At 59.5% G+C, this 68,532-nt stretch overlaps 3 protein-coding genes across 8 annotated transcripts in view; 1 reads left to right on the top strand and 2 right to left on the bottom strand.

Moving 5' to 3' along the window:
* The first annotated feature begins 6,799 nt into the window (after positions 1 to 6,799).
* KCTD17 (potassium channel tetramerization domain containing 17) lies at positions 6,800 to 18,508 on the top strand. 5 transcript variants are annotated; one of them, XR_013995524.1, is made up of 9 exons: positions 6,800 to 7,015; positions 8,153 to 8,261; positions 10,340 to 10,431; positions 11,590 to 11,685; positions 13,808 to 13,933; positions 15,143 to 15,233; positions 15,419 to 15,928; positions 16,038 to 16,291; positions 16,763 to 17,517. XR_013995524.1 is itself a non-coding variant. In XM_081083231.1 (9 exons), the coding sequence occupies exons 1-9, from the start codon at positions 6,806 to 6,808 to the stop codon at positions 16,790 to 16,792; spliced, it is 1,092 nt and encodes a 363-aa protein (XP_080939357.1). In that variant the 5' UTR covers positions 6,800 to 6,805; the 3' UTR covers positions 16,793 to 16,943. The 5 variants fall into 5 exon arrangements, 4 of the variants coding, with proteins under 4 accessions (XP_080939357.1, XP_080939358.1, XP_080939359.1 ...); XM_081083231.1 differs by having other exon boundaries at positions 15,845 to 15,928; positions 16,763 to 16,943; XM_081083232.1 differs by lacking the exons at positions 15,419 to 15,928; positions 16,038 to 16,291 and having other exon boundaries at positions 16,763 to 18,508.
* Positions 18,179 to 47,870, bottom strand: TMPRSS6 (transmembrane serine protease 6; the record flags this gene model as incomplete). Its single annotated transcript, XM_081083235.1, has 17 exons — positions 18,179 to 18,912; positions 19,423 to 19,559; positions 20,853 to 21,124; positions 22,845 to 23,013; positions 23,262 to 23,378; positions 24,596 to 24,709; positions 25,367 to 25,465; positions 25,853 to 25,998; positions 33,124 to 33,233; positions 33,547 to 33,659; positions 34,437 to 34,573; positions 37,282 to 37,486; positions 41,538 to 41,579; positions 41,794 to 41,978; positions 42,564 to 42,631; positions 43,705 to 43,838; positions 47,675 to 47,870. The coding sequence occupies 17 exons, from the start codon at positions 47,868 to 47,870 to the stop codon at positions 18,751 to 18,753; spliced, it is 2,406 nt and encodes an 801-aa protein (XP_080939361.1). The 3' UTR covers positions 18,179 to 18,750.
* Positions 47,871 to 63,618: 15,748 nt separating this feature from the next.
* IL2RB (interleukin 2 receptor subunit beta) overlaps positions 63,619 to 68,532 on the bottom strand; it is a gene marked incomplete at both ends in the record, with an annotated part of 13,332 nt that continues 8,418 nt past the window's right edge. For both annotated transcript variants that reach the window (XM_081083151.1, XM_081083150.1), the window contains 2 exons: positions 63,619 to 64,380; positions 67,872 to 67,956. In XM_081083151.1, coding sequence (XP_080939277.1) covers positions 63,619 to 64,380; positions 67,872 to 67,956 — 847 coding nt within the window. The remainder of the gene's footprint in view (positions 64,381 to 67,871; positions 67,957 to 68,532) is intronic.

A 68,532-nucleotide genomic window follows, 5' to 3' on the forward strand; every position in this document is an offset into this window, starting at 1 on the left:
AGGAACGGAGTGTAACTCAGGGTTTGGAAACATGCGTGACACGCACATGTATGATGGCCAAGTGTCTCCCCAGCTCCACGGGGAGACACCTTGAGATGCGGGATACAAGCAAGGGAGTTTGGTTAGGTCCTCCCCATCTCCCCCCCACTCTCCCCACCCCCACAAGGTGCCCAGGCTGAGCCAGGGCATTTTCTTCCTGGAAGGTCCTCAATAGGTATGGACAGGTTCAGAGGAGCAAAGCCCAGGAGGTAGGAGAAAGGAGGTGGAGCCGTGCCTTCCAGGCTTCTCAGAACTTGGGTTTATCTTGACGGAGCCGGGGCCCTGAGCTCCCCCTGCCCCTGGCAAGCCTGAACTACCGGAATAATGAGCCACTCACTGCGGAGGCCCCGCCTCCCATCTACCCAGTGCACCCCACTACCCAGTGCACCCCGTCTACCCAGTGCACCCCGTCTACCCAGTATACCCCATCTACCCAGTGCACCCCGTCTACCCAGTGCACCCCGTCTACCCAGTGCACCCCGCTACCCAGTGCACCCCGCTACCCAGTGCACCGCAGGCAGGAACTTGCAACACCAGATAACAGGAATGATGAAATTTTTGTCCACTGGGCAAATATTTGCTGAGCACCCGCTCTGTGTCGGACCGTTGGAAGTTTCCCAACCTCGTCTAACCAGGTGTGCTGGAATACGGCCATTCCCTGGAGCGTTCCCTTGAGGGGTCATGGCCTGAGGAAGCCCCCCCACCCCCCACACTGGCATCCACTCTGCACAAGGGCCCAGGTCTGCCTCCTAGACCCTTCCGGTGGGGGCCTCGGTCGTCTCCTCTGAGACATGGGCGCACACTCAGCCCTGCCGGGCACAGGGTGGGTGGGATGTCACAGAGGGTCAAGCTGAAAACGATGTGAGGTGCCGCTCCTACTGGGCTCCCCCAGCTATGGAAGCAGCGCGAACTTCATCCTTACCTCCAGGCGAAGGGGTCATTGGCAGGAGAGGAAGTTTTCAGGGTAACTGACACTTTATCATTTTAAGCACCGGAATCTGTAACATGTTAATGAAGCTGTGAGGGCGCGGAACACAGCATCCAGAGGCCGCCGGACTCCACGGCTTGGTCTCCCCACTTTATGCACAGTGATGCCTTCGGGGACTGTTTGCTCTGAACCAAATGGCTCCGACTCATGTGCCTTCCCAGGGCTCGCGTCCTTGCAACTGTCTCAGCTCAGCCCTGCTGACGCCCCCGGAGTCTCCACCTGCTCCTAGGTGGGCCCACCCTCTCTGGACGATGCCACCCATCCCAGTGGCTTAACCACTGTCTTGAGCTGGGGACTGGAGTCTGGGCCTGCAGCCTCTGGCTGGACTCAGATCCATGTGTCCACTGCCTGCTCCTCAGAACCACGTTCCCTGGCTGCGTGCACGGCCACCACTCAGGGTCACCTGTGCCCAGACCTGGCAGCTCCCCAAGGCTCCCTCTTCCCTCGCCCCCTCCCCACCCGCCCCCTCCACCCCCCCACCCCGCCTTGTCCACAGCCAGTCAGCACTGAGATCTCTGGATTTCCACCTCTGTTCCCACTGCCCCAGACACTCACAGACACAGCTTGTCCCACCCCTCAATTTCAGTCCACCCTGAAGGACAGGCCTCGAGCCAGGATCTGTGGCAATGGAGGATGAAGGCAGACCCTCGGGGAATCGGCCTGGTGAGGAGTGGCTGACAGACTGTGACAGGTGCAGTGAGGAGTATCTGAGACACACCGCACAGAACAGGAGAGGGGGAGCCGGTGGCTCTGGGTCTCAGAGGCCCCTCTGCCCAGGGCTGACAGCCCCTTGAGGAATTCCTGGACTGTGACTCCTCGCTACATGTGAAGACACAGCAGGGGGATAGGGTTCAAAGCACAGCCCCTGGAGACATCGGCCCTCCTGCTCCCTGGCTCTAGGTCTGTGCAGGTGCCTCGACTTCCTCATCTGTGACATGGGGACAATCCAGTACCTGCCTCCTAGAATCAGATTCATACAAAGCACTGAGTACAGAGCCCGGCACGGTAACAATGAATTGTTACTGTGACGAATGTCCTGTCCTCCCACTCCTGCCCCCTGTGCCGGCCCAAATGCCCTCGTGGGTACCATCTTATTCATGGTTCTCCTCCTGGCCTCAGCTGAGGGACATGTTAATAGTAACAGATTATAACCCATAGAATCCAATAGTCCATTCTGATATGAATGAATGAATGAATGAATGAATGAATGAATAAGAAGGAAATATCTCCCTTAGAATAGAACGCCACCTAATAAATGCAGAAGGGATGTTGGAAATAGAAAAATCACAATTTGGCAATCTGCATAGTCATAATTTTTATAGCAAGAATCATCAACGAATACCAAAATTATTGAGATAAATAAGTCTGATGGAAAACAGGAGGTTTTTGCAACTTTTCTCTAAGCCTGAAATTACTTCAAAACAAAAATGCTATTTTTAAACACGGGTTTTTCTGACTCAGTTTCAGCCAGGGCTGCAAACTGCACCCACGTTCTAAAACAAGGTGCTGGGCCATCGGAAGTAGCTCCTTCAGCCACGGTGGTGAAGATCTAGCTTAGAAACTTAGACCGCACACCTCCTGCCTACGGCAGAGACGTGAGCGAGGCCAGCAGGAGCAGCTGGGCGGCGGACTAGGCTTTCCTAGAAGCAGGTTGGGTGCTGTGGCACTTTACCTCCCCTGCCTTGGGGGGGGGGGGGGGGTGCCTTCCTCCTCTGCAGACTGAGTGAGAGTGTTAGGGGCAAAAATAGAATATTGGGGACTAGCTATGGTTATGGGAAATATTAACCATGCTCTGGAAACCGCGGTTGCCCTGTGTGGGTTAAAGAAAGGACATGCTGACCTGGCTGGGAGTTGTACACCCCCGGGACCTGGGAGTCAACCTTGGAATGTGGTCCATTCTCATCCAAAAACTGCCTATTATCATGGAAGGATGAACAACCTTGTTGCCCAAACAATGGAGTCCACCAGCCTCCTATTTCCCCATGCCTGTAATCCCTACTTCTCCATGTAATCCTTGTCCTACCCAATCTCAGTAGCTGGTTTATGGGGGGCCGCAGAGCAGATGTTTGTGGGTGACCTGCTGCTCTCCCATGCTGCCAGCAGTATTGGGATAAATGTTCATATCTGATTCAACCCTGTCTCTGCTTAATTGGCAGCACGGACCCAGCGATTGTCCGGTTATAAGAGGGGTTTCAAGCAGGCCGTTTGCGGAGCTAGACCTGTGTGTCCTGGATTCTGGGGCCCCGTGGGCTGGGAAAGAGATCATCCACAAAAATGCTTGGTGCAGACTCTCTGGCAGCAGGGTGGGGGTTCAAGAGGCCCAGGGGGACGGGTAGTAGAATCCTGGTTCTGTGTGATTCCTGTTTCAAGCTGTGGGATGACAGCGGCGGAGCCAGAGGGACGCTTGCATGGAATAGTCGGGTCCCTGGAGGAGGCTGGTTAGAGCTATTATCATTCCCAACTTAGAAATGAAGTTCAGAGAGGTGAAGGGACGCTCCCAAGCCGCCCAGATAGCAAGCCACAAAGTCTGGGCTGGCATCCGTTGTCCCGTAAGCACCTCTCTCTCGGCTTGAAAGTAAGCCGAATTCAGAGCCATATTAAAGAGCATCTGCTCTTCCCAGAAGGGGGCAGCAGGAGGCAGTGTAACCAGCGGAAGCTTGGCTCTCCTCCATGATAGCCATTACCCCAGAAAGCATCTAAGGAATGTTTGCCTTTATCCTCTAAATGGGGAAGAACAGCGAACAGCCCTGAAGAATGTCCCTGTGTGGTTACAAACAGGACTGTCTGGGATTCTGAGTTTTGTCCAAGCCTCCTGCACCCACCGCCCCAAACAGAGCCCCCCCCCCCCCCCCCCCAGACCAGGGGCTACCTGACGACTTTCTTCATCTGTGTCTCAGTGTCTGGCACGTAGCTGTTGCTCAACAAATATGATGGCACTGCACGATGGCTGCTGGGAGAAAGGGCTCAGGAGTCCTTTTCCAGCAGTGGGTGTACCCCACCCCCCAATCCCTGCCACCTAAACATGGCTTCCTCCAGACAAAACCCAGCCACAGGCAAGGATGAGGTGGCATCTGTCAGCTCTACTTACGGGCCTTGGGTCCTGCCGCCTGGTTCTTAGCCAAGACCCTCATCGGTGGGGTTGCTGCTTCGGGTGGGAATATTTTAGATACTTGCCGAGGGGACACTGGTGTCCAGGAATTGGGGGGGGGGGCGGGGAGCTCTGAGAAAGGAGGGGGTGAGACTGGCTCAGTAAAGCTCCCCCCTCTACTTTGAAACCAAAGGTGCTGGCTCAGCCTCCACGGACACCTCCTGGGCCACCGTCCACAGGGCAGCTCCTGTGTCGGATGGCAATGAGCCCTGGCACTGCGCTCCGCCCCAGGATGATCTAAGTTGCAAATCTGACCAGGTCACTCCCTGCCGACAACACTTTAAGTTGATTTTAAAAAGCATTTCCTGCTCTAGCTCTGTTGCAGCTGAGAGCGGTGGGGGGCTCACCGAGCACCGGGAGCGCTGCTGGTCTTTCGAGACCCCTTTGTACCCCTCTTCACTCATTCATTCGTTGGTCCATCCATTCAATGGACTAAAACCAGGGACTGTGCCAGGTGCTTTACAGGCACTGAACACTTTAATCTTCACAACCTTGCTCTGGGACTACTATGATGCCCAATTTCCAGAAGGGAAAGCGGAGGCTCAGAGAGGACCTGCTCTAGAGCACGCTGGTGAGTCCTTGGGAAACAGCCCAGCAGCGGTGACCTCGTCCCTGCCAAGAGGAGAAAGGCTCGAAGGCAGTGGTTCTCAACCTTGGCTGCACATTAGAATCACCTGGGAATCTTTTTAAAATCCTGCTTCCTGGGCCTCATCCTCCAGGAATTCTGTGTCTTTGTTACTCATGTTGTGGCCCCACCCCATAACAAAGAAACAGAATTTCTGCAGGATGAGGCCCAGAAATCAGGATTTTAAAAAGATTCCCAGGTGATTCTAATGTGCAGCCAAGGTTGAGAACTACTGGTCTAAGGAGAAAATAGAGCCTTGGGTGGTGACACAGAGCCTTTCCCCAGCACAGGGCCAGGCTGCCCCGTGTGCGGGGGCCTGTGTGTGACACTGGGATCCATGAGGGAGCCTCCGTGCCCTCTGCCTTAGCCTAAGACCAGCTTGCATCATGGAAAAGGACAGGAAGTTAAGGAGGACCGCTTCTGTGAATGCTCCCCCACCTCCCGCGTGGTTCAGGGTTCAGGATCTGGAGGAGGGGCCGCACGCAAATGAAAGAGACGAGATAAGAAATAATTTGGAAATACTGGGGGCCAGGTGGGCAAGCCCAACGCAAGGGAAAGGACTTCCACTGGTGCCCAGGTCTCGCCAACCTTTTATTCAATATTGGATACACATCTAGCCCTTAGGCAGGTAATTGCAGTAACAGACAGGCTATCTTAAAGGTCAGTAAATATTAGAAGGATTTACTCTGAGACTATTTGGTCAGGAAATAGCTTGAGCCCCCATTGTCAGGACTAGACAATCGGTGCATAGCTCTGGCCCTTGCCATGGGTTCAAAGTTCACCAGCGTTCCGGGCTCCTTGTTTGCACTTCTCTGCTAGGGAAGACAATGGGCGGCTTCCTGCACACTTCCTCTTCAGCCCTTGTGCCGCCCTGGTCCCAAGTGGCATGAGGAGCTGCCCCTCTGCTCCCATCCTGCTGCACCACAATGTCAGTCCCACCGCTGAGCTAGCTGGCTCAGAAGGGGATCCACACAACCAACCACTCCCCTACCCTCTCCTCATACCTCATCCTACCAAAGTCAGGATGAAACCCAGCTCTCCAGGCTTTGATCTGGTGCCCTATCCACTTTTCCTCCCTAGACATCTTGCCCAGGGAGCGCCGACAATCCCTGGCAGGGAAGCAGGAGAGGGGCCTTGCTGGTGGAAATGCACTTGGAAACCACACAGGTTCGTGCCAGCCAGCCAGTCACCAGCAGTGAGTCAGGGAGGTCGCCTCACTGGAACCCTCATCTGTATAATGGGTACAGTAATGACAGCCTCACAGGGCTGCTGAGAGCTTCAGTGAATAACATGAAGCACCTGGAATACAGTGGGAGTTCAATCAACTTTAAGCAGCGACCTATGAACCAGGAGGTCCCGGTTCAATTCTTGGTCAGGGTACATGCCCGGGGTTGTGGGATGGATCCCCAGTAGGGGGCGTGCAGGAGACAACGGATCAATGATTCTCTCTCATCATTGATGTTTCTATCTCTCTTCCTTCCTCTCTGAAATCAATAAAAATATGTTTTTAAAAAAACCCATGGGGATAGAACCAGCTCCCCTCCCTTCCCCAATACCACCCCCCCCGCCCGCGCCCCGCTCCCCAACACACACACTCAAAGGCAAAATGAAAGAATATTAGAAAAACAATACAGGGAATAGAATGGGGATTCTGGGAGGAACACATTTCTTCCCATATTTAGCAGCTGTTTGATACCCACTGCGGACAAAGGGGAATCAATAATGCGGAGAACAAATGGGAGGATTGCTGATTTGGGGTTATCACTCGTGACCCCTAACTTGACCTTTCCCCAAACACACAGTCATTTGGCCAATGGGCTTCTTAAAGAGACCCGGTTTGTGGGTCTCCCAGGAAGGGCAAAGTAGGGCAGGGCTGGGGGAGGGCAGATTGCTGGTATCGGGGACCCTCACCCCGGGCGCCCCAGCTCCGGGCGGCGCGGACTACAGCTCCCGGCATGCCCCGCGCGCAGTACCTACCCGCCTCCAGCCCTCGGGAGCCGGGAGGATGCAGAAGCCGCTGCCAGAAATGAGGATGGAGGCCGGGGAGGCTGCGCCGCCGGCGGGGGCGGGCGGCCGCGCCGCGGGCGGCTGGAGCAAGTGGGTGCGGCTCAACGTGGGGGGCACCGTGTTCCTGACCACCCGGCAGACGCTGTGCCGGGAGCAGAAGTCCTTCCTCAGCCGCCTGTGCCAGGGGGAAGAGCTGCAGTCGGACCGGGTGAGGCCCTCGGGGGGCGGAGTGGGCCGGGGAGGCGGGGGGAATGGGGGGGGCGGGGAAGGGGGGGGGTGTCAGTTTGCTGGGATCGGGGCTGTCCGGCCTGGCACGCCCGCCGGGCTGGGAAGCCGCAGTTATTTCCTAAGAGCCGGAGGCGGGAAGAACTGGCTAGAGGCGGGAGGAGGAAGTGAGGAGTGTTCCCATTGCCTTGGAAACGCACCACGCCAGGCACCGGCCATTTGGAGCTCCTGAGAGCTGCCCTGGTCCCACCCCAGGGGGCGGTGGGTCCGAGCCGGCTTTCCCCGCTCCTTGGAGCTTTGGGGACAGGCAGACACGCAGGGCCTTCCGTCCTCCCCAAGCGGGACTTTCTCCCTGGCGAAGGCGTGCCGGCGGCTGCCTCTCCCTGCCTTTTGGGGAATGGGAGGCCTGGTGTGCGGGGAGCTGGGCTTCGTCGGGGAGCGGAGCTTGCCCGGCAGGCGCCAGGTCTGGGGGTCCGTTCGCTCTGCTGTAAACTGCTTGCGTGACCCGAATCGGACCCCTCCTGCGCCAGGCTCAGCCTCCTGTCTGGGGCTGGGGACGCTGCTTGGAGACGACCTCTAAGGCCCCTTCCCCAACCCCCCCCCCCCCCATCGCCTGGCCATCTGATGCTGTGACCCCAGGCAAGCCCCTCACCTCTGGATGCCCTTTTGTCTCTGGAGTCGTGCTGCTGCCCGCCTGCCTCCTGCAGGCTGAGGGTGTGCAGTGAGATAGTGGCGCCCCAGGAATGTGCGAACCCCCCCAATGACTGGAGACAGTGTAGGGCTGGCTTCAGGGCAACAGCCTCCAAGAGGCACAATCCCTGAGCCCTCCTTTGGGTTGGCTGCCACTGAGACCTCACTGGGTGCTCACAGTGACCCCTCGCTATGGCGGAGAGGAGTGAGGCTCAGAGAGGCCAAATCACTGGCCTGAGGCCACACAGCCAGGAAAAGGCAGAGGCGGATCGGAACCTCTCGGCTCCATCACGCTATCTCATTCCAGGGAAGAGCAGACTCCGCTCTCACTCCTTCCCTCCCCGCAACCCTTTACTGGACCTGAGTGAGGGGTGGGCAGGGGGAGGCCTTACTCTTCTCCTGCCATAGCCTGTGCCCCTCACCTCTCTAGGATGAGACCGGGGCCTACCTCATTGACCGTGACCCCACCTACTTCGGGCCCATCCTGAACTTCCTCCGCCATGGCAAGCTGGTGCTGGACAAGGACATGGCTGAGGAGGGTGAGTTGGTCCAGGGGGCCGGCCGGGCCTGCTAGCCCTGCCCTCTGCAGCCGGCCAGGCCTTCTGTGGAGGTCAAAAGCCATGCCTCCCCGTCAGGAGCGACATCTGCTTTCCTCCGTGCTCTGCCTCTTCCCATTCGTGCCAGGCTGAGTCCCAGGGGCTCTGCCGTGCTGACCAGCCTGAGCTCCCACTGGGTGCCACTGGGGAGGTGACAGGAATGCACAGGCAGAGGGCAGAGGGAGCCGGCGAGGCTGGCAGCCTTCACTGTGGGCAGGGATGCCCTTTCTCCCGGTCATCTGGGTGTGAACAGGCTGGAGCTGGACACGGTGATCCAGTATCTCCGATGCCTGGTGAGGGCTCGCAGTCAGCAGGTGGGTGGAGCGGGAAGCTCTGCCCCAAATTCGGCAACATCTGCAACACAGCGTTGGCGATGGGTGGAGGCGGGCAAGCCGTGCCTGGGGGGTGGCCTCTTGGCACAGTCAGTGCCACGTCAGCTCTTTGTTGGGGCACAGGGTGTGGCCCTGGGTCAGCTGACCCAGCCAGGCCAGCTTGGACATGTCACTTCTCCTTTCTGAGCCTCCACGTGTATATGAAGTGTACCTGGTGGTCTGCACCGGTGAAAGCATGTTTTGCAAGAGCTAATGCCGTGCATCCCGGTGCGCGTAGCCTGTTGGTGTCTAGCACAGTCCACCCTCCTCCCTAGTGGGTCCCCCGTGGGCCAGGACTTCAAAATCAGAACCACCCCCACCCCCACCCCCACCCCCCAGACACTGGCTCAGCAGGGCCCACAGCTTCCAGGCAGCCCCTCCTGGAGCAGGTACCGTGGGCGTGTCTTGGGCCCAGGAGCCGCTCCGCGGGGGAGGGGAATAAACACTCCAGCTGCCACAGCCAACACCTGCTTACAGGTTCCGGTGTTCTCCCTGTTCGGCCACTCCCAGCGCCTTCAGACAGGGCGCGGGCCCCATGTGGGCGGCGGGGAATCTGGGAGGAGACTTCCCAGCCGTGTGACACCGGCAAAGTCACTTCTCCTTTTGTGCCTTCGTGCCGCATCTGTGACCTGGGGTGACAGCAGCACCCACCTGGCTGAGCTGCTGCGAGGATGAAAGGAGCTAAAACAAGTGCATCCCGCAGAGCAGCATCTGGCACCAGAGGACCAGTGACGCAATCTTAGCCGTCCGTCCTCCGCAGGGCTCCACGCGGGCACGGACGCAGCGCCACTCACTGACCGCCTTCTCTGTGTTCCGTGCTGTGTGGGCACCGGGGACAGCAGGGAGCCCAGAGGCCGGTCATGGACACAGTCGGAGGGGTCCCTGCCCTGAGGGGCTTAGGGGAGTCCAGAGGCCGGGGGCCATTCCACTCCACTGGAGAGGTGACCACTTGGTCTCTAAGACTCAGTTCCCTTAACGGTATGGGGACGATAGTGACGGCTTCCCTGTGTCCCCAGGGCCGTGCTGAGCACAGGAGGGGCTTTGCAGACGGGGAAGTGGGGACGGGGACGCACGCATGCGCAGTGACCATGCACTTACAGTGGGCCCTGACGTCCGGAGCTTGAGTGTGAATCTCGGCTCTGCCGCTTAGGGGCTCTGGGTCTTAGACAAGCTGCTTCTCTTTCTGGCTCTCAGATTCCCCATTGCTTCTGTGGGGCGATCGAAGTGCCTACTCCTAGTTCTGAGAACTAACCACAATAAAGCGTGGAAAATGCCGAGCCTAGCGCCTGGCACTGGGCATCATGGAACGGGGTCAGCCAGGGCCCCTCTCACTGTGGCATGCTAGGGCCCAGTCCCAGCCAGCCTGCTGCCTCTTGACAGCCCAGAGCGGCCCCCGAATCAGGGGACTGGTAGGCACCCCTCGGTCACCAGGCTCGGCCCTGCAGAGATGCCGGCTGCTGAGCGGCAGTATCTTGCCCCTTCCACAGAGCGTGGGATGCAAGGAAGGAGATGTTCCCTCTTGCTTGACCCCTGAACTCAGGAGATGCTCGTCACCCTCGTGTGACTGGAGCAGGAGGTAGGTGTGGAGGAGGAGGGGACACGGGAAGAATGGGAGCAGCGGAGTGACCCAGACGGCTTTGTCTGTGCCAGGGGTCCTGGAGGAAGCCGAGTTCTACAACATCGGCCCGCTGATTCGCATCATCAAGGACCGAATGGAGGAGAAGGACTACCCTGTCACACAGGTCAGGGAGCCTGGGAGCAGCACCCGTGGCCAGAGCAGCTGGTGATGGGGAGAGGGAGGCGGGAGAAAGGTTGGGGGAGGCGGGACAGTGTTTGCCTTGGGGAGTCCCAGCGGGCCTGTCAGGGAGGGTAGTTGTCCAGCTCCCAGACTCCCCAGCAAAGCCCAGACTGGGAGATAAACACTGGCCCTTCTCTGCCCGGAGCTGGTCGCTGTGTGACCTTGGGCCACGCACGCCCCTCTCTAGACCTGGATTCCTCTGGTGGGATACAGAGATGCTGAGAATTGCCCGCCCCTTCCCTTCCTCAGGCAAAACGGGGTCAGTGTGGAGGGACAGGGCGCCCTTCGGGGGGCAGGGCAGGGTTAGTCAATTGTCTGTTCCGTGAGATCAGGCGGTGCCCTGGCGGGCACAGCATAGCACAACTGTGGAGCTGGCATTTCTGAGCACGGACCCTGGGCCTCAGTGGCCCATCCGTAGGGGGAGCTGTGAGATGCTCGGCCCCCCGGGTGGAGAGGCAGAGGCGGGGAACAGGCAGCGAGGCACCCTTTCCTAGGCCCAGGTTGAAGGGGGAGGCTCCGTGTCTCCTGGAGGGGCTGCCTCAATTAGGGACCCCGAATGTCTCCCAGGCCCGGCCCCTCCCTCTTGTATCACAGTTCTGGCTCTGCCACTCTTTAGCTGGGTGACCTTGGGCAAGTAACTGACCCTCTCTGAGCCTTCATGAAAATTCCTAACTCCTAGAGTGTCTGGAAGGATCGAGAGCACGAATGCTGAGTGCCCGGCATATAGTCAGCACTCGGAACGTGGCTCCCAACTTCCCATCCTGCCACTCCCTCCTTCTCTCCTGCTAGGGCAGCGGTTCTCAACCTGTGGGGCGCGACCCCTTTGGCGGTCGAACGACCCTTTCACAGGGGTCGCCTAAGACCATCCTGCATATCAGATGCTTACATTACGGTTCATAACAGTTGCAACATTACAGTTATGAAGTAGCAACGAAAATAATTTTATGGTTGGGTAACAACATGAGGAACTGTATTTAAAGGGCCAGAAGGTTGAGAACCACTGTTCTAGGGTATGTGGTGTGGGAGGGCAGAAGAGACGGGGGAAGGCAGGTGCTCACCCCCCTCCTGGGTGCCCTCCACCTTGCCCTTCTTCTGCCTGCAGGTCCCGCCCAAGCACGTGTACCGCGTGCTGCAGTGCCAGGAGGAGGAGCTCACGCAGATGGTCTCCACCATGTCTGACGGCTGGCGCTTTGAGCAGGTGTGCTGGGGGGCGGCGGGGGGGGGGGGGGGGGGACCATGCCCAGGGCCTCCCAGTCTCCAGGCAGAGTAGGCCCCTCCCTTCCTGTAGCCCCAGCCTTGGGTCTCATGCTGCTGCCCCACCCAAGGGGGTCCTCTTAAGTTACAGTAAACAAGATCAGCCCAGCCGGCGTGGCTCAGTGGTTGAGAGTCAACCCTTGAACCATAGTTTGATTCCCGGTCAGGGCACTGGGGTTGCTGGCTCAATCCCCAGTGGGGGGCATGTGGGAGGCAGCCGATCCATGATTCTCTCTCATCGTTGATGTTTCTATCTCTCCCTCTCCCTCCTCTGTCCGAAATCAATAAAAACATATTTAAAGTAAACACAACCAGGAAAGGCCACCGTTGGCCGCAGATGGACCAGGACAAGAGAGGGTAGAAGCCCCACCTGCTGCAGGGCGGTTCTGGGCACCCTCGGTGCTCACAGCCACCAGGGACGAGTCTCCACAGCAGTGTGAGCGAGCCTCTGGCCCCCAAGTGACAGCTCGGGCGCAGGAGTTGCGGTCCCCGTAGTGAGCAGAGCCCACCTGGGGCCAAACCTCCAGGAACAATTCCATACGCACGGCTGCAGGGTCCCGGCCAGCGACATGCCCAGCCACGGTCACCTGCGCGTTAAGAGAAGCCCACAGCAGTGGCTCTGCCGGAGGAATTCATAGTGACCCCTCGTTCCTCCCAGGCCAGAGGCAGGCTTCTCATCCTAAGTGGCGTTGGCCTAGTCACAAAGCAGACGTCCCGCCTGTCTCAGCTTCCAGAGGGACAGACCAGCGCTAGCCCGAGGTCAGGTTGACCCGTAGAGGAGAGGGTCTGCTAGCCCTGTATCCACACCCACACGCGTGCTCCCTGGTGGAGGTTGGAGAAGGGAGAAGGCTGGGCTTCCTGGGGGGCCGGGCCGTGTGGAGGAAGGAGCCCCCTCCAGGAGCCGGAGGCCTGATTCACATCTAGGCCTCACCAGGGACATGCGGTGTGACGGAGCAAGTCGCCTGTCCACCCTGCACCTCATTTTCCTACCCTGTGCTGTAGCGCTGTCGTGAGATGAGGAGGACCACTGACCAAGTCCCTCGTGCGGGGGGGACTCTAGCCATTGGAAGGAGCTGGCGTCATGCAAGTCGTTAGACGTAGTTAAGTCTGTAAGACCCCAGAGAGGCCTTGGGGTCTCAGGTTCTGACTCCTGTTCACTCGTCCTGGCTGTGGGCCTTCCAGCAGGGCACCCCCTCCCCAAGCCTCGTCTGTGGATCGGCTGGCACTTCCTCTGTTCCTGGGGCTGAGGGAGGCCTGCCAGGTGCAGGGCCTTTGTCAGCCAGAGGGGCCAGTGGGTGTAGGGCTGCCCTTGAGCGTCCACGGGAGTCCGTGCCCATTGCATGTGTTCTCAGAGGCCGAGCCAGCAGGTCGGGGGCGACTGCTTCCAAGAGTGAACCGAAGATTCTGTGGGGCCCCCTCCTGCCTGCCTGGTCCCAGAGGGCAGCCTGCCCATGACAGGCCTGCTTTTAGGAAGCGGCCTGCTAGGGCTGGGCCGGGCCGGGGTGGGGCTGCGGGAGGAGCAGCAGTGCTGTCACGGCCTTCCTCCAGGGACAGGCCCAGCCCGGCCAGGGAGGCTGGTCTGAAAGCTCACCAGAGGCGCAGTGGGGGGAGGGCGGAGACTGGACTTGCAGCCCAGAGCTGCTCTCTCAAATCCTGGAAACCCAGGGATGCCTCTGAGCAGAACAGCCAGATCAGGACACAAGTTGGTTTTTGTTTTTTTAATCCTCACCTGAGGGTATTTTTTCCATTGATTGTTAGAGAGTGTGTAAGGGAGGGAGAGGGGACAGGGGAAAAGAGAGAGAAACATTGATGTGAGAGCGACACATCCGTTGGTTGCTTTCCACATGCGCCCCCACCAGGGGCTGGGGGTTGAACCTGCCCCCGAAGTACTTGCCCTTGACTTGGAATCGAACCCGACACCCTTTGGTCCTCTGGCTGACGCGCTAACCGCTGGGCACACTGGCCAGGGTACACGTTGGTATCTTGACAAGTGCCGATGCCCACCTCCTCCCTCCGCACTGCCCCCAGCTGGACTGATCATCTCTCTCCTTGTGGCCACCCTGTAGCTGGTGAACATCGGCTCCTCCTATAACTACAGCGGAGAGGACCAGGCGGAGTTCCTGTGCGTGGTGTCCAAGGAGCTCCACAGCTCCCCCCACGGGCTGAGCTCCGAGTCCAGCCGCAAAACCAAGGTGAGCCCAGCCTCCCCGCTTCCTCCCTCCCCCCTGCCCCCATGTAGCCATCCCTGCTTCTTCTTCCTCCCTCCCGCTGCACACGCATAACCCCTCATGGTCCACGCCATCCATCCCATGCCACCCACGGTCCTGTCTGCTCATCTGGCCACCCAGGCCCAGGCTGGGGGAGCAGTGAGATGGGACCATCCCAAGGCCGCGGCAGGAGTGACGTAGATGCCACTTGAACGGTGGCCACAAGGGGGAGGGAGTGCCCTGGGCCGGGCGTCTGGCCTGATGTGCCTCGCTCTGTGCGATCTTGGCCAACTCCCCTCCCCTCGGCACCTGCTTTGTGTTGTCTGAGAACTGAGGGGGGTCGGTCACATCCTCTCTGTGGTGCCGTCGAGCTTAGAGCTTCTGGGATCCTAATGGCCCGTTTATTCCCAAGGGCAGGTCAGTGTCCCCAGCTGGCCTGGGCCGGGGTGGGGAAGCCCAGTCTCTTAGCCGCGCCCCTTTCCCAGGCGCCTGTGTTTGCACCCTGGCCTCTGAGGCAGCCTCAGCTGCCGCCCTGGACCCCCAGCTGGTCACAAGCCTCAGGCGCCTTCCGTAGGGCCCGTGGGACAGGCAGCAAGCCGGGCGGGGAGCAAGGGAGGCTGTTCCTCCCGGGGTCTGTCCCTGTGCCTTGCAGACGTATGAACCCTGGCTTCCTGTCTGTCTGTCTGCCTTCCCTGGCCTGGGGCTTCCCTGGCCCACCACCCCGCTCCGGCCAGTGGCTGGTGCTGCCTTGCAGGGGCGCACAGTGAGCCTGCCGCTCCTGCCCCTGCCAGCGCTGATACTGGCCTCCCAGAACTGGGTGGTGTCCGCCCCGGGTCTTCCCCGGCCTCCTTTCAACTCGGGCCGCCCTCCTGAAATGAAGCCTTCCCAGGCGTCCCTCAAGGACACCCTGCCACACTCCCATCCAGGCGCACACCCTCTCCAGCCCCTTCCCCCTGCCCAGCCTGCGCCCTGTGCCAGCAGCCTGACCGGCCCTTCCTGTGCTGGTTTCTCCCGTCCCTTCCCAGGCTTCCCAGGGGACTGGCCAGATGCCCAGCTTCTTGGCTGTAGCCCTCCCCTCTCCTGGCCCGCCTAGCCCACTGCCCGCCCTGCGCCGGGGCCCGTGGGGACAGCCGCCCGCAGGCCCCTCGCTAGTTCTCCACTCTTTCTTCCCTGGGTCCGCCGGCTGGTCCACAGAGCGCGGAGGAGCAGCTGGAGGAGCAGCAGCAGGAGGAGGAGGAGGTGGAGGTGGAACAGGTGCAGGTGGAGGCAGATACGCAGGAGAAAGGTGCAGCCAACCCCCAAGGAGAATGATTGCTCACACAAGCCGGAGCCTCCCGCCCGCTCCCTGCTGGAGCCAGCGCAGAACTGGGGGGCCGAGGGCTGCTGGGGGGCGGGCCGCCAGGGTTAGCTCAGCCGCCTGCCTGGCACCTCACCTGCATAACCATCCCTTCTCTCACTTTCTCTTTGCAGCCCAGTCATCTCAGGATCTCGCTAACCTTTTCTCCCTCCCACCACCGCCTCCTCCTCCTCAGCTTCCCGCTGGAGGTCCTGCCTCATCTTCATCCACCTCTTCTTCCTCCTGGATCTCTGCACCCTGCCTCTTCCCTCTCTGCCCCTGCCCGGGTTTCCTCTCTGCCTGCTCACGCCTCCATCCCGGGGCCACCCTGGTCCCAGCCTCCCGCGCCCTCCACCCAGGCGCCCCAGCCTTGCATCTCAGAGCATCCTGCCTGCCGCCTCCTGCATCCCTCTTGGCAGCTCCTACCTCCTGGCCTGGGGAGGAGGGGTGCAGCTGCACCTCCTCTGGCCCTGCCAACACCACTGGGCACCTCTGAGGCTGGGCCACCCGGGCCCCAGCGCCTCGCCTCCTCGCCTCCTGCTCACATTTCCTCCTTGCAGGTTCCCATCTGCACCCCTCAGGCCTGAGGCTGCGCGTTCAGGGAGGGCCTCAGCCCCTCGCCCACCCCCAGAGCGCCACCCCCGGTTTGTAGCTTGGCGGAGCTGGAGGGAGGGCAGAAGCCAGGAGGGTGCTCAGATCTTGTTCCTTGGACTTGGGCCAAACTTCTGGCTGATTTCTCTCCCCTCACCAAAGTTTCTCAGCTGATCTTGGCCTTGGATGTGAGGCTGAGAGAGAAGAAGGAAGCTAGGGGTGGACCCTGTGCCATCTGCCCATCAGCGCCCGAGCAGGCTGGGCAGGAGGGGGGGATGCAAGCCAGATGCCCCAGCCTCCCCCCTGCACACGAGCTCCTGCCTCACCGCCTCGCGGCCTGGGTCCCCGTCTCTGCAGGGAGGGAAGGACAGGCCACACTTGGGTTCCCTCGGCCTCTGAGGAGTCAGCCAGAGCCGGTACGGGGATCGGCGTGCGGCACAAAAAGCCCTGGTCCCGTACTTAGAGCCCCCACTCAGTCTTGTCTGCCTGCTCAGCGACTCAGGGCGATGACTGCTTTCTGACCTGCCTCTCTTGGCCTTGACCCCCTGGCCAGAGTCTTGGCAGAAACTGGCCTCCTAGGCAGCCACCAGCCCAGAATGGGGTGTGGAGCTCCCAGACGGGGGAGCTGGGCCCCCTCCTACTCCCCTCCTCCTGGGCTCTGTCTGAATCCACCTTCTCTGGGCCTCAGCCCCTTCCCTCCTCCCAGAAGGGACCCTGTGACTCACCTACCTCTTTCTCTCTCCCTCTCTCCCCATCCCCCCCTCCATTTCAATCTCCTTTCTGTCCTCCTCCTGGACCCCCATCACCCTCCTCACCGGCCCCCCATCCCTTTCCCGATGTTCTGACCGCCCCGCCCCTGCCCCCTGCCTTTCCCTCTTATTTTCTAGCTGTTACAAGCCAGAGGCACCCGGATGTGAGGCCCCAGATCACCTCCAGGCACTTGGGGTTCCGATCCGAAGTCCTTTATTTTTGTACCACGGGGTGGGCCCCCAGTTCAAGGGGGAGGAAGTGCTCTTCCCGCTGCCACCTCTGCCTACACCTGTGGGGCTGTGACCTACCCCTGCCTCCCTGGCGGGCCCTGGCACCCCTGGGCAGAGCCGCCTGCCTGTGGCCAAAGTGTGGCGCTGTCCAGCTGTGTCTCCCAGGCCCCTATGTCCCTTCCCCCGAGACCCCCAGCTGCATGGCGGATACAATCCCTCCTGGCCCGGTCACGTCACCTCCTTGAGCCTTAGCCTCCCTGTCTGTCAAATGGGCTCACTCTCCCCCACCTACCTCACAGGGTTGTTGTGAGGTGCAGGGTCTCAGAAAGCCCTCCCTCAGGGAGTGAGTGCCCCCCCCAGGGCGGCCCCCTGCCCCTTCCCTGGGGGGGGGGGGGAGGACAGTGTAGCTCCAGATGAGGTTCGGTATTGGTGGGGGAGGGGGGGTGGGGCAGCCCTCAGCCTTTCCCCAGACCGCTCCGCCCTCTGTACTGCTGTGGACAGAGCTGAGGCCAGGAGCGGGCGGGCAGGGGCTCAGCAGGGGCAGTGAGGCCACTTCGGACCTGGGGAGACGGGAAAGGGGGCACTCCCTCTGTCAGGGCCTCTGTCTGACTCCCCGCGGGGCACCTCTCAGCTGTGTCTGCATCACCATGTAATAAAACCTGAAGAAACAGCGGCTGGGCTGCCTCCCTCTTTCTCTGGGCCCCTTTTGGGAGCTGGGGCTAAACTCAAGGTGGGATGATGACCCAAAGGTAATGGGCTTTTTCCTAAAACCCGGGACCCAGAGGGTAGGGGACTCATGGCAGGATCCTCTGCCCAGACATCGAGGGCATCAGTCTTGCCTGGCTGGTGCCCACCCCTCTCTGGGCCCCCTTTTCCTCGTCTGAAACAAGGGGTTGGACCAGGCGACTACCAGGCCAGGCCAGCAGGTTGCTGAGGGGCAGGGAGCTGGGCGCCAGGAGACCTGGTGCTCCCTGCCCCGCTCCCTGCCTCCCATTTCCCAGCTCAGCCCACTGTCCAGATGCCCCTCTGCTGGCTGGCTTCACGCTGCTGCTCGAGGCCACCCCTGCTCCATCCCAACCCCCTGGGACACCCCCACTCCCTGCTATGACAGCTCTTGGTCGCCTCCACCCCTCCCTGTTGCTCTATCCTCTGCCCCAAGTCCCAGGAAACAAACACCTAGCACCTGTCCCGCCTTCTCTTAGAGCCTCTGGCTTCTTTTTCCTGCCCTGCTAGGACCGTCCCCACCCCAGCTGGCCAGCTCCTTCCCCTGCTAGTCCTGCCCGGTCGGTGCCTAGGGCCCCATTCAATCTCAGAACAGGGCCTTGGGTCAGAGATTTTATTCCAGGCAGCTGAGCTCACAGTGGGCAATGGAGGCCCAGGGGCAGGGAGAGTGTGACCCAGGCTCCACCTCCGTTTGGCTCAGTGGCAGCTGGCCTGCTTGGCGGTCTCCGCTCTGAGGGCCCCTCCTTGGGGGCACCTCCCACCCCCACCTCTCAAGTTAGGTCAGGGGTGTCACAGCCTAGAATCTGCTCTCTGGAGTGGATGCTCCCAAGCAGCTGCTGCACTGGAGGTGAGGGTGGGGTGAGGGACTCAGACACTCCTTCTGGGACCTGGAAGCCAGATCCTCACTGTGGAGCAGTCCCCCCCCCGCCCCCCCCCTGAGTTAGCAGGGGGGCCAGGGCAGGGAGAGAGAATCGGGAGCCTGGTGACCATGCCAGGCTCACCGGGAAAGTATCGACCAGCTGCGGGCCCTCCTTCCTGTGTGTGCCCCCTGGGAGGATGCCAGGGAGCAGGCCGGGGGACAAGATGCCACTCTGGCTCCCACAGGGCCCCGCTGCCCCAGAATACTTGTTCCCCGCCTGATGGGTACCCTGAGCTCTGCAGGGGGCCGCTCCTCAGGTCAGCAGCACCTGCTGGATCCAGCCAATCACACCTGTGATGCGGGTGTAGACGCCAAAGTAGTTGGGCCGGCCGCAGCCCAGGCCCCAGCTGACCAGCCCCGCCAGGAACCAGCGGCCACTGGGCTCCCTGCACACCAGTGGGCCACCTGAGTCGCCCTGAAAGGGGAGAGGAGAGACGGGGCTACATCAGGGCAGGGCGCCCGCTTCCAGGGCAGGTGCCGGCTGCTGGGGGTTTCTGGGTGACAACAAGAAGGCCGCATTCCCTCTTGAAGCCTTGGCTTCCCTGGGCCCTTGGCCTGGCCTCCAGCGTGTCCTGACTGGCCTGGAACTGGGGGGGGGGTGTGTCCATACGCCACGTCTACCCCTGCCTCCTCCTGGGGGCTCCTAGTCCTCTCGCCTGAGTCACCTCGGGCAAATTGCCTTGCGGTGGGCGAGGAAGAGAACTGGGTTCGAGCCTCAGACCTGCCTGCCCACCACAGCCTCTTCTGATCTGTGGCCTACAACCCGGGGCAAGTCCCTCAACCTCCTTGAGCCTCGGTTTTGTCATCTGTAAAATGGGGACAGCCATCGCCACCTTGCTGGGGGCAAGCTGATGTGAGCAGAGGGCCAGACCCTGGGTGATGGGCGCGTCACCCTCCCCCCGTCTCCCCCAGCCCCGGGAGTCACCTGGCAGGCGTCCTTCTTGCCCTTGTGGTAGCCAGCACACAGCATGCGGGGCGTCACCTGGTAGCGGTAGGCCTCACTGCACAGGTCCTGCGTGATCAGCTGCACGTCCACCTTCTGCAGGCCGTTGCTGATGGGGCCTGCCCGGTGTGCGGGGTCAAGGCCAGAGGGCAGAGGTGAGAAGATCCAAGGTGCCCCAGAGTCCCCACCCTTCCTTCCACTGTTCCCTTGGCATCCCAGGAGCCCCTCTCCTGCCCTGCCCACCCCTGCACCTCCGCCTCATGGTCACTCTGTTCAGGCTCCTCCCCGGTGTGGCCCATGGGCACAGAGCCCCTGCCCAGAGCCTGTCTGGACAGGTGTCTTCTCCAGCTGCTCCTCCCCTTCCGCCTCCTGCTTGAGCCCATGCCGCCTCCCCTCTGGTCTGGGACAGCCCCGGGGATTCTCCAGAGCACACGTCTGACCCCCCAACGCGCCCTCGAAAACTCTCAGCACCGGCCCCTGTCCAACCCAGCGCTTCTCCGCGGGGCTCGAGAGCTGCGTGCGGAACCCAGGAGGCTCCAGCGTGCACTGGCCTGGTCTCGCTCAGACACCTGTTCTCCCGGGGAGGGCCGGCCACCAGTGCTTCTCTCCATGCCCTCGGCGGGTCTAACGCACAGGGCAAGGTCCTGCCCGCAGGTCCTCACCCAGCTCCCCTGCCTGCTCCCTGCGGGCGCTCGGCGTGCTGCCTTCCTGGGGGTGCCTTTCCCTCCGCCGGGCACTGCCAGCTCACGCTCCTCCCTCAGCCTAGGCCTCCCCTGGCCGCCTGCTCGGGGCTGCCTGCACCTGCCGCCCAGGTCAGCTCTTAGCACTGTCTCCCCAGCAGATGCTCTCTCTCCATCTTCATACCCCTCAGCCCAACTCCATGTGTGGCATGCCGTGGCTGCTCCTCACTGTGTCGTGGGATGCAGACGGATGAATGGATGAGCGAGGGAGCCAGCCCTTGCCTTACCACTGCCCTTCCTCATCCTCTGGGGAGGTCCCCGTTCACCGAGCCTGTTTCCTCATTTATGAATGATTCCGACAGTGCTGCCTCCACATTGTAAGTCACTGCACACCTTCTAAAAGCCACCACCATGGCGGGCACAGGGCCTGGCTGGAGCGCTGCCCAGAGGGTTGAGCTTGCCTGTGGGCTGTGGGCCCCTGGCCTGCCCCTTTACCCCACACAGAACCAAGATAACCTCCCATGACATCGGTTCTCCATAAATGCCCTTCCAGGAGGAAGGCAAGGCCCAGGAGGGCAGGAGCCCACCGGTAGTAAAAGATGGTTTTGTTCTGTGAAATCCAACCGGACTTCCTCCTGGGACTTGCAGGTCTCAGGGGTGGAGCCCTGGGCCCCTTGCCCCGCCCCCTCTAGGCTAGACACTGGGGGAGGCCCACCCCGAAGGCCTGCTCACCCCCCTCTCGTAGGGCGCCCCAGCCCGTGATCCAGCAGTGCAGGCCCGGCTCAAAGAAGTGGGAGCGCGCCGGCAGGCAGACGGGGCGGACGGCGGGGGAGCGCACCACGGGGTGGTCCAGCTGCAGCAGGGCCACGTCGTAGTCGTGGCTGTCCTCCTCGTGGTACGGGTGCAGGAGCAGGCGGCTCACCTTGAAGGACACCTCGCCCGGCCAGCGTGAGCTCTGCCACACCTTGCCCAGGAACACCGTCCACAGCGCCGGGGAGGCCATGCTGGGGGCGGGAGGGTGTCCGCTCAGCAGTGGCCTTTCCTGTGCCAGTTCCTTAGAGTAGCCGGCTTCCCCCCCCCCCCGCCCCCACCCCGGCCCCCGGACATGGTCCGCACACCCATCCCCTCCTGCTCTGTGAGGCCAGGTAGCTGGAGGCTGGCACAGTGTTCAGTGCCCACTCTGGAGCCCGCCTGCCTGGGTTCCAGCCCCAGCTCCACCCGTTCCTAGATGTGTGTGTGCCTCTCTAAGCCTCAGTCTCCTTATCTGTGAAATGGGAATCGCATTTTCTACTCAGGTTTTCGGGGGGAACGTCGTAAGACTGTAGGTAAAAATATTAACACAGTGTTGGGGGCTGGCCGACGTGGCTCAGTGGTTGAGCGTTGACCTATGAACCAGGAGGTCACAGTTTGATTCCCGGTCAGGGCACATGCCCAGGTTATGGGCTCCATCCCCAGTGGGGGGGGGGGGGGGGGCGTGCAAAAGGCAGCCGATCAATGATTCTCTCTCATCATTGATGTTTCTAGCTCTCTCTTCCTCTCCAAAATAATAAAACAAAACAAAACACAGTGCCGGGCACCTGACAAGCGCCTCTCCTTTCACCTGTGTGCTTTATGGGCGGGGCTGCTGGGAACCGCTGAGGCTGACCAGTCCTCCCTGGGGGACGGGTGGGGAGGGAGTGGGTGTGGAGGGATCGCAGACTGGGCCTTGCAGACCCCTGGAGGCCAGGCCAGCCTTTACCTTTCAGGCAGAGGGGAGCCAGGGGTGGAGTGAAAAAGGGAGGTGGCCGGGCTGCACTCAGGAAGGGTCCCCAGGGAACCTGGGCCAAGGAGGCAGAAGGGAGCAGGCTGGGCTGCGGGGGCCCAGTGTGGACGGGCAGTGGTGAGGGTTCACCCGGAACACCGGGAGACTTAAGTCCGGCTCTGATGTGAGGAAGAGGGACGCCCTGTGCTGCCAAGTCCTTGGTTGGGGACTGCGTAGCCCCAGGGCGGAAGAGGGGGTTGTGGGGAGAGGAGTCCGGGGCTGGCCCTGCGGGGGAGGGGCCTGGGGACCTGGAAGATGGGCCCGGGGTGAAAGGGGGACAGGGTAAGCCAGCACCATGCATGCGGGGAAGATGTCTGTGAGGCGGGGTGAGATGTCCCTTGGGGGCACGTCTGGAGGAGAGGGGTCTGCTCTCTGCTGTACCCCAGTGTCAGCCACCGCCCCTGGCGCATGCAGGAGCACAACACACGTGGCTGAGTGGATGCATGAGCGAGTGAATGCCTGAAAGTTAAAACAAGATGCCAGCCCGGCCGGTGTGACTCAGAGGTCGAGCATCGACCTTTGCACCAGAAGGTCACGGGGATATTCCCGGTCAGGGCACATGCCGGGGTTGCAGGTTCGATCCCGGGTAGGGGGAGTGCAGGAGGCAGCCGACCAATGATTCTCTCTCATCACTGATGTTTCTATCTCTCTCTCCCTCTCCCTTCCTCTCTGAAATCAATAAAAATATATTTTAAAAAACAAAACCAGATACCGAAAGGACAGCACAGAGAGGTTGAGCCACCTGTCCAGGGCCACAGAGCACGATTGCGGCGGAGCCAGGACTGAACCCAAGTGTGGAAACAGCCATTTTGGGGGCTCCTCACCAGCCTTTGCTCTGTGTGCTTAGAGCGTAGGGACACCGGGCCTCCTTGCACGGCCTTCCCTGCCCCCCTCTCATGGTCTCGTCCCCACGCCCCCCTCACCTGTCCTCCTGGAAGCAGTGGGCAGCTGTTATCACCCAGCGGTCAGCGATGAGGGCCCCCCCACAGATGTGTCGGCCCCGGACCTGGAGGCTGGCCTGCCATGGCCACTCGCCCTCTGAGGACACGGCCCCGCCCACAATGCGGCCAGAGGGACCCTGGAGGCCACAGTCTGAGGGGGGGGAGGGGGACAGGCAGGGGCAGAAGGGAGGCCAGTGGGCACAGGGACAGAGAGAGATGGAGAAGGGGGAGGGAGAGCGAAGGGAGACACAGAGGAAGAATGAAGGACGAGTGAGGGGGCAGAGGTGGGAGAGAGAGACAGGTGGACACGTGGTGAGCTTTCCTCCTGCTTCGGGTGTGGGCACCTCCCTCCGCCCACCCCACCGTCTGTGCCCGCGGGCCGCAGGGCGGGGCGCTCACCGCAGTGCTGCTCATCGGAGCCGTCGCTGCAGTCGGGGCGCCCGTCACACTGCGGGTTGGGCTTCTTCACGCAGCTGCGGTCCTCACACTGGAAGGTGAACGTCCCGCAGGGCACCCCTGGGATAGAGGGGGTGGGGCAGGGCACAGAGGATGGGTCCCCGAGCCCAAGCGAGCCTCCAATCGAGGCCCAGGGAGACGAAGCCTGGAAGAGCCAGGAGGTGACTGCTGAAGGGTCTCGTGAGCCAAGGAAGGTTCCCTGAGGCTCCCTCCACACCTCCTAAAGGCAGGCTGTGCCCCGCCCCCCCCCCCCCCCCCCGCCCGACTGTCCTGTTGAGAGCAGGGCTCTGTCTCCCCTCTCAGACGGCGGCCCCTGACCCAGGGCCATGCCCCCCACTTCGGTGTGGTGCCCAAAGGTAGAACTGCGCCTCCCCTTTCAGACTGGGCTCTGCACTCAGCCTGGCAGACCTCCCGGCCTTGGCCCCACCCAGCCGCCCACCTGCTCCTCACTGCTCCGCCTCCTGGCCTCCTTGCCTCTTGTTTGAATGTCACATCTCAAAGCCCAGTTCCAAGCCTGCCTCCTCTAGGAAGCCTCCCCCGCTTGTGCTCCCCACTCTCCGTTCTCCCCATGCTACTGGACATAGTGTCCAGAGGGCTTTGGGCAGGGACAGCCACCCATCATGTCTTCCTACCAACAGATGGTCCCCAGAGGGCAGGGGTCATATCTCTGGTGTCTTTTACTCCCACTGCCTCCCTCTGCCTCGCCTATCACTGGGCGCCTATCACAGTTGGGACCCCCAACCTGGTCCCTGCAAGTGTTGGCTGGCCAGTTGGATGGATGGATGGATGAATGGATGGATGAATCAATAGACACAGAGAGATGATTGGGAAGACCAACAAATGGGTGGATTGATGGTCCAGTGGGGAGAGTGACACACAGCTAGAAGGAGGGATAACTGAGTGGATGTAAAGACCACGGCATAGACAGGTAGTTGGACAGATCAGTGGATGGGTGCACGGATGGAGGATGGGCCAGTGGACATACAGATAGTTGGGTAAACAAATAAATGGGTAGATTGGTGGTTCAATGGATAGGGAGGTGGTTGGGCAGGCCGATGATGGATAAATGGATGGATATACACTCAAGATCTGGCTGGAGAGATTGGAAGATGGATGGACGGATGGATGGACAGGTAGGCATACACACAGATGGGTTGGTAAGTATTTGGACAAGAGAGCAGAAACCGGTGACAGAGAAGCGTGCAGAAGGGCTGGGCTGTCTGGCTGAGACCCATTCTTTGGTTTCCCTCCCGACGCCTGGTCACACCCCACCCTACCTTCCTGGCACTGCTCTTCATCACTTCCGTTGAGACAGTCCAGCTGCCCATCGCAGACCCTGGACAGGGGGACGCACGTGCTGTCCTCTTGGCACTGGAATGTGGCTCTGCAAACTGTGGGGACACGGGGGGCCGATAGGGGGAGCCAGAGGGACAGGCTGGGCTTTGCCTTGCCTGGAGAACATGGATTGCCCCTCACAATGGCAAATCTCTCTCCGGCTCCTTTATGCTAGAGTTTCACAGCAGCCTGGTGAGAGACCCTATTTCATGGATGAAAACAGGGATGAAGTGACCTGTCCAAGGTCAGCTGGCTCAGCCGCAAGTGGAAGCCAGATGTTCTGGTTACAAACGAGCACGCAGGCAGGGTCACCCCAGAGAAAGGTACAGGCCCTTCCCTCCGTGTCTCTCCCTTTGATGGGACAGAGCGGAGGGAGGTCTGGGGGGTCGGACCAGAACAGGTCGCCCTGATGGTGAGGATCGGAACTCAGGGTCAGAGGAAGAGGTGTTATTCCAAGAGGCTTGGAGACCACCAGGCCCCTGAGCGCTTCCGCAGGGCTGGGCAACTCCAGCTAGACTTGGCAATTCCAGTCTGAACCCCTGGAGTGGAGGGTGAGAACCCATTCCAGGGAGGGAGACGGCGGCTCCCCCCTGGGCACCCAGGATCTGCCTGCCCCTGCGTAACAGCCTCTCCTCCCGGGTCCACCTCGGTTCCTTCCCGGCCGGCTGGCTGGGACAGCGGCTGGGGGTGATGGCCACAGGCCGACTGCTCACCGCAATTTCTCTCGTCCAGGCCGTTGGGGCAGTCCTTGACCCCGTCGCAGGCGGGCACGCAGAGTCCGTTCACAGAGCAGAGGAACTCTCCAGGGCACGCTGGGGGGAGGGTGCCGTTAGGGTGTGCCATCGTGAAAACGCGCGCAGATGCAGCCTCTGAGAGCCTCACTGCACCCCATGTACACATGCTGTGGACATGGTCCGTGTGGAATCCATGCCCAGTCTCACACATGCAGCACACATGCAGGTATGTATGAGTGTGTATACCTTGTGAACACACGCGACTGCTTTGCTTGCACACACAGGCACACACAAAGCTGCATATGCACGTATACACACATACGTGCTCACATGCACACATGCACACATGCTCACATGCACACACACACTCCCTTTGCCTAGCCCTAGGCACTCCCAGGGGTGGCAGAGGCCGGAGGAGGCTGGGGGGCTGCGGGGGGCTGCCTCGCCCCAGCGGCTCATACTCACGATCCGACTGGTTGTACAGGCCGTAGTGCACCTGCACGCCGGGCCCGGTGAGGGAGATCTGGGAGGTGAAGTTGATGGTGATGCCGGTGCTGGCCACCACGGGGATCCTCTCGGCGTAGGGCTGCAGCGTGCGCAGGCCACACAGCCTGGGGCGACAGGAGACACACTCAGGGCCCCTTGGGTCTGTCCAAAGGAAGGGGCGGCCTGGGCCCCGTGCGGACAGGGCAAGGACAGGGCAGCCAGAGAGGACGGGGGAGCTGCACCCCCTCCTCTGTCTTGATTTTCCCCTTGGGTGGCCTCTCACTCCCAGAACCATCTTCAGAAAGCAGCCTGGCTAGGCCACTCCCCTGCTCACACCCGGCACCGGCTCCCACTGCCTGCAGGATGCAGCTCAAGTCTGGCTCCAGTCCCCGTGACCAGCAAGTTAGGGTCCCTCTCGGAGCCTCACTTTCCTCCCGTATGAAACAAGGGCCATTTGGTCTCTGTTGACCTGAAATCTAACAAAAGGGCTCCAGCGTGTCGGTAGAAGAAGCGCTGACTATTCCCCTCTGTGGACAGGAGAGGGCAGCCGCCTTGTGCTGGGCGGGAGGAGGGACGGGGGGCAGGGGGGCAGGGGATGGAGGCAGCCGCTCCTGTTCAGGCGCTATCCCTCCCACAGAGACACCTGCATAGCCCTCTGGTCCCCGTGACCCTCTGGGCACGAGGGAGGGACCGTCCTGCTCCGGGGCCACTAGCGCAGTGCTGATGGGGTGCTCCTTCTCTGTGCCTGGTCACACCCGGGGGACCATCCCCCAGCCATGGAGCACCCCCACACCCCTCCCTGTCAAGGGGTCACTGCTGACCCCTCCCTGCCAAGAAGATGCTCTTGTTTCCCCGGAACCTCCCCGGAGAGGCAGCGTTCTCCCCAGAGAAGAGGTAGGAACCCTGGCATCGCACAGTGGGGCACAGGGAGCTCACCCACAGGGAGCCGGGGTGGCCCTCGCCTCACAGAGCAAGTGGGTGCACTTACATGGAGTGGACGGAACCACACCCCGGAGCAGCATGGGGCTCCCTGCCTTCCCAGGTGGGACACCCTCACGGAACAGACGGGATGCTCCTGGGAGCGCCCCATAGGGAAGGGGGTCCCCTCGCAGAGCAAGTAGGAACGCCTTCACAGGTGAGGGGAGCACAGCCAGACCCGGTGGAAAGAGTCCGGAGAGGGCAAAAGTGCCCCAGCAGAGAAGGTGGGAGGAAGTCAAGAGAGCAGGTGGGAAGGCCCCAAAGCATGCTGGGAATATCCCACTGAGCAGGTCACTTCCCAGGCACCGGGCACTTCCTCCGAACTTCCAGAACACGCTACGCACTTCAGTGCATCACCCAGTGAGTTCACCCAGGAGCCAGGGAGGACGCGCTGGGGCTGGGGCTGGGGCTGGGGCTGGGGCTGGGGCTGGGGCTGCAGCTGCGCACAGCTGGGCCTATCCCACCCCTCCCTCGGCGGCTGCACAGCGGCAAGGCCTCACTGTACAGGGATCTGAGGGTCTTGAAGCAACGCCAGCTTCAGGGGCTGAGCCCTCACGTTCCCCATGGCCCCCCACAGTCCTGGCCAAAGGTGCAGCCTGCCTACATGGCCACAGTGACCGTATTCTTGTCCCCACCCCAACAAATAGTTCTCAAAGTGAGGTCTGGGGACCCCTGCGGGTCCAGAGAAAAACTGATTTTCATAGCAATGCTCAGGTGCCATTTGCCGCTCTAACTCCCTCTCACGAGAACGCAGTGGAATTTTCCAGAGACCGCATGGTGTGTGATGCGGTGACCAATTAAAGGCAGAAGCCAGTGTGGGATCCAGGGTGCTTTAGTCACCCAGTGATTAAAGGAACTTGCAAAAGTGTGAAGTGGTGCTATTTTTCTCACCAAATGCTATTGGTTTGGAAAAGATAATTTTTCAATAAGGGAAGTTAACATGTAATGGGTTTATCATGACTTTAAATCAATTGGTAAATGTGCTGATTCCTCCCGGTTGTAATTTGTAATACTGTGAACACCGATTATGTGACGTGTGTGCAAACTCTCCCGGGTGCTCAATAACTTTACAAAGTGTCACAGCGTCCTGAGGTGGCAAAGTCTGAGAACCTCTTCTCTGCCTCTGGCTGCCACAGCCCAGCGGGCGCCAGACTGGCGTCAGGCACCACCAGGGGGCACCCCCGAGCAAGCCTGGCCCTCCTTGTCCTTTTAAAACGAAGGAATCCAAGGGATTTTGTTGTTTTTTAAGGAGGATAAACAAATGTTTCATAGATGGTTATCCACAGAGAACTGCCCCGGGAGCGGACAGGGGCCAGGGCCTGGGAAACACTGGGCAGGGAGGGGTGAGGAGTCAAGGGCATCCCTAACCCTCTCAGGGTCCAAGGACACGGGTTGCTGTCCGCACCCAGTTCAGGAGACTGTGGGGCCCGGAGGCGCCGGAGCCGGGTGAGGGGAGTGGAAAAAGTTCAGTCTAGATCAGTGATGGCGAACCTACGACATGCGTGTCAGAGGTGACACGCGAACTCATTTTTTTGGTTGATTTTTCTTTGTTAAATGGCATTTAAATATATAAAATAAATATCAGAAATAGAAGTCTTTGTTTTACTATGGTTGCAAATATCAAAACATTTCTCTATGTGACACGGCACCAGAGTTAAGTTAGGGTTTTTCCAAATGCTGACACGCCGAGCTCAAAAGGTTCGCCATCACTGGGCTAGATGCTGCACGGTCTCTCCAGGTGCCAGCATCTGCGGACAGGACGTGTCCCCCACGAGAGCCCAAGAGAGAACTCCAGAATCCGCTCGTGGCTCAGCTGGTACCCCAGGAACCTGCCCAACCTGGGCAGCATTTGGCTCCCACGCTGGAGACCCAGGGCATGGGGGGAGGGAGAGGGAGGGAATTCCTGAACAGCCTCTTGGTTCCTAGGTGGCCAGACAGGCTGCAACCAATTACTCAGCCTGAGTCATTCAACTTAGAGATGATCAGTTTAGTCTATGCAGCGCGAGTTTGTTGGTTTTTTCAAATTTAGTCGCTAGATAACTTCACATCATAATCTAGATTCTTGTTTCTCCGTAAAAGTAAGCCCCAGAAACACTGGCCGGCCTTTGAGGCCACTGAATTAGGCAGGGCACATGTGGCCCTGCTACCCATCCCACTCCCCCCAAGCGGCCTGTCTCAGGGGCCCATGCACCCACTGGGCCCTTTGCACCTCTAGCTCTCCGATTCCTCCCCACCCACCAGGTGCCACCTCCTCCCCCACAGACTCTCCAAGGAGCACCAGACTCCTCCCCACCCACCAGGTGCCACCTCCCGCCTCACAAGAGTACCCTCTCCAAGAGCACCAGACGTGTGAAGGCTGGGGAGCCCCCCTCTCATCTCAGTCACACAGTGGGAAGGCACATGTTTGCACTGGCGGCTGTCTGGGTTTGAGGGCTTTTCCTTCTTGTCTCAGATGGTAAGCAGGCACCCTGTCAATCATCTTACACATCAGCAACTCCACACAGGGAGGAATTCAAGAAAGATTGGATGAGCGGATAGAATGGTGGGTGGATGGATGATGAGCGGATGGAAAGGATGGATGGATGGATGGTGGATGGATGGATAGATGCCAGGGTGGTAGAAGGAAGGAAAAAAAAAAGGATAGATAGATGAATGACTGAGCAGGTGGAAGAAAGTAAGAGTGGAGTGGATGGATGGATAGGTGGGTGAAAGGGGGTAGAGGAAGGAAGGAAGGAAGGGAGGGAGGAAGGAAGGGAGGAAGGAAGGGAGGAAGGAAGGGAGGAAGGAAGGGAGGAAGGAAGGGAGGGTGCATTCCCTTCCCTGAGCGCAGGTCAGCCGGGAAGGAGGGTGGGGAAGGCAAGCAGGAAGAAGGAGGCAGCGGCACCTGAGGGACCTGAGCCTGGACCTGGAGCTGCAGAGCCGTTTCAGGCCCAGCTTTGCCACAGGAAGGGGCTGTGACCTGGCACACGGCTCAACCCCAGCAGCTTCAGTTTTCGTCTGTAAAAGGGGGACCCTGTCTCCCGTGTAGGGGGCGCTAAGGAATAATGAGAAAATGGCTTCTTTGAAAGCCGGCTGCTGGCGCTGTCAGGCTGTGAGCTCATTTGGGGACCAGCTGGGGCTCTGCCCCCTCCTGGCAGCACCAGCGCAGGCGCTGACTTGGCAGTGTGTGTGTGTGGGGGGGGGGGGGCGGGGGCGGGGGGCGGGGAGGGGGCATCAGTGGCCGCGGCCAGTGCTGGCTGCCAGGGCCTCGGGGGAGCAGAAGGGCCCTCCACAGCCAGTGCAGGCCAGCGGGGCCCCAGCAGGCCTGAGCCGTGGCTGCCTGTCCCGTCGGGAGGAGAGAGGTAGACAGACGTGGTTGGACAGATCGCAGGAGCAGTGACATCACAGGGAGGAAGCTGGGGAGGCAGGTTCCCAGAAAGGGGGAAGCCTCCTGCCGTGACGCCCAGCCAGAGGGGTTCTGCGAAACAAGCAGCTGGCGGATCTCAGAAGGCCCCTCCCTGCCCTGCCTCCAGGCCCCTCACAAGGGCATGAGGCCTCAGCCAGAGTCAGAGGGGCACCGGGACCAGCTGGGTAGAAAGCGGGGGCGGGGGGAAGGTTGGTAGAAAGTGCTCAGGGGAGTGAGGTGACAGGGCCCAAGGACGCCCAGACAGTGGAGAGCCCGGGTGCTCCTCACGACGCTGGCACCTGAGGGATAAGAAGATACCTCTCTCTTGCCCTAACCAGTTTGGCTCAGTGGATACAGCATCAGCCTGTGGACTCAAGGGTCCCAGGTTCGATTCCGGTTAAGGGCATGTACCTTGGTTGCGGGCACATCCCCAGTGGGGAGTGTGCAGGAGGCAGCTGATCGATGTTTCTAACTCTCTATCCCTCTCCTTTCTTCTCTGTAAAAAAAATCAATAAAATATATTTTTTTTAAAAAAAGAAGAAGACACCTCTCCTCGCCCCACCCTCTGTCGCTCCCCGTCTGTGGTCACTCTGGGCCCAGGACTGTGCCTCCCCTTCCTACAAACCGGGCCTGGAAATCTACACCCGTCCCCAGGCCGCTCACGTCTCCACCGCCCACGCAAGCAGATTTTCCAACAAATGCTCATTCAAATAATTTCCCAGCATCTGCATAGGGCGATCATTATCAGAAAGATCACAGCGAGAGGAAACGGCCTGTCCGCGCTCACAGCTGGGAGGTACGCCTCTGCCTGCCCGTCCACACTCACGCGTGGACAGAAGCCCGGGGGCAGGGGGACACGAGTCTCCACCTGGGGACCCTGGGCCCTAACGAAGGTCTGAGAAGGTGGAGATGGGACTTTGCAGGCTGCTCTTAGAACGGGCTAGAGCCACGTGAACTGCCCTTCCTCTCATCAGGATGCCCATGGACGGGTCTGAAATGCCTGGGCCAGGAGAGTGAATAGCTGGCACGGCTGCTCAGAGGCTCTGCGGGAGGAGCCTGCACAAGCATGAGCGCTTACGTGTGCACATATACACACATGGATGCATGGACACGGGCACACGTATGCACACCCACACACAGGTCTGAGCAGGCCACCTGGCTCAACTCAGGTTGCTCCAGTCACAAGCTGGGTGACTTTGTGGAGATGGCTCCGCCTCTCTGGGCTTCAGGGTCCTCAGTGGCCCATGAAGGCAGCACAGGGACCTGCTTCCTCACCAGGTTGTGGAGGACGAAGGACATGGCTCCTAAACCCCTTAGTGAGGGGCCTGCCTGGCACCGTCAACAACCAGTTATTAACTCAGGGTCAGTGCCTTCTGGAGCTTTCTCTGAGCCTGCAGGAGCCAGCGTCCTCCGTCCCTGATCTCATTTAGTCTCCCTGGGTGGAGATGTGTGCATGCCCATTTCCCAGATGGGTTACCTGAGGCTGGGAGAGGCGAGTCCTTGCTGAGTAGGGAGGAGAGGAGCTGGGATTTGAACCCTGTGCTGCCTGGTGTTCACACCTAAGCTCTTTTCACAGCAACATTCCACTAAGAACTAATAAACACAACATACAGGGTGCGTCTCTCGGGCCCTGGGCTGGTCTAACCCCTAGTTTTACAGACGAGAAATGCCGGGAGCCGGTCCATCCTTGCTGTTTCAAGGGACCTGGCATATATGGCATACTGTTCTTAATATGTTTGCTCACCTTCTTGGCACAATGTGTTTTAACCAAGGTCACCTCTCTGAGAAAGGTTATTTCCCCAGGTAGGGATTTTCCCCTGAAGTTAGGGAGGGAATAAAACCCCTTAACAAAGTGCCAGGCAGGTAATTAATCACTTTAACTATGAACAATCATGCTTAAGCTACATAATCTTTACTCCCTGGAATGGAGATAAGAAACGCCCTAACCTTTGGAATAGAGATTGATAGGATTGAATCAACTGGTATAAATACAGATGTAACAAGACAACAGGACACAGAACTGACACAGAACCTAGAGACAGAAGAACTTCGCTGTAGAGAACATGGCAAAAGATCCTGGACAGAAACTGGCCACAGAACCTAGAGACAGAACCTAGCGAGAGAACCTGGCTGAAGAACCTAGAGACAGAACCTGGCTACAGAACCTGAATAGAACATGGCAAGAAAACCTGACTAGAACCTGGTGACTGAACCTGGCTGGAGAACCTGGCTACAGAACCTGGCTGGAGAACCTACAGAACCTGGCAATAGAACCAGGCAAGAGAACTCAACCATGCTGATCAACTGAATGCTGCCTCTGTGTCATTCCTTCTTCGCCGACTCCATCCACACCTTTGGGGACCCCTGGACCTGCTGGGGTTGAACCCCAGCAGAGAAAGGGGGAGTCCTCAGAGTTCCAGGCAGAAACCAGGCAGCCTCCATGAGCAGGGGAGAGGTTTAGGAAGAGAGCGGAAACGGATGGGAGTGCGGAGCCCTGTCAGGCCTCCCCCTCCGCACTTCCCCCCTCCCACCCCTTTCACCCCTTCCTCCCCACCCACCTGGCTGCACTCTGAAGTCCCTCCCCACCACTTCAAGGCAAAAAGACAAGGACAAGAGGCAGGACAGTGGAGTCCTCCCAGCAGGGGCGACAGCACCCAAGGAAATGAAACCACTTCACCCGAACCAGGGTCAGCACCCCGGGTGTCTGATGGCAAATGTGTTAGACCTTTGGGAGGCTGGAGGGGAGGCCGGGCAGGGGCTGGGTCAAGGGGTGGGCCACAGGCCTGAGCAGCCGCCTTGACTGTTTTCCCAGGCTGTTCCTCTGAGGTCTGGGACTTGGGCTCCCAGGGGGGTACCCATGGGGAGAGGCAGGGTGCCAGGGGGGTACCTCCGGTTCTGGATCATCCACTGGCCCTGGGTGCATGGCAGGTCGTATTTCTGCCTCCGCAGTGCATAGGCATCAAACCAGAGGGCCAGGCCGTAGTCGAGGGAGGGCACCTGCGACAGAGGAGCTGGTCACCAGGAGGCCCGCGGGCTGTGGCTGGTCTGGTGACCCCACCTTCTAGGATGACAGAGAGAGAAAGAGGCTGCCACACAGAGTGCCGACCAGGGCTGACATCCGCCAGTCACTCAACAAACAGGCGTTGCTGGGGCCACACCCGCCAGCCCCCTCCTGGGGGGATCTGGACCCAGACTTGGCCTGGGGGTGCTTCAGCCAAGGCAGGACAGTGGGGCCCTCCCAGCAGGGGCCCCAGCGGTCCTCAGGGTGCTCTGGGCAGGCGTCAGGTGGGCGGGCAGGGCCGGGGCTCACCATGAGGTGCCAGGAGCAGTGGGTGCTGGGCGAGTAGTAGCTGGGGAAGTACGGTGTGCTGAGGACGCCCCGGGCCTCCAGCTGGCTCTCCAGGGTCACGTTCACCTCGCAGTCTGGCCCGGAGAACAGTGGTTACACGGGGTCCCTCGGCCCCGTCCCGCCGCACCTCCCCGCTGCCACTAAACGGTAAAGCCCAGTGTTGAGTGTGACTGTGTGATCTTGGGCCTCAGCTACCTCATCTGTTAAATGGGGACAATAACAGGCCATACCTCCTGGGGTAGTTGAGAGGATTACAAGGCAGAAAACACTCAGACCACCCTGGTACGTGATACGTGCTCAACAGACGTTAGCCATTGACACTCGCTGTGCAGCACTGGGCCGTTTACTCGCAAGCATGTCAAACTCGCGGCTGGTGGGCCGCACGCCTCCTTTAAAGGCCTGACAGGGCTCCACACCCCCATCCGTTTCCCCTCTCTTCCTAAACGAGGCATGCGGCCCGCAGACCCCACTGTCCAGGTGGGTGCCAAGGGAAGAGGGCTCGGGAGAGGCCAAGGAGAGGAGACAGAGCCAGGATGAGAGAAGGAGAGGAGGGAGAGAGACGATGAGCTCAGGAAAGAACATCAGAAGGCAGGAGAGAGAGGAGGGGGGAATGAGAGGTGAGCCTGCGTCTCCGGGGAGAGTGACGGAGAAGATGAGGGCATGGACTGTGAATAGAGGAGCGAAGAGGGGTGGGCTGTGAGCGGGAAGGCGGGGTGGAGAGCAGAGACTCTTCCAGAACCTTCCCTCTCCCTCAGCCCACACCAGCTAGAGCCAAGAGGGCGAAGGGCACGCCCAGGGGGCTCAGTGCCTGCCACCTCACCCCCCCACCCTCCAGGGCCCCGAGCCCTCACCCTGGAAGGCCACGGACTGCACGGAGAGCACGAAGGGGTCGTAGTAGCTGTGCAGGCCCTTCTTCCAGACCACCGCCATGACGGCGCCCGACGCCAGCACCTCCACCACCGGCTCCTGGCGGCTGCAGCCGTAGACCCTGGGGGACGGGGAAAGGCAGACTGGGTGAGCCGGGAAGGGCACCCGGCTGTGCAGCCAGCCTGCTGTGTGTTCACGGACAAGTCGCTGACCCTCTCTGGCCCTGGGGCTGCTTGGAGACCCTGAAGGGTCAGGCCAGCCTCTCAGGTGAGAAAGGCCAGGAGGATGCTCCGACTTCTAGAGCTTTGCATCAACGATGCCACAGAATCCTTTCCATCCCCTCCGAGTGCCCACGACCTCTGAGTGTCCAGCCTGTGCCCGCAGGAAGACCAGACGGGCACCTGTGGGAACCACAGCCTCCAGCTGGCCACACCCTGCTCTGGGCTGGGACAGAGAGGAGGCAGGAGTATGGCCCCCAGGCACCCCAGATGCCACCCAGCGTTTGGTGCCCGGGTGCACATCATACAGGATGGGATCGTAGAATTCTAGGCTCTCCGGGGTCTGAATGTCAGCCCTGCCAAAGCTCTCGGAGGTTGTTCAAGTCAGCTGATCGGTCTGCAGGTGGGCCAGCCGAGGGCAAGGTGCGCTGGGCACTGACTGGGACAGTGCCTGGGCCCCCTTCCAGTCGGTGTGCCCTGGTCTGCCATCTTACCAACCTCATCAAACTACCCCTTGCCTCCGACAGAACCCTCCGAGCCATTGCTAATTCATAGACCAATTGCCAGGCAGCCGCTAACCGTCCTCCCAGAGTGGGCCTGCCCCCACCCAGCCGCAAGGCACTGCCTGTGCATGATGTGCGGCCGTGGACTTGACCGGCAGGAGGTTCACCGATGGGGAACCGCAGACATCCCCTCAAGTGCGTGTGTGAGAGCCAAACACAGCCTCAAACCCAGAGAGGAGCGAGGGGTCCCATGGCAGGACCCCAGGAGGGTCCTGGGGCCGGAGGATCCTGGGGAGGGGCTCTCGCCAGGGAGGGAGATGGCACAGCCGCCCAGGTCCTCGTCCCTCCTGCTTCTACCACCTGGTTCGCTCTCACTGCTGGGTTCCCCCACCCTCCACACATCACTCCCTTCTCGCCCTCTCCTGCTCATTTCCCCCAGAAAGTGGGAGATAAGAGTGTAGTCAAGAGGGACCTGGAGGCCACCCTTAAGGGGGCTTCAGCTTTCAGTGTTGGGGTGTCTTCTCTTGCCTTTGGTTGACTTAGCAGCAGAGCCTTGTTGTAAGGAAAATGCCTCCAGCCTCCCGGGTGTGGGACCCAAAAAATGGAGCCAGGAGGCCCAGAATGGCGAGGGTCTCTTTGTCTTCCATCACCACTAATGTTCCTGCGCACGCTCCGGGGCGCACGTGTGGGGACCCCCAAACTCGTCTGTCACTGTAGACCTTCTCCTTGGGCCTGAGGTGGAGTGAGCCACCTGCCCAGGAGCCACAGTGAGTAGGGACAGAGCTAGCCCAGCAGCCGGGGGGCGGGGCACTCGGAGAAGCCCCAGGGGAAGTCCTGAAAGTCAGATGTGGCCTGGCCTCCCTGCCCTGCCCAGAGCCCTCCCGGAACCAGCCCACACACGCCCAGACTGAGGTCACCGCAGCCCGCCAGCAGGGGCGCTGCAGTGGGAGTCCGCCGCCTGGGAGCCTGGAGACTCAGAGAGGCCTGGGGAGCTGGGAGGAAGCCGCACCCAGCTCACCCTCCAGGACTGCCCAGATCTGAACAGCAAGCCCCCCCCCGCCACTCCCCACCCCCGGCCTACCTGGAAGCAGGACAGAGAAGGCAGAAGCCTGGCACCCCAGGGTCTTCCCCACCTGCCCTGAGCCTTGTGGGCCAACACCCACCTCCATCCTGTGGGGAGGTGACCAGGCGCCCCAAGACCAAGGCCACTTCCAGCCCTTTTCTGGCCTTCCCATCCCCCACTACCTGACTTCTGCCCTCATCACTTCTGTATTTTTTAAAAATATATTTTTATTGATTTCAGAGAGGAAGGGAGAAGGAGAAACATTAATGATGAGAGAGAATAATTCATCGGCTGCCCCCTGGACTCCCCCTACTGGGGACCCAGCCCACAACCTGGGCATGTGTCCCAACCCAGGACCCTACAGTCCATAGGCCGACGCTCTATCCACTGAGCCAAACCGGCTAGGGCTGCCCTGGTCACCTCTGCACTCCACATAATGCTTGTGCCCCACAGCCCCACTCCTCGGCTCAGGGACGCACAGTTAGTGCCCCGCTTCCCACGGGCTGAAGTTGAACTTGCTCCTGGCACCCAGTACCCCTTGTGCCTTTGCCCCACTGGACAGCATCACTGTGTGTGAGGATCTTGGCCCAGATGGGCCGATTTAAATCCTCACAATAGCCCTGCAAGGTAAGCGCGATTGTGCACCCATTTCACAGGTGAGGAAACTGAGGCTCAGAGAGGCAAAGTGACTTGCCTTAGGGCACACAGCAAGGAAGCAACAGCATAGGAGTTGGGAGACTCAGAAGCATTCTTCTAACAAGCCGCATGGCCTCCCAGAACTGACCTCAGGGGTCATCTAGTCCAACTGTTTTGCTACAAATGGGGAAACTGGCAGGGGAAGGGGACCCACAGACCACAGCCATTTCCAAATTCCCCTCCCGTCTCCCTCTGGGCAGGCCTCGCTGTCTCCCTGATAGTGAACTTGAGGTCACACAGCCCCTGGTCTCAGAACGCTCGGTGTGACTTCTGACCTTACAACACCACTTCCTTCCTCAATCCCCACCCCTATCTCCGCCCCCCCCCCCCCACCTCCCCAGGAACTCACGAGGTAATGAGCCTCCTTTCCAGGGGCCCCGCCGCGTCGTACATGGCCAGCCGGTCCCGGCAGTCGGCCAGCGTCCACTCGAGCCTGAGCTTGAGCATGAGATCCTCAGGGCCCTGCAGGTGCCACAGGCAGCTGGAGGCCAGGTAGTCGGGCCCCTTCAGCGGGAGGGTCTGGCCCCGGCCCACGTAGCTGTAGCGGTAGCAGCCTGGAGGGGGGAAAGGCACAGGCCCCCTGACCTCTAGTGGCTGGGGGGAGAGACCTGGGGAGCCAGCCCCGGCAGGTCCCCATGGGGCAGGGGTGGGGCAGGAAGGGCAGCTGGATGGGGGTCAGCCCAGAGGTGCTGTGTCCCATCTTTCTGTTCCCTGTGCCTTGATCTCTGTCTCCTCATGCACGCGTTCATCCGTAGGTCCGTTCATTCATTCATTCATTCATTCATTCGTTTAGCACTCACCGAGCTCCCTCTCCGTGCTGGGCGAGTGCTGGAGGAAGGCCCAGTTTCTGCTGGGAGCACCAGGAACAGTGTGGACAGAAACACAGGTCAGCGGTAACAGCCTAGGACCGCGGTCGGCAAACTGCGGCTCGCGAGCCACATGCGGCTCTTTGGCCCCTTGAGTGTGGCTCTTCCTAAGCCTTAGGAGTACCCTAATTAAGTTAATAACAATGTACCTACCTATATAGTTTAAGTTTAAAAAATTTGGCTCTCAAAAGAAATTTCAATCGTTGTATTATTGATATTTGGCTCTGTTGACTAATGAGTTTGCCGACCACTGGCTTAGGAGGTGGGGGCTCCGGCCTGGCCTCTGGGAAGGGAGTCTTGGGGGGCACAGTGTGAGGCCCAGGCGGGCAGGGGGCCAGAGCCAGGCTTGGGTCACAGACTCTCCAGCCGCTGGCTGCGGGGAGCCACGCCGAGGAGGCTGGAGACCAGCGAGGCGGCTGTATATGGAGAACCGGGTGAGGTTTCATTTCAGGGGGAGAGGAGGGAGTGTGTGCCAGGGGGGCTGGCAGCCCCGGGGAGAGGAAGCGGGCTCCCGCTAACGATAACGAACAAGGACAAGAGCCATTGCACTGGGCACGGGTTTGGTAGTTGCTGGAACTGAGCTAAGGCTGCGCACACACCTCATTCAAAGCCTCCACGAAATAGCTTCTGTCATTGTCCCCATTTTACAGAGCCGGACGGACACACCCGGGTTCCCCCGGCCTCTACCCAGTCTTCTCTGGGCCTTGGTTTCCTTCTCGGTGGGATGAGGACAATGACGCCATCTTGCAGGATGGTCACAGAGCTTGGGAGGGATGCACGCAGAGTGCTCAGCAGAGTCCCTTGCACACAGCAGGTGCTCAATACATGCAGTGGCTGTTCTTTGGGTGGGTGTGGGGCAGAGGGCGAAGGTGAAGCTGCAGCAAAAGTCCTGTGACTTTCCACCCTTCAGCTGGCTCCCCTGGAGGCTCAGACGTAGCCTGTCGCATTGGCTTCCCTCCCTTCACACCTCCTCCATCACGCGGACACACCCAACTGCACCGCAGCCCGAGGCTGCTGCATAGTCCCTGAGTTTTGTATGCGGTGCTAGGGCTTGCTTGGCAGAACCACCTACACCAAGCACGTCAAACTCACAGCCCACGGGCCGCATGCCTCGTTTATTTGGCCCGCGTTAGCCTTTGAGTTTGACATGCTTGACCTGCACCGTTCAGTCATTCAATGGGAACCTCCTCTGGGTTTGATTTAGGCACCAAGGAGCTGCAGGGAGCAAACCAATCTCGGCCACGGAGCATACGTATCGCGTTTAACCCTCATTGCGAGCCTGTGAAGCAGGGAGGCTGTGTGACCTGCCGGAAAGCAGAAGGGATGTGGGCTCGAGGCCCAGCTGCAGGAGGGGAGGCAGCCTGGTGTGCAGGGAGTCCTCTCCGCGCCCAGCCCAGCACCACCTCCCCTAGGAGGTGCGACCCTGGGCCAGGCGCTTAGCCACTCTGAGCTCTGTCAACGGACACAGCATAGTCCCTGGCCCACCTCCTTCTCTGAGAGGTTCTGGCAGACAAGAAGGCAATGCTTTGCTCGGCTATGCTGCCTGCTGCTCGGCTCCCGGTCCTGACCTCTCATCCTGCCCCCAGTGGGGAGCTGACCTCCCCCCGGGAGAGACTCCTGACATTTGCCAGGGAAGGGACAGGCCTGGACACCTGCTCAGCCAGCAGCTGGGGAGGGGTGCCTGGCTACTCCTCGGTGTGTCTTCCTTAAATCCGCTCCAAGCTGATGCTTTGCTCTTGCCATTGTTTTGAGGAGAATTACATGGAGAGGCAAGTGCTGGTCTCTGATGATAACCAAACACCGAGGGAGCCTGGTACCTCTGGTCGCTGGGAGAGAGTCAACAAGCCTGCCTTACGCTTCTCCTCACCCAGCGGTGCTCACACGGCTCCCTCTGCCCAGCTGCCCTTCCCCTTCCTAGCCTGACAGGTTCCTACCGGGGCCTGCCGCCCCCTCCTCCATGAAGGCTTCCAGGACCCCTCCCCCCCGGTCAGGAGCAGCTCCCCCCTCCTTCCAGAGGCATGTTCCGTCCTCTGTTTGGATGGTGGCCCTATACCCAGGGCAGAGCGATGCCCTCTGTTCACTGCCCGGGGCCTCTGCTCGGGCACTGGCACCTTCAGTGGTGTGACTCTGTGAGTCTGTCTCCCCCCTGGGGCTCTGAGCTCCGCCAAGGGCAGGGGTGAGGACATGTCCACCTGGGGTCCCCAGCTCAGGTGTGGGGCCTGCATGGAAGAAGTGCTCAAAAAGCCTGTTGAAAGGATTCCAATGGTCATCTCCATCCTGCTAGACTGTTCCCAGAGGGCTGGGGCTCCAGGCCTTCATGGAACCAAATAAGGGAAACTGCAAAGAGACTGCCAGAAACCTGGGGCACGTGGACACCTGGCACGGGCAAGGGCAACAGGAGGGCCCATCCCAGACCAAGGGGCTGAGCTACGAAAGTCCCAATGCAGTGTAAGATACATAGATGGATGGATGGATGGATGGATAGAATAGACAGATCCTAGATAATAGATAGGTAGATAGATAGGGTAAAAGGATGACAGCTAATAGGTTATAGATATATGATAGACAAATAACAGATGATAGAGAGGTAGAGATAGGTGATAGATCGATCAATAGATAGATAGATAGACAGATAGATAGATAGACATAGATAAGATAGACAGATGATAGATAATAGATAGATGATAGACAAGTAATAGATGATAGAGAGGTAGAGATAGGTGATAGGTGATAGATCAATCAATAGATAGATAGACATAGATAAGATAGACAGATGATAGATGATAGATAGATGATAGACAAGTAATAGATGATAGAGAGGTAGAGAGATACAGATGATAGACAATAGATAGATGATAAATGACAGATCAGCTAAATGAATCTCTGGCCTGTCTCACTCTACCTGTGGAGGGGAACCATGACTTTAACGCTCTGAAAGCTGTACTGTGACCCCATTACCTCCATCCACCAGGGAAGTAAGCATTTGACCGGCCGGATGGGAGGAGCGGAAGGTCAGCGAAGGTTTAGCCAGGATTTAGACTCTGCCTCCCTCCGCCTGGCTGGAGGCCTCAGCTCTGGGGGGAAACGCTGGGGAGAGTGGGTTGGGGCCCGGGCTCAGGACTGCGGGGCCCAGTGCGCAGATGAGGCGCTGCACCTCCTAGACCTGTGGGTCCCGTGGACCACATGGAGTGCGCCCTGGCCTGGGCAGCTCGCTGGCCCCGCCGCTGCCTTGCCTCCCAGGGCTCAGCAGGAGGACGGTGGAGCCTCTGGGAAAAGCGAGGTGAGAGCAATATGGCGCCTGGAGGGCTGGGCCGAGGGAGAGCAGCCGGCTGCCCGAGGGAAGGAGGGGGTGGAGGGAGCGTCCCTGAATGCGGCAGAAATGTCTCCAGGAGACCAAGTGTTAAGCCCCGAGTGACTGACATACCTTGAGTTGGCAAGATTATTCCTACCATCAGTGCAAGCAGTGGCTTGTGGGCAAACGGAACTCAGTGAGAGAGAAGTGGAGTCACAGTCTCACCCCACACACACGCACACTTGTGTACAAGACACACACACGTGTGTTCACACATGCTCCTTCTCCTCCTCTTCCCCCACCGGCCCCAGGACCCAGCCCGCCGGGCATCCCCGGGGTGACCCTAAGCCAGTCCCCCTGCACCCGCCATAGAGCCACGCGGTCCCCTGACACTCGACCGCGCCAAGAAACACAGCAACTCAAAAGTGGAAAAGCGAAGTCGCATACCCAGCGTGGCATTCAGCATAAGTATGTCTTTTACGCTGGCTTCTGTTAAAGGGAAACGAACACACAAATCAATGAAGACAAATAATAAGTCAATCAAACGAAAATAAAAATAGAGGAGACCGTCAGAGGCAGCCTGGCTGAGGTTCCCCAGCCTGCCAACCCTCCCCGGGCCCCGGCCCAGTCCTGGCTCCCGGGGCCCTCACGGCAGCCTCGCCGGACCTCGTCTGACCGCCCCGCGTCCCCTCCCAGTACTGACCCAGGATCACCAGGCCCTCGGGGTCCGCCTCGTACTCTGCCCTGTAGGGAGCGGGGGCCGAGCCGTTGGCCGTGGACAGCAGCTCCTCCACCAGCAGTGCCCGCACCATGTCGGGGCTCAGCATCGGCTGGCGGTGCTCAGGGATTTGGAGGATGAACCAGAAGAAGCAGGTGAGAGGTCCCTCCCTAAGGCGGGCAGAAGTGAGAGGCGCTGGGGCCGGGGCCTGCGGTCTCCCCTGGCCAGCCCCCTGCTCCCGAGGGGGAACACCAGCCGGGGCTCGTGCGTGCTGAGCGCTTACTACCCCCCAGACACTGCTCTCCGCCTTCACAGCGCAGCCCCCTAACCACAGGTGCTCCCCTCATCCCCATTCTGCAGGCGGGGAAACTGAGGCCAGGGACCATGTTGAAGGTGGCAGAACCAGACATGAGTGGAGGAGCTGGGCCACCCCCGCTGACACCCCCTCCCCTCCACCGTGGCCTCATCCAGTACTGCCAGGCCCTTGGTGAACACATCGAAGCCAGAGTCGAGGTAATCCCTGCCCCCACCCCTCCGAGCCTGTGCCCATTTTACAGATGAGGAAACCAAGGCATGAAGGGAGGTCACACACAGGAAGCCGAGTTGCCCTCCAAGCCTTGGTTTCCCCATTTAAGAAAGTGAGGGCATGGCATCAGGAGTCAACTCCTCTCCCCTTGAGTTAGAGGTTCTAGTAGGGGCCGGTGGGGGGGGGGGGGGGCGGGAGGGGGGGCGGGGGCGGGGGGCCAGGCACTCACCCAAAGGAGTAGACGGAGCTGGAGTTGTAGTAAGCGCCCAGGCGGGTGCTGGTGATGAGGGCCTTGAGCTAAAAGGAGGGGAAACGATAGCCCCTGGTGAACCTCTGCAGAAGCCCCTCCGACCTTGAGACGCCCTTTCCCCTCCAGGCAGCCCGGCTTGACAGGGGCCTGCAGGGTACAGTCTTGCCTGCGGTCACATAGGGCCACACCAGGAAACCTCACACCCCTCCCACTCTTCCCTCCCCTGCCCTCAGGCACCGCCCCTCCCCCTCCCACCAGCTCTGGCCTCCGTCAGGCCACCCATGGCCTCTGGCCCCCTCGTGAGATGTCACTCAACTCTGAGAAGCCCACGTGGCCCCTGAGTCCTTTCCTCACCGCCCCCCCCCCCCCCAGCAGCCACGGAGCCCAGCCGGCTGGTTCTCACACATGTTCCACTACAGTGCGGCTGCAGGAACCCCACAGCCACCCTGCGGACAGGCAGTGTCATCACCCCCTTCACAGAGGAGGAAAGAGAGCCTCAGTGGGTCCCCAGAAGCAGGTCGAGTCAAGGACATGAGGCAAGTGATTTATGTGGAAGTGATTCTGGGGGACAGCAGTCGGGGGGGGGGGGCAGCCCACAGGGCTGGGAAGGAGCAAGGGAGAGCTGTGGGCCACGGAGGCTCAGTCCGTGGGGAGCTCTGGGGGACGGACGGCATCCTCAGAACTGCCCCCACCAGCGCCAGGGTTGCTGGGCTGCCTGTCCGCCCGCTCTGCTTCCCATGGCTGAGCACTGTTCCTGGGAACAGCCCCTCCGCGCTCTGGCCTGCTTGCTGGGCAGGGTGCGGTCCTGCCGCCCGAGCAGAGGTACTGGCAGCGGGAGACCCCCCAGTGCAGGAAGCCAGTGCCCTAGAGGGGGGGTGCGGGTGGGCCCTGACCGCCCTTGCACTGCCCTGACTTTCCCAAGGCCACACTCCTTTAGTGTCACAGCCAGGATTTAATCCAAGTGCATTTGATGCCAGAGCCCACTGACTCGCCCACCACCCTGTACCGCCCCCCCCCCATCATGCCTAGAACAGGCCTCTGCTCCCCAGATGGACTGACCAGTGGGCTTGACGTGATCAGGCCCCTCCTTCTCCCTCTGGCCCCCACATTCCTTCCCTACCATCTCCTGGGCTTTGGCGGTTTCGCTGCGGAAGGCGCTGGACTCCCGGTGGGCAAGGTCCTGGGAGAAGTGGCGGTTGAGCACACGGAGGCTGCCTGAATACACCTGGCTGACGGTCGCCTCTGCTTGGTACCCTGCCCAGGAGAAACCAGAGGTTAACCACACGCAGCAGGGACGGCTCTGCCTCCCCCAGGCCTCCTCCTCCCCCGGAACCCTCAGCTCGGCCTCCACCATCTTGGACCTCATCAAGGCCCCATCCTCCTGCTCATCTTTGCCATTGTCATCATCGCCATCCAAAGTTCGTTTAGGGACAAACTGGTCCCAAGGTGCCGGAGAGGAGAGAGGCCCACAGGTGGATGGATGGTGTCCCAAAGGCTGATGCAGTGAGGACATGATGACATAAAGGCCAGGAAACCCCGTGAGCCCAGGTCAAGTTCATGGGTTACAACCTCTCTTCATCCTTCCACTCACCAGGTTGTCTAGATTGCACCTACTATGTGGGGGACACTAGTGAACAAAGACAGATATGTCTCCCCATGAGGGTTAAGGGCCTTCAAGAAGAGGCACGAGGTGCTATTGAGGGGACATGACCAAGAAACCAGGCCTGGGTCAGAGTGACCCTCCAGTGAGATGGGAGGCCTGGAGTGTAAATGGGGAAGAGGAGAGAGAAGGAAGTAGAGTGTGTGCAAAGGCCCTGGGGCAGAGGGATCATGGGAAGAAGAGGGCTAAGACCTGTTTGGCTGGAACAGTCAGATTAGGGCAGCAAGAGGCTGTGACATCAGCTTGGCAAGATTCTGTCTTTACCAGATGAACAAGGGACCCCACGAAAGGTTGAAAATCAGGGATGACACCATCAGAGTTCCATTTTGCAAAGACTTTTTGGTTGATGTGAAGAGAATAGATACAATGTCCTGGGTTTATATCTCTATCTATTCATTTACTCATTCACTCAACTAATATTTGTGGAGGACCTACTATGTGCCAAGACTGGCCTGGAGCACCTGGGAATATACCAGTATAACAATAAAGAAAATAAACCCCTGTCCTAAAGAGCTTGTAGCCCAGCAACAAACAAACTATACAACATGATAGACGTGTAAGTGGAAACCAGGGAGGGGGGACGGGGGGGCAGCAACACGAGGCCAGAGAAGAAGGTGATGGTGTCAGCCATGTGGATGTTAATCTGTAGAAAGAGCCTTCCAGGCGCCTAGGCCAGCATGTGCAAAGGCCCTGAGGCAGGAGCTCATCTGTGTGTTTGAGGAATGGCAGAGTGAGTGAAGGAAACGCAGCAGGAGATGAGGCGGGTGAGGATTTGGTTGTACTGAGTGAGACAGGAGACGCGGAGGATTTTGAGCAGAGAACTTAGGTGATTTGATTTGCTGTTGTGTTGAGAACAGGCTCTAAGGAGGCAAGGGCAGAAGTAGGGACAGCTGCAGGAAGTGGTCCAGGTGAGAGAGGTCCAGGTGAGAGCCGTCTGGGTAAGAGGCGACGGAGCCTGGACCAGGCTGCGGGCGGAGAGGGTGAGGTGGGAGGAGCCAGCTGTATTCTGGAGCTAGAGACGGCCAGTTGAGAAGGGGCAAGTTGAGAAGGGGCATTGCTGGGGCCCAGACACCGCGGGGGAGCCAGGAGGCTTTAGAACAGGCAGGGATGGTTCACCTTGGGGACGGGCAGGAGGGCAGAGCACATGGCTGCAGCTGGGAGGGCATCTAGGGGGCTTCTCTTCTGGCTCCTTCCACTTTGTCATTGAAACAGGTGGCAAAGTGGGTGGAGCTGCAGGAGGTTTGAGAAGAAAGCACAGAACCAGCACCCAGGACAGCAGGAGAGGGAAGGATCAGGGAGACTCAGTTAGGCCGCCTCAGGGCCCGGGCCCATCCGCCTTGGGCAGCCAGTCCCCGCCCTCTCCCCTCCTGGGCCACTTTCTGGGCCAGCACGCCACTCACTTTGGGCTTATCCCACTCCCGTGTCACGCTCCATCTCCCCTTCCAGACAGGGCAGGACGCAGCTCTGATTCATCTCCTCACCTCCTGCCCAGTTCTTGGAGCACTGCTGGCCGGGGCGGGAGGAACGGCTCAAACTTCTCCTCAGTGCCTCCCCCCGCCCCCAATCCCTTTGCCGAGCAGGAATTGGCTTCCCCCAGCTGAAACTAGGGGGCACTCAGCCCCACGGAGCACACTCTCTGGGAGGGGGGTGCTTTACTCCTGGAGCGTAACCAGGAGAAAGTAGACTCATCTGCGAAGGAAGACAACTGACAGGTGAGCTCCCGGCCCTCGCCTGATGCTCTGTGGTTTACCCTGAAGACCAATTATCCCGCAGCCTGCGGAGGCCCCGGCAGCCCGTGCTGGCTTCCTGCCCGCGGCGGCAACACACAGCATCCACTCCCTGCTGGCGCTGCTCGGCTCTGAGCAGAACCGCCCTCCACCCTGAGCCATGGCAGGCAGATTCACATCGGACCTGGGTTCCTAACAGTGTCTGCCTGAGGCTGGTTCCAGGCTCCCACCACCTTGTCCCCCTTTGGGGCTGGGCCCCATGACTGCTCCAAAGTGGGTCCCTGTTCCTTTCCTTTATTTTCTTGTCAATCCCCACCCGAGGATATTTTTCCATTGATTTTTAGGGAGAGTGGAAGAGAGTGGGAAAGACAGAGAAATGTCGAAGTGAGAGAAACACATCGATTGGTTGCCTCCTGCATGCAACCTGACCAGGGCCCAGGCAGGGAAGGAGCCTGCAACTGAGGTACGTGCCCTTGACCGGAATCGAACCCGGGGCCTTTTGGTCCGCAGGCTGATGCTCTATCTACTGAGCCAACTGGCTAGGGCGGGTCCTCGTTCCTTTCAATGGGCCTGAAATTCCACCATGAGAGTGAGCCAGTAAGAATATGATCTAACGTTTGCAGAGCATTTAATGGGAAGTCTCTGATCATTTGTCCCTGCTATGGCTCCCCACCCCCCAGCTTCCTCTGTCCTGGCACATGCCATGCATTATGGTGAGGCAGGACCATCTTCAGAGCCTGGCACAGAGCCGGTGTATAGGAGGTGCTCAGACATGAAAGAAAGAATGAATGAAAGAAAGAATGAATGAGTGAGTGAATGAAGTCTTCTCCAGTAGCATTTTCACAGGCGCCATCCTCATTTCCCATAGCCACGCCAAGAGTGGGAAGAATGAGGCACAGCCTTCATCAGTTTTAGGGAAAGACATAGTAGGTGCTCAAGAGTGTTTATTGAATGAATGAATGAACGAAAGAATGAATGAGTGAATGAATGAAGGAGTGAATGAATGAATGAGTGAATGAATGAACGAAAAGGCGGACACATGGGCCAACTGCTTCCAGGGGACTGATTAAGGGCTGTGATACCAGAGAGGGAGGCCAAAATTCAGAACCTGGGCGAGGCTCTGAGCCACCTGCTCTGTGTTGAAATCCCCGTGTGCCCGAGCTGGGGTATGAAAGCCCTGTGTGTGTGCACAGCCCCCCGGATGCCTGAGTCCCGTGTCCCTCCTCCCTTCATCCCATTCGTGACGGGCCCTAGGGACTCAGAGGTGACAGAGCTGGGGTCCCTACCCTAGAGGAGCTCCAGATGAGGCTCAAGTGAGCAGAGGCATTACTTGGTGCCAGGAGCCATGGGCACCTCTTGGCCTTCTCCCACAGAGCCAGCTGGCTCCGAGCCCCAGGGGCAACCCCGGAGGGCTGCAGGCAGGGGAGGCAATGTTCATACTCCTTTGGTTTGTTGGTTTGCAAGAGCTGGGTGCTGGGAGAGCACCCCTTCCCCAGCTGCTGAGAACGGGGGGCACCTGGCCTGAGTCCCAAGACCTAGAACATACTAGTAGGTCCAAATAACAGCCACACTCCATCCCCCAGGGCAGGAAGGCAGACAGAGAGGAAGTGCTGGCTTAGAATCCTGGTCTGTCCTGCTGTGCCCCCCACAACCACCCCCAAGTTCTCCCCAGGTGCCTCTCCCAGGCAGGCCCATGCCTTTACCTAGAAAATACCAGAGCAGGAACCCCCCTGAAGCCAGCACGACCAGGGCCAGCCACAGCGGCGCCAGGCGGAGGTAGCCCCGGACTTTTCTCTTGGCGTTCTCGGAGGCCTTGAACATCCCCTCCGGCTCTGCCTCCTCGCCATCTCCTCCGTCGCCCTGCCCACCAGCCGCCTGGGGGGCCTCAGCCACGGGCATCCTGGCAGGGAAACAGACCCGGGTTGAGAATGGCCTGGCATTCGCAAGGGAGCCTCTGCTGGCTGCCAGCGATGCACAGAGGAAGGCAGCCTGCCCTTCGGAGGAGGAGGATCGGATCACCAGGCAGTCAGCACCGAGAGGGGCACTGAGCAGCTCAGCCAGAGGGCGCGAGGCAGAGCTGGACCGGTCCGGCCCTGGGACCCTCGCCTTTGCACCGCACCAGCCTCTCTGTGGTCAGAGGACAGGTGGAGGTTTCAGTGCCTGAACCCAGTCCCGCAGAGCCTGTACCCACAGATGGAGCCGAGTAACATGGGATACAAACCTGGGGTACAAAAAGCTCACCCGCATACCTTCATGCAGGGGGATGCTTTTCTTTCCTCCTGGTTTTCCATAGCAGGGCTCCCCAAAATACCAACGCAGTCATTCACCGAGCCCTCCCCCAGAAGCCCGCGGGCCAGTGCTGTGCTGGGCCAGCAACCTACCCTTCAGAGTGCTGTCCCTTTTGTCTCCCCACCGGCCCCAAATTCTCCTAGGGGTGGAAGAAGGAGATGAAAACTAATATTCCCTTAGTATCTACAAAAGACATTTCACAGGCATCACCTCATTTAAGCCTCCGGTCACCCAGGGATGGGGGGACCATTGTCCCCAGGCATTCTTCTTCCTCAGGTCCACTCTGTGTGGACGCTTTGCCTGGATTATGCCGCCTACACGTCCAACCACCTTTCAAGGGTCTGCACCCATTGGGCAGATGAGGAAACTGAGGACGGAGTGTTCTAGCAATAACTCAGTCCGGGGTTTTCCTGGCCCGGCCTCGTTTCTCCAATGTGGTTTGAATACCTAGCACTGACTACGAGCCCCATTTTACAGATGAAAACACTGAAGCCCCCAGAGGCTAAGCCATTCACCCAAAGTCACACCGTCACCCCGCCGGTACGTGGGGGGCGCGTCCAGGTGTCTGACTCCCTGCTCCTGCCACTACTCCTGGTGCTGCCCGCAGATGAGCTGTTAATTAACAAGCCATGGCTCGGTGACCGAGCCACCCCATTTTTACCAGCCCGTCTGCTTGAGGCCAGGCTCTGTGCTGGCCCCCCGTTCTCCCCCTCTTGTGCCTGACAGCCCAGCAGCAGAGGGGCAACGGCGACAACTGCCAGCTGAGAGGAGGACGCCGCTCCCATCTTTCCCTATGACACCACGCCTTCCCGATGGTTCCAAGGCCCGGTCCGTCAGAAAAGCCGTGGCTCTACCTTCCAAGTGCTCCCAGAGCCCAACCCCGTCTTGGTACCTCCACAGCTGCCACCATCACCCAGGTCCACATCACCTGTCACCTGGACTCCTGCAATCGCCCGTCGTCTGGCCACCCTCAGTAGCAAACTGCCACACAACGGCCAGCGTGGCCTTTTTCCCGCGTGCCCTGCTCACAAGGCCCAAAGCCGTATCGCAGCCCCGGGGGCCTAGTGACTTGGCCCTCGCTCGTCTTCCTGTTCTCCCTCACCCTCTGCTGCTGCCCCACCCGGCTCCTTGCCAGACCATCAACGTACCAAGCGCACACCACTTCGGGGCCTTTGCACGTGCTGTTCCCACCACCAGGAACATCTTTGGTTTGCCTCACGGCCTGCTCCTCCACCTCCTTCAGGTCTTTGCTCAACTGTTACCCCATCGGCGAGGCCTTCCCGACCACCCCCTCTCTCTGCGGCACCTTGCTTTGGACCTAAATTGCATGAGATGCTTCTGTGTCCTTTGTCTCCTCCCTGGCCGTGAGCTGCAGGGAGCAGGGGCTTGGTTCTGCCCGCCGCTGTGCGCCTGCGCCAAGAGCAGAACCCGGCACTCCGTAATTGTTGAATGAATGAACAGTAAGATCTCACTTCCTTCCCACACAGCTCCACGGTGCTGTGTGTCCCTGGGGCCGGGCCAACTTCTCCCGCCTCCTTTCTCCCCACTTCTCTTTCCTGTTGCACCTCAGTGACATTGGACTTCGCGGTTATCAATTCTAATAATAACTATGGTAAAAACCTTACGGGTCGAGGGCTCTCTCCAGCTCTGGGCAGAGAGCAGAGCGCGGATTGGTTCTTGAACACAGAAAGCTTTCCCACACACCCTTCCTTCTGCAGGGCTGCCCACATCCTGGCCTGGCCAGCTCTTACACAGCCCCTCACACCTCAGCTCAGCGCTCACCTCCTCCTGGAAGCTCTCCCAGAGTGCCCAGGAGAGGCAGGTGCCCCTCTGCAGTGTCCTGGGCCACTCCGATCCATGACTAGTTCAGCTTGGGGGGCATTCTCTCTGTCCCACTGATAGTGAGCTCAGGAAGGAGGGACCAGGTGTATCCCAATTGCCACAGGGGCCTGAGGCTTCTCCCCGACCTGAGTTCTGGACCCCACCTTGGACAACCTGCTCCTCTCCCTCCTGCCCTTCTGATCATTGAGGGTCCTCAGTCTGCCCACCGGAGACTGAGCTCACGGGAGCCATCCACACCTCCTCCTGCGTGCCAGCCCCGTACCAAGCAACACCGCAAGCCACAGTCCACCTCAGCCTCCAGCAGACAAGGATGCTTGCCTTGCTGTTTCTATTTAATGGGTGGGGAAACTGAGGCATAGAGAGGCGAAATTGCTCCCTCCAGGTCACTTAGCCAGGGCAGAGCAGAGCAGGGCAGAACTGGGATTCTGATCTACGACCTTCCAGGGAGGCCCTTTGGGCCTAGAGTAACTCCCTGCTCTGAGCTGCTGTGACCGCATGTTCCCAAATGTGGGGTGTGGGTGAGCGTCCCTTCCACACACACAAACAACTTACACACAGATGTACACAGATGGAAACACACAGATGTACACACACACACTCCTTACTGTGACACAGATTCACAGATGCACACTTCCCGTTCATAAACACTTGTACACACACACACACACACACACACACACACACACACTGCCAGCTCCATTCACCGCTGAGCCTGGGCGCTAAGGGTCCTTGTTTAGTGGTGTGGCTCTGGGCCTGTCTTCCACACGTACAGCCAGGTGGGTACCTGGGTACGGAGAAGGCAGCGTGTCCAGTCCAGCAGAGTGAAGATGGGGTGCTCAGCTGCAAATCAGGCCTCTCCCCTGCCTTGTCCCTGTCCCAGAGTCCAGCAGCCCTGCCTAAACCCAGACCTGCCGGCACCGGGAACCGGCAGCTCCTCCACTGCCCCATGCTGGCCACATGCCTGGCCTCACTCCGCCCGGTCCTGCCCCAGCCCCAGCCCGTGGACCCCTCGCCGTCCGCTCACCTGGTCACTCCCTGGCCGATGAGGCCCTGCAGACCTGACCTCAGAGCAGGGCCGACGGCTCAAATTCCAGGAAGCCAGGCCCAGCTCTCAGAGTGGACACTGTCCCCGGGTCATCATAGAGCTGGTCCCCTGTCCTGGAGGCCCCCGCTTACCTTTGGGATTGGCAAGTGGGCGCAGGGCCTGCACGCAGACCTCACAGCCTCTGTTTGTCCAGGCCAAGGCCTCCCCACCCCCACCTGGCCAGCTAGCGCTGGATCAATGGCCCAGAGCCATGGCCGGGGTGTCTGGCCCTTGTCCTCTGTGGCCTGTGGCCCCAGGCTCCATGGGCCTACCGCTAGGTTCAGGACGGCACTGTGACTGTGCTCAGGTAAACAGTCCGGAGGCAGGAGACAGGCAGTGCCCGCCCCGGCCCGCCCCGCCCCGCCCATGGGCACCCTGGAGGCTGGCGGGCAGGTGCAGGAGACCTGAGCTGTCTCCCGAGGCTTGTTGCCTGGTGACATTCCTGCCTGGTTACAGTCCCTGGTCCCCCAGAGCATGAAGGGGGCGGCAAAGACTGGGGGCTCTGCAGAGGGGCCTGTGTGGTGCGCTCAGGGGCTCCCACGGGTCTCCATACCTGGACAGGTGAGACCAGAAGAGCCAGTGGCCCGAGAGAGAGAGAGAGAGAGAGAGAGAGAGAGAGAGAGAGAGAGAGAGGCGGGGCCCTCGTGCTCCCGGGACAGGAGAGAAGAGTGCGGAGTGCAGGGTGGGGTTCAGTGCCATTTTCTGCTCAGTGAGAATTGTTTGAATTTCTACCTCGTTCTATAGAGCTGTGCTGCCCGTTTGGGTGGCCACTGGCCCCACATAGCTCTCGAGCACCCGGGATGGGACGGGCTGACCTGAGATGGATACGCACACCAGGCTTGAAGATGTGGTACGAACGCCGAATGCAAAGTACCTCAGACAGGAGCTTTTTACATTGATTACATGTTGAAATGGTCTCCTACTGACAATGCTGGGTTAAACAAAATATATCATTAAACTTCGTTTCCCCTGCTGGGCTTCCTATTCTTGAGTGTGACGACTAGAACATGGAAACCCCAAGTGTGGCAACAGGCAGAACACTGACATTCACAAGTGTGAGCTGCAGCGCCAGCGAGCAAAGCTGCGGAAGGCGGTGGGCCTGACCCCCGTGCTCCTAGCACAGGACGGGCGCCAGGGTTTTCTGGGTGTGGACGGGCCGATCGGTGTTTGTCCCAAAGGGGAAGTTGCACACCTGAGACCCCATGTGCCGTGACACGTGGGTCCCAGTGTGTGTGAGGGGGGTAGGGGGGTGCGGGGTGAGGTGTGCATGTGCCCAGTGTGTCTGGCTAGTCGGTATGTGCAAGGAGTTTCAGGTGAGGCTAAGGAAGGCTGCCTGTGTGACACCTACTGTGTGCTGCCTCACACGTGTCCCAACCCATGTGCATGCTCCTGCGTGTGCTCTGTAAGGAGCCTGCTGTGTGCAAATGTCAGGGGCATTTGGGGTCCACACGTGTCCCCCAGGGGGAGAGTCGTGCACAGAGGGGTCTGGGCATAAGCTCTGGAGAGCTGGATGGTCTGAAACGCAGACCTTGCGCAATCAGCGTCCTCTGTACCTGTCACCTACCCAGCCATCGATCCACCAGCCACAGCGCGGGGGAGGGGCTGCACTGGAAAGCATGAGCGAGGGGCCGCCTCCCAAGAGGTCAGAGAGCCCTGGGCAGGGGGCCGCCTGGCGCTGAGAGGGGGCTGCTGTCAGCAGGGCAGCTGGGTGCCTGGGTGCCCTTATCGCCACAGCAGGGGCCACGTTCCCACACAGACAGAGGAGGGCCACACTGTCCTCTGGGAGCCTGCCTTTCACACTAACGCCCAGCCCCCTGGTCTCCAGAAAAGGCCCTGGAGGCTCAGCCGGTGAGGCTGGGAGGCCAGCCGCAGCGTGCCCACCACACGCGGGTGACAGGGTCCAGCCAGCGGAGGGAGAGTGAGAGGAGGTGGTCAGCATCCCAGCCCCTCCACCTGTTGGTGACCTGGCAAGACCTCCCCAGGCAGCCATCTCGGTCATCTGTGGGCGGGGGTGCTTGGGAGTTGAAGGCAGAAAGATGGAACTGGCTCCACATTACAGGTGCTCGGCCCAATATACGGAGGCCTCATGAAAGGTCGGCTGCCTTTAAGGTCTGGGGGGAGTCGGGGTGGGGTAGCAGCCATGACCCTCACACTCACAGCAGCCTTATGATAACGGTCATCTCAGTCCTGGCTGACGCTGTGAGGACCACTGGCTATGGGCCAGGTGCTGCGTCCAGCGCCCCAGGGGTTATTTCATTCACTGCCCACAACAGCCCTTTCGTCAATGCCTTGTTTAGCCCCAGTGTGCAGAATCCAAGGCCCTGGAGAAAGGTGAACGCACAATGCCTCCTTTCTTAATTACACAAACCTGTCAAGTGCCTGCAAGGCGTTGGGCCTGTGCTGGGCCCTGGGGACAGGGGCATGAGGGAGACACGCCTGCCTTCTGCCAGCAGAGCGGACGTTGTACAAAGCCCTTGGTTTGGAAAGAAAGCGGCTGGCCATCCAGCATCCCCCTTCCCAGGACATTCTGGAGACGAGCTGGCACTCAGAGGGAGACCAGACCTCAGCCCCCTGCCTCCCATCGGGACGGGGACCGCCTGCCTCCCTGGAGGCACAAAAACATGCTTGTGAGGTGTTGAACTGTGTCCCCCCAATTCGTATGTGGAAGTCCCAACCCCCTCGTCCCTTCGGATGTGACCTTATTTGGAAATGGGGTTGCTGCAACTGGAGTGGGATGGGCCCCTCACCTGGTGACTGGTGTCCTTATAAACAAGGAAAATGCGGAGATGGACGTAGACCCAGGGAGAAGGCCACGTGATGAAGGCAGAGACCAGGGTGATGTATCTACCAGCCAAGGGCCGCCAAAGACGGCCAGCAAACCACCAGGAAGCTGGAAAGAGGCAGGGCACAGCCTCTCCCTCACAGCCCTCAGAAAGAACCATCCCTGCCGACACCTTGACCTTGGGCTGCTCTAGACTGTGGAACAATACACTTCTGTTATCGAAGCCACTCTGTCTGTGGTACTTTTTATGGAGCCCCAGCAAACGAACATAATGCTGAATAAACCCTCAGTAAATGCCATGTCAAGCCCTGCACACAGTAGGCGCTCCCAGCTGCCCACCAGAGGCTCACGCGCCAGGACAGCCGAGTTTCCATTGCCTTCAGGCCGCGCCAGGTCTAAGCCGTGTCCCCGTCGTCTCTCCCTCCCCAGCCCTGGACTGTGAGCCATGAAGACAAAGTCCCGCCTGTCTTGGCCCCGCTGGATCCCAGCCTAGAACAGTACCTGGCACACGGGGCAAGCCAACACTGGCTGAGTGAGCAGGTAGCAGTCACTGTCCGCTCCTTCGGTGAGAGCACGGGAGGCTTTGAGCTCGGGGCCCAGGCTGGACTCTTCACGGTGATGCCTCCCGTCCAGGCTTGGAGTTACATGTCCCCCCTCAGCCGCAGAGGGGACCCAGGTTCTCAGCGGGGAGGGGCCTGCCCCAGGTCCCACCGCCCGTTGCAGGTGGAAGGATCTCCGTTCTCCTCTTCGCTGGGAGGTGTGTCCGTTTCCTGAGCTGCGGTAACGAATTAACACGATGGGGCGGCTTCAGACAGTGGGTCCTCTCAGTTCTCGAGGCCAAAACCAGCTGCTGGGCGTCCATTCTCGGCTCTAGGAAGGCACCCTCCTCGCCTCCGCCTAGCCCTGGTTGCTGCCAGCAATCCTCGGGGTCCCTGGCCTGTAGAAACCTCACTGCGACCTCTGCCTCTGTCTCCCCGTGTGTCTGTGTGTCTGGGCCCAATTCCCCTCTTCTTATAAGGACGCCGATCCGATTGGATTTAGGTCCCACCCTCTCCCACAGGACCGCGCCTTAACTCACATCTGCAAAGAACCTATGTCCAAATACGGTCAGAGTCACAGGTTCCGGTTATGGGGGACCCTGTTCAATCCAGTAGAGGGAGTGATGGCACCACTCGGGGAGATCAGGGTGGGAGGCCCCGGGAGAGCTGCCCTCCCAGCCAGCCTGTCCTGTGGCTCAGCCAAGCCTCAGCGCCAGGGGATCATTGTTGGGGGCGAGGGGTGGAGACTCCAGCCCCCCCCCAGAGAAGGTTCTGCTGGCCCAGCCTCCCTCTGAAACCCTCAGGGGGACCACAGGGCTTGCAGGAGCAGAAGCTGTGGGGAGGCGGAGGGGCTGGCTCCGTGGGCCCTTGCACCCCAGCGGACATCGTCCAGGCAGGTGGGGTCTGGGAGGACTGAGCTCCTCGCGGGCCGAGGCAGCGCATTGGTTTCCTGGGACGGCCTTTACCAAGTGCCACCCATAGGGTGGCTTAATGCGAAGAACTGCATGGTCTCCCAGTTCTGACAGCTGAAAGTCCAAGGTCAAGGTGTGAGCAGGACCCGGCACTGCCAGTAGCCAGCTGCTGCCGCCCCTCTCTCCCGCCTGTGATGGGATGAGCTGTGCTCTCTCCAAAGGCGCCAGGGAAGGGTCCTCCTCCCCTCCTGGTTGTGGTGTCGCTGTTGCTGGCAATCCTTGGCGTCCATGGGTTAACTTCTGGCAGCTTAACTTCAATCCATCTCTGCTGTCACATGGCGTTGCCCTGTGTCTTTCCCAGTGTCTCTTCCCTTCTTACAAAGACACTGGTCATAGGTCCTATCGGATTATGACCTCATCACATTTACATCCGCAAAGACCCCTATTTCCATATAAGGCCACATTCCTAGGTGGCAGCGCGGGGGGAGTTAGGACTTGACCATGTCTCTGGGGGGACACAATTCACCCCATTACAGGTGGGGCGAGAGGGACAGGAGCAGGCTGGCTATTGACAATGCCTTGGGCTGCTCTTCCAAAGGGCAGGTCACCCTGGGTTCACAAGCCACACCTCCTGGAATCCCCTCCACAGAGAGTCATGGGTGTCCAGATACCCTAGGGCAGTGGTTGGCAAACTGCGGCTCGCGAGCCACATGCGGCTCTTTGACCCCTTGAGTGTGGCTCTTCCACAAAATACCACGTTCGGGCGCGCACGTACAGTGCGATTGAAACATCGTGGCCCATGCGCAGAAGTCGGTATTTTGTGGAAGAGCCACACTCAAGGGGCCAAAGAGCCGCATGTGGCTCGAGAGCCGCAGTTTGCCGACCACTGCGAGAGTCACGCCTTAAACTATAAACCCTGAGACTTACCCAGGTGCTTGGGGAAGGCAGACAGTGAGGAGCAAGAGGGTGGGAAGGGAAGGGGGTGGGGGAAGGGCGATAGAACCCCCGCATGCCGTGGTTCCAGGTCAGCCCCGCCCTGACAGCATCACCAAGACAGCGGAGCACATCCCTGAGGCAAGCCAGCGAGCCAGCTGCCTCCACACCTCACCCTGGGCTTCCCCTGGTCTCAGCCCTGTCTGCCTGTCTCACCTCTTTCGAGCACTTTACATACACTCGCGTCTTTAATCCTCACCACCATCCTGGGACTTCCCCTCTCACAGCTGAGCAAGCTGAGGCACAGGGAGGTTTAGGCACACGCCCAGGGGTCAGCAGAACCAGGATGGCATCCAGGTCCAGAGCCAGCACACCAGCCGCCCCACGGGGCCCACGGGGCCTCCGGCCCAGGCAGAGGGCGTTGTGCCCACCACTGGCTCCCTAGCACCCAGCCCCGTGACCCGCACCGAACAGTCCCGCCGTAAATACATGTTGGGTGAACGCAGGAGCCATCCTCAAGCAACTATATCCCAAACCCGCTGAGCTGTGCGGGGCCCTCTGGCTATAGAGTCCCATACAGCTACCCATGCTCCTCCCAAAGCGAGGCGCCTTCCCCAGAGCCTTCCCAAGCCGGGCATTCCCTTAAAGGCTCAGGTCAAGTTTCCTCCAAGAGGCAGGGTGTGACTCAGTTTCCTGACTGCGCGTCCACCGGGGTCAGTCCCTCCCCCACGGAGCTGGGGCCTCTGCAGACAGGGAAGTCGTCCCACTCCGTGAGGCACCTGCACAGAGGAATGGAAGACCAGGTCCCGCCAGCTCCCCCTCCCCTCTGCATCCTGGCTTCCTGGAATTGCACACGGGCTACCCCCCTGCCTCTCCCCCCACTCAGCACTTCCTGCCCTGCTTTCCCACAGCCCCGAGCACCGCCCCCTCCCCGGCGCTGTGATGGAGCGTGTGTGTGTCATACCTGTGGTGATGGAAAATGACTCTGAGCAGCCAGCAAGGGGATGTCCCGGGCTGTCTCAGGGCCAGGCTGCGGCTACTGGTGCTGAGCTCCAGTGCAATCAACAACCCGCCCCTCGTCCCCAGTGGCAGTGGCCATGGATAGCAGGATGTAGGGTGAGAGCTCAGGGTTCCAGTCCTCCCCTCTGGCCCCTAGTCTCACTGTGTGGCCTGGGACACGGCGCCATCCCCTCGGGCCGCCTGTCTCCATCGGGGACGCAGGACTCAGAATCTCCGTCATTCTTGTCTTGAGAGGGCGCCCCCAAGAGGTTTTGTGAACTTGCCGAGTGAGTGCTGAAGATGCCCGGGTTCAAATCCTTGCGCTACTGTGTTCTAGCCGTGTGCCTTGCACGAGCCATCAACCACTCTGTGCCTTAGCCTTCTCGTGTATGTAATGGAGTAAGGATGGTTCCTCTCTCCTCCTCTCTGACATCATTGCCAGCGATTAGAAACCATGCTTGGACCAGAGCCTGGTGCTCACTGAGTGCTCAGTAAATACAGTTCCTGAGGCCTGAGAACGTGCCACAGGTCCTTGTCCGCACAGCTGTGCCTCCCCCACTGCTCGGTGATAAGATTCAAATTGCCACACTGGCTGCTAATCTGCCAGTACAACCCCCCCCCCCCTCCGCCCTTCCAAGGACCACCCTCAACCAACTATTTCCAAAACCAGCTGAACTCTGGGCAGCCCCTCTGACTAACGCCCCGATCAGCATTCCACCTCCTTCTCCAGGTCTGAGGGCTCCTCCAGAGTCTTCTCACGCCTGGGCGTTCTGAATAAAGGCTGCTGCTCATGGTCTGATTGACCTTCTGCTATGACTGTTATTATCTCTCCTGTAGCCCCAGGATCTAGCACAGGGTTTTAAGAGAGGGAATGCAGAAGGTGACAGCAGGAGGCAGTAACCAACCCCTACTTGGGACGAATCAGAGGGCCTCCCAGAAGTGGAGATGCTGGGGTGGGGCCCTGAGGGATGTGTAGGAGTGTGGGAGCAGATTGTTTGGGTGTGAAGATTACTAAATGAGTCAACTGTGGCCCTGGCCCTCACTCCTCGCCTTCCATTCTGGAAGTGAAATACATGTAGTCCCGGCCACAAGCCACATTCCATGTGGCATCTGAAACCACAGAATAGCAGGGCTAAGAGAGCACTTAGAAACCGTCCAATTTAAGCAAAGAGAAAAGAAAAGAAACAACCACAACAAAAGAAATCATCCAATTTGACTACCCCATTCACAGATGGGGAGACTGAGGCATGAGGGCAGATGTGGCCCATCAAGTCATGGACGATGACAATGAGGAGTGCAAGCATTGTCCCGAAGATATCCGAGAGTCCGTAGGGGCTTAAGCAGGTGTGGCATGGCCAGACGCAAGCCAGAGCAAGACCACCCTGGCAGGGCTCAGAGGGGGAGGGTTAGAGGGGCAGGCGGCTGAGGAGGAGGCCCAGCAGGGATCCCACGGAGAGTGGATGCTGCCAGGTCACAGGTGGGGATGGCTTCAGCCACAGTCGCCATCATGGAATGTGTGGAATGCGGGCTGTTTTTTTTTAATTGGTTGCCAAGTAAGATTAGAACGGAATTTTGCTTGTTATGTTTTGTTTTGCTTTTTTTCATTAATGTAATTGCTGCCCGTGCAGCCTTGTAGATGCAAAGGACCAAGAGTTCTGGCGCCCCACGTACCCGAGTTTGAACCTTGGCTGCACCAGCTGCGCTTCGTAACCTCCCGGAGCCTCGGTTTCCTAATCTGCAAGCGGTGGAACCCCACACCTGCCTCACAGGGTCCTTTCCCGGGGATGAGACATGAGCTTGGGAAGCGCCTAGCACCGTGTCTGAAACATAAATATTAGCTTCTCATTCCTTTTTAAAGTGCTTCTTGACTGCTGTTGGCGTTATCTGGAATGTCAATAATTAGAGGGCGGTGCGAGGCTTGTCATCCTAGCCTAGGTCTGTTTCCACACACAGTTTTCTTGGTAACCGTGGGCCCTGGAAGTTGCTTGGAGTGGGAGCCGGGAGGTGTGGTGGAGGTGGTGGTGGTGGAGGTGGGGGGGAGGGGGCTTGGGGAGTGGAGGGAACACAGACAGCTCAAGAAATAGGAGACCTGAGAGGCTGAAAGGCCCGCCCACCTTCCTCCCTTTTCTCTTATCCCTCCATCTGCCCTGGCTGCCTCCTGCTTCCCGCTCTGCACCTGACGGATCCCAGATCCCGGGCCTTCGGCTGCCTGGTCCCCAGCTGGTGCTGTTTCTCTGCCCTGCAATCTGACCCGGGCAGGCCTGTCTCTCCTTTACTCCCTCCGCCCACCCCTGCCAGTTGCTCCGCCCTTGTTCCAGCTCCTGAGGCCACAGGCGAATCCACTCTGGACCATCAGACCATCTCCACCTGCTGCCAGGCGGCCCCTCTCTCTGCTCACTGCCAGCTCGGGTCTCTTGTGGGAAACGGCAGGGACAGCTGGGTCCCCTGCGCCCACCTGCTCACAGGACCCTCTCAGCTTTCTCCTGCCATCCTCTCAGCCTGTCCTCCTGCCTGGAAAATCCGAGACTGGAAAAACAAGAGCTTCTGTTGTGGAAGGAACCTGAGGGATGACCTACCTGGTCCAGAGATGCCACCAGGTGCAGCTGTGGTCAGTCGGGACCTGCCTACAGAAGCTGAAGGGGCACCCAGGCTCCGGAGGACGAGGATCTGTGAGCAAGATCTGCCATGCACGGGTGCAATCCACTCGCCATGTCTGCCATGGGTGCAGTTTATGGATGCCAGACATTACATCCATGATCTGGCCCAACTTTTCAGTCAAGGGCACGAAAAATAAATACAGATTTTGTACATACTTGCCAGCATCATCTCTCCTCGCCTGGAAAGGACCCAGTGAGGCAGGTGTCATGTTCCGCAGTTTGCAGATTAGGGAACGGAGGCTCAGGGAGGTTATGAAGTGCAGCTGGCGGTGGTACAGCCAAGGGTCATAAAAGTCATGAGACCATGTCAGGGGATGCCTGGACCCCTGCAGGATAAGATAAACCTGACTCCTGTTAGTGAAAAAGACATTTCCTCTACAATCCTTTTGCTTTTCCTCATGAAGGAAGGTTATTTGGTGCCAGGATGTCTCCAAAGGCTTACCCACACCTAGTAATCTCCCCTTTATTATTTTTAATTTTTATTTATTGATCTAAGAGAGAGAGAAAGCAAAAGAGCGATCAATTGGTGGTTCTACTTATTTATGCATTCATTGGCTGCTTCTTGCATGTGCCCTGACTGGGGATCGAACCCTCAACCTTGCCAACTGAGCAGATTTCCAGCAGGCAATGGATTAAAACATTTTTATTGCATTTAATTTTTACGGTTACCTTTCATTTATAGTGAATATCAGCTTCCCATTTCCAGAAGCAACATAAAGATTTTCCTTTAAATAAAAGTATTTAACCCAAACTGTGAATTGACTTAAAGAAAAATATTAAGTAAACAAAAACAAAGATGGTGCACACAGATCATTAAAAATATATCTAGCCCTGGCCGGTTTGGCTCAGTGGATAGAGCGTCAGCCTGCGGTTTGATTCCGGTCAAGGGCACATGCCTGGATTGCAGGCTCGGTCTCCAGTGGGGGGCATGCGGGAGGCGGCCAATGAGTGATTCCCTGTCATCATTGATGTTTCTATCTCTCTTCCTTTCCCTTCCTCTCTGAAATCAATAAAAATATTAAAATGACCAAGGCCTGGGCATGTAACCTCCCCAGAACTCTGCAAAGTGGAAACGGACTTGCAGAGCGGTTCCCCAGTTTGCCCCCGGACACCGCAAAGGTCCAGGCAGGAGCGGGGCTCTGACGCCCAGCACCCAGGGTGTCCCACGCAGGAGGTGGGAAGGAGACGGCAGGGTAATTGAGCTGTTCCATGGTAAGAATTCAAGACTCAGGCGACTTCAGGAAAGGGGTTTATTTCGGACGCACAGGAAACAGGAATCCTGAGTGAGGCCCGTAGCGCCTCAGCAGCGGGCATCTTTGTGTCAGGAGCGGGCTCATCTCCTCTCCGGCCTTTTCCAGTGCTTTCTCTCCCTGTGCCTGTTCCAGGAGCCCCCCTCCCTCCCTGAGTTCAAATGCCCAAGGCTGCGAGAAATCTGATCGGTCAGCGCAGGTCCGGCCTCTATGATTGGACAGAGCTTCTGTCCTAAAGTACATCATGTTGCCAGTTGCCCAAGGGATGGGCTTGTGTCAAATGTCAAATCAGCTTGTAGCAGAATCTATAAATACAGGCACTCCGCTCTCCCTGCTCTTGTAAAGAACAAGGTCCTTGCCTTTGCAAGACTCCAAGTCAAGGAAGAAGGTTGTGACAAACATCACAGGTGTGATTGGCACCAGGTGTTAGGCTAGTGTGCAGGAAACAAAGAGTCGAGTCAGAAAGAAAAAGAAAGAAAGAAAGAAAGAAAGAAAGAAAGGAAGGAAGGAAGGAAGGAAGGAAGGAAGAGAAGAAGGAGGGAGGGAGGGAGGGAGGGAGGAAAGAGAGAGAGAAAGGAAGGAAGGAAGGAAGGAAGGAAGGAAGGAAGGAAGGAAGGAAGAAAGGAAGAAAGAAAGAAAGAAAGAAAGAAAGAAAGAAAGAAAGAAAGAAAGAAAGAAAAGAAGGAGGGAGGGAGGGAGGAAAGAGAGAGAGAAAGAAAGGAGGGAAGGAAGGAAGTAAGGAAGAAAGAAAGAAAGAAAGAAAGAAAGAAAGAAAGAAAGAAAAAAAAAAAGAAAGAAAGAAATGGTTTAATCTGCGTCCCTGGGCGACCCAGGAACCCCAAAGGCAGGGCCAGTGGATTCGCGCCAACAGGGAAGGGGAATTTCTTTTTATTCAAGTGTTTAATGAGGGCGGGGGCATGAGGGGGTCGCCAAAGTTTTCAGGAAGGAGTCTGTTTCTGTGTGGGGCTCCTTGTGGATTCCAGGGAGGGTCCATTATCTCGTCACCATCTGCCTTGCAGTGGCAGCACCGGACCCTGGGGTCCCTCCCACCTAACACCAGGGACAGAGGGAGAGGAAATGAAGGTGTGGTGGGGAGCCCTGAGAAGAAGGTAGGAGGGGAGGACTGCCATGGGAGGGGATGGGCAGTCCTGGAGCGGGCATGCTGGACCCAGTGGGCAGGGGGCTTCGCCTCTCTGAGTCCTGACCTCAGAAGGGTCAGGTGCCCAGGGTGTGAGGTGAATGGCACCCCCTGCGAGAAGGCAGCTGGGTGCAGGAAGCCCAGGCAAAGTGGTACCTGACAGTTCATCCATTCATCCGGGGAACACGGTGGGGTGCCAAGTACACCGAGTCAAGTGCAATGAATGGAGCGGCCCTTTTGGAGGTGTGCCAGCCCCTGGGCTGCGGAAGAGCGCCCTGCAGCGGAGGGCGGAGGAGGCGGGACCCAGGAGTGGGCTACTGCCACCAGGAGGGGTCTCTTTCCAGCAGCCTGCCTTATGGCTCCGTGGAAGGACCCAGCCGGTGTCCACGTCACTGGGGGATTTCTGTCCATACTTGGGCCGCAGCCTTAAAGATGCAGTAGCCAAGCTTTCTGAGGTCACAGCGATCCCAACGGGAAATGGCAAGGCCTCTTTATCCAGCCGCCCTGCGACCCTGACAACGCCAGCACCGAATCTCAAGGCTCGTGAAGGGAGGCGGTGTTTCCCTCCGGGGAAGCTGAGCCCACACTTGAAGGGTAAGGGGAGTCTGTCACCTCGATGAGATAGGAGAGGGCACCCCAGGCACAGAGAACGGCACGTGCAAAGGTGCGGGGGCATGAGGGAGCTCCGAGGCTCAGGAGGACTGCTGAGAGGCTTCCAGAAGGGAACGACCAACGTGATGCTGGAGGGCCAGGGCCAGGCCCGGATATGGGCTGAGGACAGAGGGGTCCCAGGGACAGCATGGCCTTGTTTGTGCTTTGGAGGGAGCGCTCTGGCTGCCCCGTGGAGGGTGAGTGAAAGGGGGTGAGATGGGTTGAGACGGGGCAGGAAGCCCCGAAAGGAGGTCGTGCAGACCCCCAGAGACAGGAGCACTCGCCTTGAGGAGCAGCTGTCGGCTGGGGAGGAGCGATGTCTCAGAGGTAAAGTCCAGGGCACCCCGTGACCGATGGGGGAGCCAGTGTCCCCTGCAGTTCCTGGCTGGGACAGTGAGTAGGATCAGGGAGCAGCAGCTGAGGTTTGGGACTGAAGGCTGAGTGTGCAGGGCCTGGTCGGGGCTATCTGAGCGAAGGCGACCAAGGGGCAGCTGGACACTGAGGAGCTCAGCAGTGGACAAGCCTTGAAGACAGAGAGTCCCCACGGGGCCTGGCGCGCCCCAGCCGTCTGTCTACACCAAGTAGGCCGGGTCCTGGTCCTGGAGCTCTTGGAGGGACAGGTATACATCAGTGTTCAGGGGCAGGCAGGAGGTGGGGGCCCTGACCTGGCATTGCCCAGGAGGGCTGGCACAGGGCAGGCCGGACCCCTCCCCAGGGCCAGGGTCAGAACCAGGGCTCTCCTCTCCTGCTTCTCCCAGCGCATTCTCCTGGGGCGACCGGAAACCCACCAGGCCAGCGGCTCCTGGGGTGGGAGGGCCCAGGGGCTGGGGGGCCCAGTCTTTGGGGACTCCCTCCTGCAGGGAGGGCGGCAGCCTCTCTTCACCAGCCCCAGGGCCCCTCAGGGCAGTGTTTGGGGTGCTCGGGCCACTGAGGAGACTGGGCGAGAAGAGCAGCAGGTCATCCCTGGGGGGGAAGGTGCAGTAGGCATCATCCTCCCCTGGCGGAAGCGGCAGGGATGGGAGGAGAGGCCCCTCGGGTGCTCCGGGCCCGTCCTCGTCCAGCTCCTCGGCGCAGGGGTCATAGGTGAAGTACACCTGGCAGGCCTCGATCTCCAGCGCGTCCGGCAGGTGGAAGAAGAAGTAGCCTTGGTTGGTGAAGCAGCTGGTCAGGGAGTGGCCGCTGGTCTCAAGAGGGGGCGAGGGCCCCTTGTCCTGCCGCAGCAGGAGCAGCTGTGTGGCCTTGGCGTCCCTGTCCAGCACCTCCAGCGGGGAGATCTCGGGGGCCGGGCCGCTGGGGCTGAAGGAGGACGAGGGGAAGGGCGAGGAGAGCCACTTCTGCCAGGAGACAGACCAGAGCGGGTGAGTGGGATGCCTCCTCCCACAAGCCAGCCAAGGCTGCCCCTCGGGGAGGCCCTCCTTGGCTGCCCCCTACCCCACCTGCCTGCCCACTGGCTTGCTCCCCAGCCTGTCAGGCCTTCCTGGCTCCCTGCAGGCGCCCGGGGCAGTGCTGGCTCCATGAGCGACCGCTTACTGAGCACCTACGATAAGCCTGGCGGCACCTAGGTACCGAGGACACAGCGAAGGGTGGAGCATCAGCATCGGGTGGGGACTAGCGTGAGTGTGAATCGACCAGCCAATGCTGAGGCAGAAGGGGCCCGAGAGCGCATCCTGTTCACCATACAGACTCGCCTGGCTCTGATCACACAGGGAGTATCTCTGGTGCGGAGCTAACCGTCCCCCAGTTCGCTTCCCCCTCCCAGTGCCCGGGCCTCCCACCTGCCCCACCTCCTCAGGGAGGAGCGTGCCCAGCAGAGCACTTCTCAGGTGCTGCAGAGTCCAGAGCCCTGGCTAGGTGCAGGGAGACTGGTCCAGCCCCGGCTCTCACCAGCTGTGTGACCTGGGCAGGTCCCTGCCTGCCTCTCGGAGCCCCAATTACACAGCAGTTTGCTGAGTCTTCCCTGCTGCCTCACTGGGGACCTGCAGGGAGCTGTCAGGTAAGGAAATGAAGGCGGGGCCTGGCCAGCCTAGCTCAGTGGCTGAGGGTGGACCTGAGAACCAGGAGGTCACAGTTCAATTCCCAGTCAGGCCTCGGTTGCAGGCTTGATCCCCAGGGCGGGGTGTGCAGGAAGCAGCTAGTCAATGATTCTCTCTCATCATTGATGTTTCTATCTCTCTCTCCCTCTCCCTTGCTCTCTGAAACCAATAAAAAATATTTTTTAAAAAAGGAAAATGAAGGTGGAAACAGCGGGCACAGGGTACAATCACACTACACAGTGGGGGGTGGGGGGCCCCTCAGGGTGGTGTGAGGGGGGCCCCAGGTGCATTTGAGAACCGGCAGCTCTGTCCTGGGACCCTCCGCAGGTGGGCCATGGTCCCAGAGCCCAGGCCTGATAGGCCCCTCCCTGCACGCCTGTGCCCCCAGCACACGGCCCAGGGCAGGGGGTGGGGGCAAGCAATATATTTCAGATGAATTAATGGACCAGGAGAGAAATGGCCTGCTTCTCCCTCCCAAAAGCAAGTTTCTGGAGCTAAGTGGGCTGTTATACAGACGCACACACACACGCACACACATGCACACACACATACACACTTCACACACGCACGCGCACATGCACACGCACATACATGCACACACAAGCACATGCACAGACGCATACCCACTTCACACACGCGCACATATACGCACATACACACGTCACACGCACGCACACATGCACACACACACTTCACACACACATACACACTTTGCACACATATGCACACACATACACACTTCACACACATACACACTTCACACACATATGCACACACATACACACTTCACACACGCACACACATCACACATGCACACACATACACACTTCACACAAGCACACACATATGCACACACATACACATTTCACACACATACACATACACACATACACACTTCACACACATACACATACACACATACACACTTCACACACACATATACACACATACACACTTCACACACGCACACACACACATACACACACATACACACACGCACCACTCTACAAAATCTACCCCCTCCCCCAAGCCAGGAGTTTGTGTTACGGAGGAAGATGTAAGAGAGAGAGACATTAGGGCCAACTGAGGGTGGCCAGGAAGGGTGGCCAACGAGGAGAGTGGGAAAGGGCGCAGGTCGGGTGGGTGCACAGAGGCAGCAGCGCTGAGTGTGCAGCCGGGAGAGGCCAGGCCGTGGCCAGGGCTGGCGTGCCAGGCTCCCGGGGCCCCTCAGAGGTGCGTGTGGTCAGCCACTTCCTGGGCCGGGGTCTCCATCCACAACGCCCCGAAGCGCATTAGGGGGGACACAGGGGAACCCCGTCCTCCTTCATGCCCATGCACACACGCGCATGCATGCCCAGATCCCGTGTCTGGACAGGGCAGTGGGCCTGTGGCCTTGCAGCTGGGGGTCCTGCGATAGAGAGAAAGAGGAGCAGGCCCCCCACTCGCGGACAGAGGGTGGGGTCCCTCTTGGCCTCCCGACCCCCAGCCACATTGTGCGTCCCCAGAGCCTCCTCCACACACTAGGCCTGGGGCAGGCGCTGTAACTGGGGGTGGTCTCACGGGGGCATGGAGGGGCTTGCAGCTCTCTAGGAGCGACCCCACTTTACCTCAAAATGCCTAGGCCATTGAATCAGGGAGACTGCAAGCTGGAGGAGGACTGAGTGTGCACCGAGTCCAGCCTCCAAGCAGGCCCAATGTAGGAATCCCTTCGGCCATGTTTTGCTACAGAGGCAAGGCTTGCTGGCATACCTTTGCTGATGGGGAGCTCACTACCTTTAGGACTAAAGGAGGAATTTCCAGTTGCTGCCTTCCCCCACACTGAGAGAACTGTAGGTAAGCTATCCCAGTCCTCGGGACTTTTCCAAAGAATTCCAGAAGGGCCCGGACCAGCCTGAGAGAGCACTCCAACGCCAGCTCATGATAGCTGGTCCGGGAGGGCTTTCCAGCCCCTCCTGACCTCCCTCCACCCCCACCTCAGCCCCTCCCCCAACCTAGGGTGCCTGAGGTAGGGGGTGGGTAGGGTGGTAGAGGCAGCCCACCCCCTCCCCCTCCCCCTCCCCCCGAAGCTTCCTTCCTGAAGTGGGTGTGGACTGAGGGAGGGAGGGGGGAGACCACAACTTTGAATGGAGTTCAGAGTATGACTCTGTGGGCCAGCACTTTCCAGATGAATCTGTTTTGTGGCCAGAGGTGACTGCAGGACTTGTGAGCATCTGTGAGAAGCCAGGGAGCCCACCCAGGGACTCTTTGTGGGGCAGAGGGCGTGTTATCTGCACAGAGCAGGCGTGCGCTCCGTGGTGCGGGGAGAACTTGTACCCACAGAGAAGAGTGAACCAGGAGGGCGTTAGGACAGACGCAGGTGATGGGCCTCCTGGTCAGGGCTGCCATGGATGGGGGTTCAGGTTTACACTGCCCAAGGGCATCTGGTTTGGGGTATGGTGGGGTGGGACTGAATTCCAACCCATGCTCTGCTTGCCAAGACCTGCTCAGTCAACAGGCTGGTGACAGTAAGTCTAGCTGTGGGCCAGGCAATGCTCTCAGGGCCATACACACAGTAACACTATATTCCTCCCCATTTTACAGATGAGGAAACTGAGGCACAGGGATGTTCTATCACTTGCCCAGGGTCACACAGCCAGGAAGTGGTGGAGCCAGGATTAGAACCAGGCAGTGTGGCTCCAACAGGAAGTGCCATTCAGCGTGGGAACCACCTCCCCGCCCTTGGGCACCACTGCCCACACGTTGGCTGGCACACGTCAGCTGCCCGCTTCTGCCCGCTACCTCCGAACTCCTACCTGGAAATCTCCTCCGTGCTCTGAGCTCAGCTGGGAAAAGAACTCTGAGGGGTCTGGGATGTGACACTTCAGAACCTTCTTGAACCTGAACAGGGGAGAAGGGGGGGAAGGTGAGAAGGGAAGGGGCCCCCTGTCCTGCCATCAGCCCGCAGCTCTGATGGCAGAGCCCCCAGCCACTCTGCATGCGATCGTTCATTCAGTCAATGTCGATCGCATGTCCAGTAAGGGGCGTGGTGCTGGGTGCGGGGACACACGCCTGGCCGACAGAGAAGGTCCCTGCTCTCCAAGAGCTGAGATTCTAACGAGACAAAAACAAACCAAGTGCGGCAACACGACCCTGCAAACACATCCCTGCACACTGTGGAGGCCCAGAGCAGCGGGCCCGGGAGAGGAGGCGGGGGGGGGGGGAGGGGGGGGGACAGAGCCAGAACCGTCAAGGCCACAGGTGGCCAGAGCGGAGTGGGCCAGGAGGAGGGGGTCAGGCCAGAGGCCAGATCGGCGGCCTCCTCGTCGGGGCTGTCGGGGCTGGTGGCCCGGGTTGTGCCTTGCCCAGGGCCGCCTGGTGTGGGGAGAGGGGAGTGTGGGCCGAATTCCAGTCTGAGTGCCCTGTGTCTGCAGGCATCTGTGTGGAAGTGGATGCCACAGCCTCGAGACCCCAGAG

This window comes from Myotis nattereri (genome assembly GCF_964212035.1).
Source record: "Myotis nattereri genome assembly, chromosome: 2".
In the NCBI taxonomy this organism is placed as follows: domain Eukaryota; kingdom Metazoa; phylum Chordata; class Mammalia; order Chiroptera; family Vespertilionidae; genus Myotis; species Myotis nattereri.

Bases quoted from the DNA above. Each gene is read 5' to 3' on its own strand.
- KCTD17 (XM_081083231.1), top strand. From the start codon at position 6,806: ATGCAGAAGCCGCTGCCAGAAATGAGGATGGAGGCCGGGGAGGCTGCG. The intron at 15,929-16,037 runs GTTTGTAGCTTG...CCCTCACCAAAG, and splicing joins CCCCCAGAGCGCCACCCCCG to TTTCTCAGCTGATCTTGGCC. The intron at 16,292-16,762 runs GTACGGGGATCG...CTTATTTTCTAG, and splicing joins TGAGGAGTCAGCCAGAGCCG to CTGTTACAAGCCAGAGGCAC.